At 41.3% G+C, this 72,089-nt stretch overlaps 4 protein-coding genes and 1 long non-coding RNA gene across 5 annotated transcripts in view; all 5 read right to left on the reverse strand.

The window, feature by feature from the left end:
* The window catches only part of LOC135100338 (glutamate receptor ionotropic, delta-1-like), a 3,324-nt gene extending 1,195 nt beyond the window's left edge, over window positions 1-2,129 (reverse strand). Inside the window, exons 1-4 of the mRNA XM_064003169.1 lie at window positions 1,008-2,129; window positions 444-621; window positions 218-317; window positions 1-66 (exon numbers count right to left, since the gene is read on the reverse strand). The exon at window positions 1-66 is cut by the window's left edge and continues 67 nt beyond it. Coding sequence (XP_063859239.1) covers window positions 1-66; window positions 218-317; window positions 444-621; window positions 1,008-1,187 — 524 coding nt within the window. The 5' untranslated portion in view covers window positions 1,188-2,129. The remainder of the gene's footprint in view (window positions 67-217; window positions 318-443; window positions 622-1,007) is intronic.
* A 2,751-nt stretch (window positions 2,130-4,880) lies between these two features.
* LOC135100969 (probable glutamate receptor) lies at window positions 4,881-6,854 on the reverse strand. Its single transcript, XM_064004585.1, has 5 exons — window positions 6,735-6,854; window positions 6,005-6,148; window positions 5,826-5,916; window positions 5,117-5,514; window positions 4,881-4,905 (listed from the first exon to the last, which is right to left on the reverse strand). Exons 1-5 carry the CDS (start codon window positions 6,809-6,811, stop codon window positions 4,881-4,883), a joined length of 735 nt encoding a protein of 244 aa, XP_063860655.1. The 5' UTR covers window positions 6,812-6,854.
* Window positions 6,855-20,194: 13,340 nt separating this feature from the next.
* On the reverse strand, window positions 20,195-24,827 carry LOC135100970 (glutamate receptor ionotropic, delta-1-like). Its single transcript, XM_064004586.1, has 7 exons — window positions 24,804-24,827; window positions 24,198-24,495; window positions 22,080-22,297; window positions 21,518-21,695; window positions 21,292-21,391; window positions 21,033-21,165; window positions 20,195-20,430 (listed from the first exon to the last, which is right to left on the reverse strand). The coding sequence occupies exons 1-7, from the start codon at window positions 24,825-24,827 to the stop codon at window positions 20,335-20,337; spliced, it is 1,047 nt and encodes a 348-aa protein (XP_063860656.1). The 3' UTR covers window positions 20,195-20,334.
* An 18,582-nt stretch (window positions 24,828-43,409) lies between these two features.
* Window positions 43,410-57,119, reverse strand: LOC135100339 (glutamate receptor ionotropic, delta-1-like). Its single transcript, XM_064003170.1, has 10 exons — window positions 56,887-57,119; window positions 56,051-56,148; window positions 50,323-50,466; window positions 50,144-50,234; window positions 48,734-49,031; window positions 47,984-48,201; window positions 45,457-45,634; window positions 45,231-45,330; window positions 44,972-45,104; window positions 43,410-44,075 (listed from the first exon to the last, which is right to left on the reverse strand). Exons 2-10 carry the CDS (start codon window positions 56,125-56,127, stop codon window positions 43,980-43,982), a joined length of 1,335 nt encoding a protein of 444 aa, XP_063859240.1. The 5' UTR covers window positions 56,128-56,148; window positions 56,887-57,119; the 3' UTR covers window positions 43,410-43,979.
* Window positions 57,120-64,344: 7,225 nt separating this feature from the next.
* On the reverse strand, window positions 64,345-66,111 carry LOC135100340 (uncharacterized). Its single transcript, XR_010268620.1, has 2 exons — window positions 65,475-66,111; window positions 64,345-64,578 (listed from the first exon to the last, which is right to left on the reverse strand). It is a non-coding gene; the product is annotated as an uncharacterized LOC135100340 (long non-coding RNA).
* Between the last annotated feature and the right edge of the window lie 5,978 nt (window positions 66,112-72,089).

The following is a 72,089-nucleotide window of genomic DNA, read 5'->3' on the forward strand; positions in this document are numbered from 1 at the left end:
CGGTATGCATGGAGTTCGTTGTTCATCCAGTGCTCGAACAACCCGGATGCCACAGTCGCTCTTATCCTGCCAGCACCATCAACAAAATATCAGCGTCAGTTTTCCTCCTTTATTATTAATAAAGAATCAAACCAGTCATACAGAAATTAATATCTAGAATTAATTTAGATTAATATCTAGATTAATATCTAGAAAAGACTTTGTCATAAGTACGAACCTGTGGTCGACGGCTGGCAACAAGGGATTGCCCTTTTCCATGATCACGTAGGCGCCAGAAGAGAATATCCTCTGTTTTGACTTGTAGAAGTCACACGTTTCTGAAGTCATAACGAGCAGCGCATTGAACATGACTTCTTAACCATGTTCTTTCACTATTGAGCATACATTTAGAGCACAGACATTGAAACACACTGGGATTCCTCGTCTCGCCTTCCTGTTCTCACCTGTTTTGAGGAAGCTGTCAGCCATCAGGAGATCAAGAGAAAAGGCAGCATCTATGAGGGAGTAGCCGCCATGACGCACGTAATTTTCAACCATTGAATGTAAATCTGAAGCCTCGTAAATCACACGACCCACTTTATCCAGGTCGTGTAGCTCTCGCAACTCTCCTGATTCCATTTTCTGTAGAAATAATACAAAGCGTGAAGCATTATATTGGGTTCTTACCCTTTATTAAGGGGAATCTCAGCCTGTTACATTTGTACGATCTAGAATATATAAGTAGACAATACACAGAACAACATCTCAACGGAATGGAATGGAATCTACGAAACACACACACACACACACACACACACACACACACACACACACACACACACACGTGCCACAAAACCTATAATTCAGGAAACTTAGTAGAGCGAAATATTATACCAAAGGCACTTGTCTGCCAGCACTTAGGATTGTGTAAGTAGCAAGGAGGCGATTCATTAAGAACTAGTTAGAAGAGGCATAGACACCTTCATTAACTAATAATCTTGAGAATTATTCGCTACCTCACAACTTACCGATATACTTTCCGCAAAATAAGTCATAGGAATCCTGATGACAGTCACGGAAGGATCGTCAAGTAGATTCCTCACAGTCTGGATGGGTTGTGGAATGTATCTCACCGCCAGTAAGGAGGTGAGGTTGCCCGTGTAGCTCCAGAACACCACGGCCGCCACCACCACCCACGACCCCAACATTACCACCCCGCCTTGTCCAAGCACAACGCCCGCCAGACCTTAGAAATTGATAGCCATCAACATGCTAAACAAGAGAAGCAACTATTTGCAGGGCTACCCCAAACAAGATGCCCTAAGCAGGGTTATTTATTTTGATTTTTTTTTATGCAGAAGGGTCACCGGTCAAGGGCAATAAAAATTGCAGCAAAAAAAAATACGCCCACTGAAGTGCTGTACCCCATACAGAACCGAAAGCGTTAGTTAAAAATACAGGATAAGTGTCTTAAAACCTCCCTCTTGAAAGAGTTCAAGTCATAGGAAGGTGAAAGTTAGAGGAGAGGAGTTGATGAGACGAGAAGATTTTTATTCCACCCTGTCTAAAAGAACGGTATGAGTGGAACACCCCCCCATACATGTGAAGCATACTCCGAATGAGGCCCTTGCACAGAGTTAGCAGCTGCAAAGGGGTGGGGGGGATGAGAAAAACTGGCAAAGACGACTCAGAACGCCTAACTTCATAGAAACTATTTTAGACAGAGATGAGATATGAAGTTTAGATTATAAGTAAAGGAGAGACCGAGGATATTCAGTGTAGGAGAGCGGGAGAGTTGAGTGTCATTGAAGAAAAGGGAATAGGCTGTGTCGGCTTGATAGATGGAGGAATTGAGTTTTGAGGCATTGAACAATACTAAGTTTGCACTGCCCCAATCAGAAACTTTAGAGAGATCAAAAGACTGGCGTTCTATGGCTTCCCTGCGTGAACTGTTTACTTCCTGAAAGGTTGGACGTCGACGAAAAGACGGGGGAAAGTGCAGGGTGGTTTCATCAGCTTAGGAGTGGATAGGATAAGTTTGGTTTAGAAGATCATTGATGAATAATTCACTATGTAACACGATTTTTGTCTTTGACAAGCAAGTGTTAATTTCCAACTCTTTTCATTGCAAAACAATAGAAAATGTCCATTATTCCTGTCAAACTTTGTTTTTTGTGGCTTGTAGAATGATTTTTTGCTTCAAAATAGCTAAATTTCACCATTTTTCTAGAGGGTGTCAGAGAGAACTTCTTTGCTCTTGTATTGATGAACAGACCACATGACAAAACAGAACTGATTGGTGGTCTGCAAGCTCCTCCTTTTATATTATCAGGCAGTACTCTAGAATATTCTTAGTCTTTCTAGAATATGTTCCAGAATGTTCTCAATCTTTCTAGAATATTCTTAAACTTACTTTAGAATGTTCTGAACCATTCAAAAAAATTCCTCTAGATTTTAGAAGATTCTTTATACTTCTACATATTTTTACTGTATTTTAGAAAGTCCTAGAATATTCTAGAAATGTTTACATTGAATAGAATGTTATGAAATATTCTAGAAACTTCTAAAAGTGTCTGGTAGAGCATTCTGGAAGATTTGAGAAGATTTATGAAATGCAAGCAAATTCAAGAATGATCTTATTAAAATTAAAAATCTTTAGAACACGTTATATTCTTTCTTTCATTATTTTCACTTATTCGCAGCATTTCAAAAGCAATTAAATAAGCAATTGAGATTTTGCAAAGGTCTTTACCTGACATGAAAACCAACAGTTACCTGTACTATAATGAAATAAGGCAAAAATGTAAATTCATTGTTCTAACCAGAGGCAAAGTTTTATAATCAATATAACTTATATATATATATATATATATATATATATATATATATATATATATATATATATATATATATATATATATATATATATATATATATATATATATATATATATATATATATATTCTTTAGATGGAAATAACTGGTTTGGGGTCAAGGACAAGAGAAAGTGAAATTTTGTTACATAGTGATAGGAAGAGAGTGGGTGACAAGACAGATTTAGGAGAACAGTGACCATCTACTACAGCAGGAATAGAACGGGCAGAAAGAAAACTTGAGAGGAAGTAACAGATAGAAGGATAGAAGCCATAGGAGGGTAATTTGGAAATCAAAGCCTTGAGGCAAACTCTTTCAAAAGCTTTTGCAACACCAAAAGTTTCACCAAAATTTCTAAAAGATCATGACCAAAACTCAGTAAGGAAACCAGAAAATCACCAGTAAAGTTGCCTTGATGGAACCCATACTGGTGATCAGATAGAAGGTTGTGAAGTGATGGATGTTTAAGATTCTTGCTGTTCAGGACTGATTAAAAACTTCAGATAGGCAGGAAATTAAAGCAATAGGACGGTAGATTGAGGGATTAGAACGGTCACCCCTTTTAGGAGCAGGCTGAATAAAGGCAAACTTCCAGCAAGAAGGAAAGGTAGATGTTGACAGACAGAGTTGAAAGAGTTTGACAAGGCAAGGTGCAAGCACGGAGGCACAAGTACCTCTAGCGTGTACAGCACGAGAAGAGACTGTGTTAAACCAAGATTTGAAAGGTTTAAGTCGAGAGAAAGAGTGAGGAATGTACGCCTCCGTGCCAGACACTATCACCTCTGTTATGTACTTAGGACAAAGAGATGGGTCTCTGACACGGATGTTCCTTTTTAGGAACAGGTTGAATGAAGGCAAACTTCCAGCATGAAGGAAAGGTAGATATTGATAGACAGAGATGAAAGAGTTTGACTAGGCAAGGTACAAGCACGGAGGCACAGTTCTGGAGAACAATAGGAGGGAACCCATCAGGTCCGTAAGCCTTCCGAGGGTTTAGCTCGGCGAGGGCATGGAAATCATTGAGAAGGATTTTAATAGGTAGCATGAAGTAGTCAGAGGGTGGAGGAGAGGGAGGAACACGCCCTGAATGATCCAAGGTAGAGTTTATAGCATACTGTAGCTTTGAGCGTTCAGCTTTAAAAGTTCAGAGTTTAGCTTTAGAAATAGATAAGATGGCAGTGGTGCCATGGAAGACTCAAGTGATAGAAGACTCAAGTACCTTTTCTGGGTCACCTCTCTATCATGTACACCACGAGAAGAGACTGTGTTAAACCAAGATTTGGAACGTATAAGTCGAGAGAAAGAGTGAGGAATGTACTCCTCCATGCCAGACAGTATCACCTATGTTATGCACTCAGCACAAAGAGATGGGCCTTTGACACGGATTTTCCAAGGAAAAATCAGCATAATACCTTCTCAGGTCTCAACTAGCAGAGGTAAAACGCCAGAGGCACCTCCGCTTTGGGGAATCCTGAGGAGGGATTGGAACGATAGAACAAGATACAGACATCAGATTGTGATCGGAGGAGCCCAACGGAGAAGATAGGATAACACCATAAACAGGATAAGAGGTTAGGAAAAGATCAAGAATGTTGGGCGTATCTCCAAGACGGTCAGAAATACGAGTAGGGTGTGGCATCAATTGCTCTAAGTCGTGGAGGATAGCAAAGTTAAAGGCCAGTTAACCATGATGATCAGTGAAGGGAGAAGAAAGCCAAACCTGGTGGTGAACATTGAAGTCTCCAAGAATGGAGATCTCCGAAAAGGGAAGAGTCAGAATGTGCTCCACTTTGGAAGTTAAGTAGTTAAAGAATTTCTTATTACGAGAGGAGTTAGGTGAGAGATATACAGCACAGATAAATTAAGTTTGAGAGTGATTCTGTTGTCGTACCCAGATGGTGGAAAACACGGAAGATTCAAGAGCGTGGGCACGAGAGCTGGTTAAGTCGTTGTACACATAGATGCAACATCCAGCTTTGCATTGAAAATTATAGAGAAAGTAGGAGGGAACAGAAAAGATACATCGTTTAACCACTGTGTCCTGCACTTGTCCTGCAACGGATTTATAGGCTGGTGTTCCTGCAACTATTGTTGATGCTGCCAATAGTGATGATGATAATATATATATATATATATATATATATATATATATATATATATATATATATATATATATATATATATATATATATATATATATATATATATATATATATATATATATATATATATATATATACATATATATGGACACATATAATACAAAAGACCATCCATAGAGTAGTACTCAACAGTCAGTAGGTCTCTTACCATCATATTTATTCTAGATCTCGCTGCCTTCCTCGCCCACAACGTAAACCAACCTTGGTTAAAGAAGACCCGCACGTTCTGCAGAAACACTTCTCCTGTCCAGTTCAGGGAAACAGAGGCTCCAGGTCGGCGCCCCACCAGCAGTGTGACCAGCCACACCACCGCCAGGGCCGCCGCCACCGTACCCCACACTGTCCCCGTCAGTGGGAACAGGAACCCCCACGGGTTGATTTCAGGGGTGCCCTTCCTGGATAGAATCGATCGACCATCGAAAGAAAGAAATGTAGAAAAATCTACGGCTTTTGTCCTGCTGTAGATCATTCCAAACGGACCGGGAGCGAGGTCAGCTTCCTGTTCATAAGAAATTGAGAGTAAAAATGAAAAAAAAAGAAAATGTACTAAAATTTCCAATTAAAACTTTTTTTTTTATCAAAAAAAGCACATAGCTAATTCATATGGGTGATCTCAGAAATTTAGAAAAATTAAGTGACGAGGATGAATTATCCAAAATCTAGGTGATTTGCTTAAACGTCGAAAACATGAGTATTCAGCGTGACGCTATATTAGGCATCACCATCTTAATGGATACCAGTATGTAACGAGAACATCACCAGCAAAGAAAACTTCCGTGATTTTATGCGGACAGGCACACAGCCTCTCACCTGGCGGACCACCTGGCCTATCATGCCCGTCCAGGAACCATTAGGCAGCTGGGAACCCCAAACAGCATCTGGCGGCGACACCACCCTGCACCTGCACACACAGTAGGAACATCATCAATTCCTCGCAATTTACTCTTAAATATTACTGAACAATCATTGTACTTGTAAATATTTCTTACGTGAAGTTGAGTGTGTGAGCAAGAACAGCGAGTAAGGCTCCCATGGGTCCTGACACCCTCTGGCAACCTTCCCCTCCCGAAGCCACGATAGTATATGGCCGCCAGTGCTCAGCCGTCACAGTGACTACCGCCCCTCTGGGAAACCTGTCGTATGGCAACTGAGTCATTGACCTCAGTAGTAAATGTGTTCGCCTACACTCGCACACAATGACGGTACACATGAGCACTCTCATTTTCCTTCTACATGTGATACCTGGCTTCTCCTGTACTATATTATGACTCGGCTCAACTTCCGGCAAAGACACATGCGAATGCATGTGTCTTTGCGCGTAATAAACTACTCCACAGACTACCACGTCCGTGTTAGCTGTAAAATTAAATTCTGAAATAAGAACATAATAGCAGCATTGTGCTTTTCAACTATTTTCATTCAAATTTATAATGATTTTAAGAGTGATATATGAGAATTGTATGTTTTTCCTATGGGATTGATGCTTTTAATCATTTACATCTATACTATACACTATACTGTATACTACATCTTAACTTTCTTTGGACCGTACAGCCATAAAGATTTTCATTTGTATGTATTACTGTATAACTGTATTACTGTGACAAATAAATTATCTTATCTTATCTTAATTCACATGCTGCTTACGGAGGGTGACGGTACGGTAATGTGCAAGTCACGTTCCCTTTACTTACTGATATAGTTTGAATCAGCTCTTACCTGAAGCCGGCCGCGTTCTGGGCCAGGCCACGCAACACCTCGGGTTCAGCCAGAACCTCTCGCAGCGGGTGAGCCATTCCGCGTTGACTGCAGCAACGCTGCAAGATACGGCCTCACCTTCAGTGGCTGTCTTCATGTTATGATTTGTCATATGGACACAAAACCCTGACATGCAGTGTGTGTTAGAAAGCAGAGCATGCAGTGTGTGGAGTATCGTATAACAATACGTGTTACTGAAACACTGCAAGACTAGAAATAAAATCTTGTCTTTTCTTTCTTTCTTTCTTTGCTTTAAAACTAATATTAATATATCAACAATGAAATCGTTTTCTCTTTTATCTGAATAGGCATCTGTCCGCCATGACTTATCTGAACCCTTAATTTACAGGGCTGGACAACAGCGCGCCAAGCGACTTCCTTACCAAATCGCTGCCCACAAACAACTGCTGGACCACAACACACCTGCCGCCCCATAGCTGCTCTACACACAAGTGGCTACTTAATTCAGGTGACGCCACGTCTGCTTTCCCTACACATGTCATTTTCATATCACGCTTTCTCCGCTGATGGAGTGTAAAGTAACTTTTGTCTGCAGAACTAAATATTCATCCCTTACTTACGTCCTTTACGTGTAATGCACAAAGTAAATGTGAATTACAGTTATCACAACTCATGAATGATACAAAAAAGAAGGCAAATACAAATTTATGCTGTTACGCACAGGAATACATAATATACTTTTGTTTGTTACTAACTACATGTATCCGTGATGTGTGGTCATACTGTAATGAACATGAGTGCAATAGTGTGTAATAGTGCATAATTGTTACTTACCAGTATCACAGTTTTTTTTTCTTCTTTTTTTTTTTTTTTATATGTTGATACAAGTCTGTCCCTGCACTAGTACGTCGATGCCTTCTCCGTGCTGTCACTCACCTCCTGCTGCAGGGATTCAAGACCCCGCCTTCATCCTGTCTCCTATATACTACCTATCATCCGAGAGCGTCGCCGCACTCGAACACTTCCTTCATTGGCTGCCGCTCATGGCGACAGCTCATGGTGGTCATCAATTATTAGCGTCATCAGCTTGACAAAAGTCACGTATGTCACATGTGATCATACGCGTCCTGCGAGTCATTTCAGGGGATATATATATATATATATATATATATATATATATATATATATATATATATATATATATATATATATATATATATATATATATATATATATATATATATATATATATATATATATATATGTGTGTGTGTGTGTGTGTGTGTGTGTGTGTGTGTGTTTTTAAGCTATTTTCTTTGAAAACGTATTGCTTGCAGGGTTTTCTCTTTTTTTTTTCCATCCTGAAACATTGATTGAAAGTCTATGACCCTGAAAAAAGTGTCTCGATGAACGTAAAACATTTAAACAAGTACCTCTAAGAGTTTTTCTTTTCTCCTTTTTGCATTTAATAACGTCCCTAAGAAGAGAAAGAACTTATAACCCGTGCCAGGAAGATGTTTTGTCTTTAAAATGTGCTCTTGTGCTCTTATGTGTGTAACCTTGAAATTCTTATACGGAAGGCTTGGTAAATGTGCTCAGGGGAGTATAACTAAAGAAAAAAAATGATTAAAGAGCGTTATTGTATTCAAAACATCAAGTAGGTAAAAAAAAAAAAAATCTTCTGGAAGGATTTCTTGTCTCTACAAAGTTTAACTTACTTAGGATGTATGCCTTGAAACACGTGTCACAATTTGATTTTTGCATTGAAATACACGTACGTGTGATATTGATCTAGGAAAACGTGCCACACATCTGTGGGCTTTGAAGCATGCCTTGATTATCATTATTGTTATTATTATTATTATTATTATTATTATTATTATTATTATTATTATTATTATTATTATTATTATTATTATTATTATTGTTGTTGTTATCATTTTTACTATCATTATTATTATTATTATTATTATTATTATTATTATTATTATTATTATTATTATCATTATTATTATTATTATTATTATTATTTTATTATCATTGTTGTTGTTGTTGTTGTTGTTGTTGTTGTTGTTGTTGTGTACCAATATAATCTTTATTATCATTGTTGCTGTTATTGTTGTAGTTATTGTTGTTGTTGTTGTTGTTGTTGTTGTTGTTGTTGTTGTTGTTGTTGTTGTTGTTGTTGTTACTGTTGTGTACCAATATAATTTATATTATTACTATTAGTACTGCTGCTGCTGCTTCTGCTGCTGCTCCTGCTGCTGCTACTACTACTACTGCAACTACTACTACTACTACTACTACTACTACTACTAATACTACTGCTACTACTACTACTATAACAACGGAGTATCTTCCTCGTACAATTCTTGTTGTTGTTCTTGTATTTTACTACTACTACTACTACTACTACTGTAACAACGGTGTACCTTCCTGGTACAATTCTTGTTGTTGTTCTTGTATTTGGTCATTACTATTATTATTACTATTATTAACATTATCATTAATATAAAAATGATAATAATAATAATAATAATAATAATAATAATAATAATAATAATAATAATAATAATAATAATAATAATAATAATAATAATAATAATGGTAATAATAGTAATAATAATAATAATAATAATAATGATAATAATAATAATTACAATAGATAATAATAACAATAATAATAATAATAATAATAATAAGAAGAAGAAGAAGAAGAAGAAGAAAAAGAAGAAGAAGAATAGTAATAATAATGATAATAATAATAATAATAATAATAATAATAATAATTATTATTATTATTATTATTATTATTATTATTATTATTATTATTATTATTATTATTATTATTATTATTATTATTATTATCATTATTATTATTATCATTATTATTCAATTATAATTATAATTATGATTATAATAATAATGATAATAATAATAATGATAATAAAAATAATAATAATAATAATAATAATAATAATAATAATAATAATAATAATAATAATAGTAATAATTATTATTATTATTATTATTATTATCATTATTATTTTCATTATACTAGTTATTATACTAGTATTATATTATGTATTATATTATACTAGTCATTATACTAGTATTACACTCATCAACGTCACATTCATCATCACTACTTCTTACTCTTGGTCTTTTGTAACTAATTTCAAACAGTATTTCTTGGCCTACCAAATGCACGGGAAGCCTTGTTTATTGTGTCGAGGACGTCGTCATCAGTCTTGGTGGTAAGAGTGACGACGCCTCTTGGGTGTCTGAAAAATGGCACCGAACGTAGCATTAATGGTGAAAATAGGCAGGTTCAAATTAGGGTTAGTTTGCTGAACCATGACTTCAGTCTTTCTTGTGCCCAGTATACAGAGGACAGCGTGTCCAAGATGTGCTGCATTGACTGTGGTGAGAGTAAAGCTGAAGAGTTTTGAAAAATTTACTTTTAAAATATCTTCCATAGGAGATCACGGGGTACAGTTTTAAAAGTATTGGTGAGATCGACGAAGAATACATAGAGGTTCATGACTTGCTCTATAGATTTCTCCTCTTATTTTTATATGTAGGAGGGACACTGCGCAAGGGCAAAAAATAAATAAATAAATAAATAAATAAATAAATAAATAAATAAAAAAGGTTACTAAGATGCCAGTCCCATAAAAAGGCCCAAAGCGGTAGTCAAGGTAGTTCAGTGCCGTCAAAAAATTGAAGGATATGTGTATAGAAACCTCCCTCTTGAAGGAATTCAAGTCACAGGAAGATGGAAATACAGAAGCTGGCAGAGAGTTTCAGAGTTTAACAGAGAAAGGGATGAATGATTGAGAATACTGGTTAACTCTTGCATTAGAGAAGTGGACAGAATAGGGGTGAAAGAAGAAAGTCTTGTGCAGCGAGGCCACGGGAGAAGGGGAAACATGCAGTTAGCAAGATCAGAAGAGCAGTTAGCATGAAAATAGCGGTAGAAGACAGCTAGAGATGCAACATTGCGGCGATGAAAGAGAGAGGCTGAAGACAGTCAGTTTGAGGAGAGAAGTTGATGAGACGAAAAGCTTTTCATTCCACCCTGTCTAGAAGAGCGGTATGACTGGAACCGCCCCAGATATATAAAGCATACTCCATATATGGACGGATAAGGCCCTTGTACAGAGTTAGCACCTGGGGATTTGAGAAAAACTGGCGGATACATCTCAAAACGCGTAACTTCAGAGAAGCTGTTTTAGCTACAGATAAGATGTGAAGTTTCCAGTTCAGATTATAGGTAAAGGACAGAACGAGGATGTTCAGTTTAGAAGAGGGCAACATTTGAGTGTCATTGAAGAAGAGGGGAAATTTGCCTGGAAGGTTGTGTCGAGTTGATAGATGGAGGAATGGAGTTTTTCAGGCATTGAACAGTACTAAGTTTGCTCTGCCCTAATCAGAAATTTTTAAAAGATCAGAAGTCAGGCGTTCTGTGGCTTCCCTGTGTGAAATGTTTACTTCCTGAAGTGTTGGACGTCTATGAAAAGACGTGGAAAAGTGCATGGAGGTATCATCAGCGTAGGAGTGGATAGGACAAGAAGTTTGGTTTAGAAGGTCATTGATGAATAATAAGAAGAGAGTGCATAACAGGACAGAACCCTGAGGAACACCACAGTTATTAGACTTAGAAGAGCAGTGACCGTCTACCACAGCAGCAATGGAACCGACAGAAAGGAAACTTGATATAAAGTTACAGAGAGAAGGATAGAAGCCGTAGGAGCCATAGAATTTGTGTCAGTGAGAAAATCATGCCAGTGGTGCCTTTTTCCCTTCTAAATCCACGTAGCGTTTCTAGTAGCACAGGTTCTGAGGTAAGCTCAATTATGAGTGAAAGCATTAATCTAGCCAGAATTTTACCAGCAGCAGAGAAAAGAAAATACCGCGGCTGCCTTTGCAATCACTCTTCTGTCTTATTATATATATATATATATATATATATATATATATATATATATATATATATATATATATATATATATATATATATATATATATATATATATATATATATATATATATATATATATATATATATATATATATAAATTTGGATTATTTTTGCGGCAGTCTATGATTTGGGGATTCGTTCGTTTCTCCAGAGGGCACGTAATAGTTCATGCAATTGCTTCTTGAGAAGAAAGCCCCCTTGCTTAAAGGTTTCTCTAGGAATGTCAATTCAGGGCCGCAACCTTTGCTTTTTTTCCATAATTTGTTATATATTTTACCACTATAGACACACACACACACACACACACACACACACACACACACACACACACACACACACACACACACACTCACACACACACACACACACATATACACGCACACACACACCACCTGCATTTGCTAAGCACTGTATGGTGCACAGCCAATATACACACAAGATGATTCTCTGGCGATGTAATTAACGTGTAATTATATATTTACATGGGGAAAACCTCTTCCGATCCGAGATCATCAAATATCCTGGTAAAGTGAACTGACAATACGTTAATTAGTTTAATTAGCTGTTGACCTTTTAAAACACGCATGCAAGCAAATGTCCTAACAATCTATTAATCTACCTATGTCAATCTATTTTTTTATCTATCTAATTATATATTTACTTATCAATCTATCTGCTCATACATTTCTCTCTCTCTCTCTCTCTCTCTCTCTCTCTCTCTCTCTCTCTCTCTCTCTCTCTCTCTCTCTCTCTCTCTCTCTCTCTCTCTCTCTCTCTCTTCTTTGTCTTTCGTCTCACCTCCTTTCCACTCGTCATCCTCCTTCCTCCCACTATTGTTTTCTTCAGTAGTTTCCGCAGCTCATAACACGCCCTTAACCCACACAAAAGTTTGTAAATTACACGCAAACTTATACCTTTTTATAGCACAGACAACATATTCAGGCTGTACACATGACTACTCACTCCTTAGTGTCAGAGCAACGCACATCATACTCAAACAAGGGCGCATACGAATTACAAAACATAGAGCGCCACAACAATAACACAGTCATCATAACATAGGCATAACATAACAGTCATAACATAGTCATCATAACAATAACACAGTCATCATAACAACTGGGCTCCAGCTTGGCCCTTCATACTCACACTGCCGTTTCCTCCTCCTCCTACACCTCCCTCAAGATCTGTCTCTGGTTCTTCCCCAGGACCTATGACCTCCTCGGCTACACTGAGGCGAGGGTTTACTCCTGCAAGGAGTCGTGTCACGGTCACTTCTTATCCACCAGCTACGGCTGCTGCAGCTTCTCCTATGACTCCCTGTCTTTTCTCCTTCTCCATCTTTTTTTCTCACCTCTGCCTTCACTACTTCTCCACTTATTCCCACCTCTCCTGCTCTTTCTACTGCACAGCCTACTCCTTCATCTGTACTTTCTTCTCCACACTGTACAAATACAAGAGTCACCAAGCCGCGACAACCCTGCGCCCTTACCGCACTCAACGCGCCTACCAGGGGTCATAGCCTCCCGGTGCATCATCACAGCACCACCAGGCAATACTCTTCCTGGCCAAACAAATCTCCCCATTGGGCTGCCAAGCAAGTCTCGCAACTCGCTGGCCTTCAACTCTCCTCACTGGAGAACACACTGCATCCTCAACCGGGCCTTCAATGCCCACACGGTCACTCCAATTAGCCTGCTCCTGACTCCCCAGAGCCGTCAGGTAACACCCATAAAACTGATAAAATAAAAGTGCCAATTTTTCGACAAAAACAAGAGAAGCCTTCCGGTTGCTATTAATCAAACAATATGGTACTTCTGAGATGTGACCCGGCCAAGCCTGCCTCTCAGTGTCAGGCACAACAACACTATCACTCTGCATTCCTCCCGCCGACTAACCGATGACACAGAAATCACCGCAACGAGCTGACGGCTGCTCCTTCCCAGGCGCAACACACACATACCCGCACACGGAGAGAAACTCCCGCGCGTGGCCATCACAACACAACAAACCCCAGCTTCAACATGAGACTGGCCAACGTGCTTCTGCTCCACTGGTCCCAGGAATTGCTCCTGCTTGCAATCACTTCTCCAAAACGACCAAACATTTTCCTCACTCTCAACACCTCCTTTGTGTGATACGATCAGAACCACCGGCTTCTGGGAGGGCTGTCATTAATTTAGGACAGTTAAATTTAAAGTGGCCAGTATTCTTAGTTATGACACATAGGATGGGAACTTTACAGTATCCGGGAGTGCGATGCTGCATGCTCCCAGTCTGTCTCCATCGAGGGCTGGTTGGAGACGCGTTGCCAACAGGGCTTACTCGCCCAGACTTATTACTTCTTACTTATTACTTATTACTAAAGCCACTACTATAACGTGGACTTCCTGAAAAACTGGCGCCTGCCGCGCCACCAGACAAACCGTCACTGTGCCCGCCAAACGTCACACTAATCCAACGAGGCACAGGCCGATGCGCCAACACTCATCTATCAACTCGACACAACCTTCCAGACAACTATCCCCTCTTCTTCAATGACACTCAACTATCCCCCTTTTCTACACTGAACATCCACGGTCTGTCCTTTACTTATAATCTGAACTGGAAACTTCACATCTAATCTCTAGCTAAAACAGCTTCTATGAAATTAGGTGTTCTGAGACGTCTCCGCCTGTTTTTCTCACCCCTCAGCTGCTAACTCTGTATAAGGGCTTTATCCGTCCATGTATGGAGTATGGTGCACATGTCTGGGGGGTTCCACTCATACTGCTCTTCTAGACAGGGTGGAATCAAAAGCTTTTCGTCTCATCAACTCCTCTCCTCTAACTGACTATCTTCAGCCTCTCTCTCATCGCTGCTATGTTGCATCTCTAGCTGTCTTCTACCGCTATTTTCATGCTAACTGCTCTTCTGATCTTGCTAACTGCATGCCTCCCCTCCTCCCGCGGTCTCGCTGCACAAGACTTTCTTCTTTCTCTCACTCCTATTTTGTCCACCTCTCTAATGCAAGAGTTAACCAGTATTCTCAATCATTCATCCCTTTCTCTGGTAAACTCTGGAACTCCCTGCCTGCTTCTGTATTTTCACCTTCCTATGACTTGAATTCCTTCAAGAGGGAGGTTTCAAGAAACTTATTCTTCAATTTTTGACCACTGCTTTGACCCTTTTATGGGACTGGAATTTCAGTGGGCATTTTTTTTTTATTGGATTTTTGTTGCCCTTGGCCAGTGTCCCTCCTACATAAAAAAAAAAAACACACGTGGTCATCTGCCCACGTGGCTACCTCCTTTAAGGTTTTAATTTTTTTTCTCACGGAGCAGCGGTACAATCTCTTTCTCGCCCACATTAACAACCCACCCAAACCACCCACGCTCACAAAATATTACCTCCTCTTATTGAGCACTACCATATACAGCCTCCCAGAAGACAGCCCAATACCACCTAGAAACGGCAAGGCTCGGGTAGGGAGTAAAGTTTACTCCACAGCAGAGAAACTATAATTCTCTGCGTCCAAAGTTCTTAAAAGAACTTGTGGCAGAACGCCTCATCTGCCTCACATTACATTCTCCGCTCCTTTTCCTTAGGACATGACCTAGCCTGTCCACAGGCCAATCATGTGAGCTCAAGTGAGGTCAAGCCTCACTCCTTTGTTAGTAGTTGTGCCTCGGCTGGATGGGCTTTCAGGACCTCACGAACTCTTTATCTTTCTGGCCGTGTGACCTCCTTTCACGTCACGAGTTCCAGCTGACCTGAACCGACAGGATAAGCAACCACCCCAGCATAGGGAGTCCTTGTCCAGCCAGCCTCGGAGCTGGACGAGCGGCTCCTGGTGACTCACGTTATTTATATTGTACAGTTATATTATATTAATATACGGCAGCAATTTTCTACAGTTGTGTTTCCTTAGCGACCACCTCTGTACAGTATTAGAAGAAGAAGCAGATTTATTTAGTACGTAAAAATGGTGGCCGCGTTGGAAGGAGTCCTCCATGCTCACGCGTCCTGCTCGTCGCCAGCTACTCCTGCTACCTTCATCGCCTCCGGGTTATCTGCTAAGCCGTCACCGACGCATTTTTGCTAACCCCTTCCTAACGCAGACCGCTACTGCTGTGTCTACGATCCTTTCTTCAGCTGCTTTCCAGGCCTCTTTCAAGCTTTTGCCAATCTTGCCCTACCAGCCTGTGCCCTACGACTTCAAGCGTCACCGACGCCGTTTCCATTTGAAGTCTGGACTTTTCAAACCGTCACCAACGCAACTTGACTGCTTTGGTGCTGATCCTGTCCTTCCAAGACACTTTGGATTTCGTGCCATCAGTCTTCTGTTGCAAACTGTGGTGTCTTCTTGTGGCTGTCTCTGCACCCAACGCGGACCACGCACCCAACACACTCGACGAAGATTATAATTGCCATCATGTGTTATTTGTGCAGCCTTATGATTTTTGCAGTGTATTGTTGCTATTTTGCAATTTATCTGGCATGGAAACGCCTTGTTCTCTTGTTTTATGGCCTCTAGTGTTGTCCTAGTGTTTTTCTTGGCCTGTAATTCGCTGTGCTGACGTCACAGCTAGTGTGAGTTTTGTGATTCGCCACTGTGTTCTCTCTTCTAACATCACTGCTATGTAAGTTTTGTGATTCGCCAGTGCGTACTCACTGTTCTGACGTCATTGTTCTGTGAACCTTGCGACTGGCTGCAGTGCATACATCATGTCTCTTACGCAGATAAGCGCCTATTTTTTATGTAAATCATGTGCTTCAATGTGCCTGCACCATCCCATATGCTTTGTTCGCTGCGAGGACACCACGAAAAGGGCGGTCGAGCAGTGTGGGGAGACGGCTCGCCAGCCTCATATTCCGTTCTCCGCGCCCTTCCCTTCGAACCTGACCCAGCCTCTGTCCGCCAGCCAACCACGTGGACTCGAGTGAAGTCAAGCCTCACTCCTTTGTTAGCAGCTGTATCTTGGCCGGGTGGGCACCCAGGACCTCACTAGCCGCTTACCTTTCTGGCCGCGTGACCGCCCTTCACCTCACGAGTCCCAGCTGACCAAGAGAAAGGGATAAATGACTGAGAATACTGTTTAACTCTTTCATTAGAAGTGGACAGAATAGGCGTGAGAAAAAGAAGAAAGTCTTGTGCTGCGAGGCCGCGGGAGGAAAGGAAGCATGCAGTTAGCAAGATTAGAAGAGCAGTTGGCTTGAAAATAGCGCTAGAAGATAGCTAGAGATACAACATTGCGGCGATGAGAACGAGACTGAAGACAGTCAGTTAGACAAGAAAAGGTGATAAGACGAAAAGATTTTGATTCCACCCTGTCTAAAAGAACAGTATGAGTGGAACTAACCCCCCCCCCAAGACATGTGAAGCATACTCCATACATGGACGGACCCTTCCACATAGTGAGCAGCTGGGGGGTTGAGAAAAACTGGCGGAGACGTCTTAGAACGCCTAACTTCATGAAGCTTTTTTTAGCCAGAGATAAGATGTGAAGTTTCCAGTTCAGATTATATGTAAAAGACAGGCCGAGGATGTTCAGTGTAGAAGATGGGGACAGTTGAGTGTCACTGAAGAAGAGGAGATAGTTGTCTGTAAGGTTGTGTCGAATTGATAGATGGAGGAATGGAGCTTTTGAGGCACTAAACAATACCAAGTTTGCACTGCCCCAATCAGAAATTTTAGAAAGATCAGAAGTCAGACGTTCTGTTGCTTTACTGCGTGAAATATTTACTTCCCGAAGTGATGGACGTCTATGAAAAGATGTGGAAAAGTGCAGGGTGGTATCATTAGCATAGGAGTGGATAGGACAAGAAGTTTGGTTTAGAAGATCATTGATGAATAATAAGAAGAGAGTGGGTGACAGGACAAAACCCTGAAGAACACCACTGTTAATAGTTTTAGGAGAACTGTGACCGTCTACCCCAGCAGCAATAGAACGGTCAGAAAGGAAACTTGAGATGAGGTTACAGAGAGAAGGATAGAAGCCGTAGGATAGTAGTTTGGAAATCAAAGCCACTAGACACTATCAAATGCTTTTGATATGTCCAAGGCAACAACAAAAGTTTCACCAAAATCTCTAAAAGAGGATGACCAAGACTCAGTAAGGAAAGCCAGAAGATTACTAGTAGAGCTGCCTTGACGAAACCTATATGGGGGATAAGATAGAAGGTTGTGAACTGATAGATGTTTAAGAGTCTTCCTGTTGAGGATAGATTCAAAAACTTTAGATAGGCAGGAAATTAAAACAATAGGACGGTAGTTTGAGGGATTAGAACAGTCACCCTTTTAAGGAACAGGCTGAATATAGGCAAACTTCCAGCAAGAAGGAAAGGTAGATGTTGAGAGACAAAGTTGAAAAAGTTTGACTAGGAAAGGTGCAAGCACGGAGGCACAGTTTCGGAGAACAGTAGGAGGGACCCCATCAGGTCCATAAGCCTTCCGAGGGTTTAGTCCAGCGAGGGAATGGAAAACATCATTGCGAAGAATTTTAATAGGTAGCATGAAGTAGTCAGAGGATGGAGGAGAGGGAGGAACAAGCCCTGAATCGTCCAAGGTAGAGTTTTTAGCAAAGGTTTGATGGTAGAGGTGACATCTAGTTGAAATAAAGGATGGAAAGAAGAAGCAAAGTTATTGGAGATATTTTCGGTTAGATGCTAAAAGTCACTAAGAGAGTTAAATCTTGAAAGATTTTGACACTTTGTATTAATGAAGAAGTTTCTGGCTAGTTGGAGAACAGACTTGACATGGTTCCGGGAAGAAATACAAAGTGCATGGGATTCTGGTGATAGAAGGCTTAAGTACCTTTTGTGAGCCACCTCTCTATTATGTATAGCACGAGGACAAGCTGTGTTAAACCAAAGTCGAGAAAAAGAGTGAGGAATGTACGCCTCCATGGCAGACACTATTACCTCTGTTATCCCCTCGGCACACAAAGACGGGTCTCTGACCTGGAAGCAGTAATCATTTCAAGGAAAATCAACAAAATACCTCCTCAGGATCCCCAACTAGCAGAGGCAAAACGCCAGAGGTGATAGCATAAACAGAAGGATTAGAGGTCAGGAAAAGGTCAAGAATGTTGAGCGTATCTCCAAGACGGTCAGGAATACAAGTAGGGTGTGGCACCAATTGCTCTAGGTCGAAGAGGATAGCAAAGTTGAAGTCTAGTTCACCAGGATGGTCAGTGAAGGGAGAGGAAAGCCAAAGCTGGTGGTGAACATTGAAGTCTTTAAGAATGGAGATCTCTGCAAAAGGGAAGAGGCTCAGAATGTGCTCCACTTTGGAAGTTAAGTAGTCAAAGAATTTCTTATAGTCAGAAGAATTAGGTGAGAGGTTTACAGCACAGATAAAATTAGTTTCAGAGAGACTCTGTAGTTGTAGCCAGATGGTGGAAAACTTGGAAGATTTAAGAGCGTGGGCACGAGAGCAGGCTAAGTCGTTGCGCACATAAACGCAACATTCAACTTTGAATTGAAAATGAGGATAAAGTAGGAGGGAACAGAAAAGGGACTACTGTCAGTTGACCCAGATACCTGTGTCTCAGTGAGGAAAAGAAGATGAGGTTTAGAAGAGAAGAAGGGGTTGAAATAAAGGGATTGAAAATTGGATCTAAGACCGCGAATATTACAGATGTTAATGAAGAAAAAGTTGAGGGGGTGTCAAGATACTTTGGGTAGTTATCAGAAGAGCAGTCCGACCTGGAGATATTTGTGATCCCCTCCGCAGATGAGGACTCCGAGGTTGGTGTAGGAGTCGCCATGATCATTTTTAATTTTTGAGTGAAGGATGTGTGTGTGTTATTAGGTGATTGTAGTTTTGTATGGAGGAAGAGAGTTGTCTTTAGAGGACAGGCTGTGACTGCACCCTTGTGTTGTGAGACACAAAGGGAAACGTTCATTGAGGTCACAGCTGGGTTTAATGATAAGTTCACAACACCCTCTGATCCAGTGCTTTAGACATCACTGGCAGTAATTATCGTTTCGGCAGGTGCCTACGGCCTCCTCCATATACGAATAGACATTGATACTGAAGGTAATTTAATTATCTCATCGTTGAATATTTATTTTGTGATCAAACTTATCATATAATTTTGAAATACATAGAATTACATCTGCAAATGTACTGAGAATTATATCCTTCCGCGTTTGTGCTTACTCTTCAATATGATGCTAAGGTTTACACTTGTGAATACAGGTACGTGGTACCCAGTGGCACTGGCACGTCTTTCTTCCTCTGTACTGAAAGCAGTCTCCGTCTCACTGCAACACTCCTTGGTATTCAACTCTTTTGCATCATATCAACATTTAAATAGATTATTGTATCTCTAAGAATATTTTATTTAACGTAATTCAACGTATTCAACGTACACAATGGTCATGACAACTAACATCGGCAGTTGACCGCTGGACGGAACTCATATCCAATCACCAAGGCAAGACAACGATTATCTGACATTTGCTTCCAGCTTTAAAGAGAATACGTCACTATTGAGAAGAGAAGATTAATGTAAGCACGAAGTAACGTGATGAAATGACAGGAGTGCGCGCCAAACACTGCCAAGTGTGGAGGCTGCAGGCTGGTGCATCACCTCGGACGAGGAGGACAAGTTGAACTACACGGCTTCTTCATGGTTTGCTTGTTGGCTTCGGGGGAACGCTCAGCTCCAGATAGAAGACATTCGCTGCCAACAGCATTCCTGTCCCGAGCACTAAGAACAACCCCTGCAGGAATAAGGAAGTGACCTTTGTAATCAGGCAGCCGTAAATTTTGGCACTGATAGAGATGCCTTGTAGGTTTGCACCTGGGGACTTACATCACAGAAGATGCACAATACAATGAAGAGATTAAACGAAGAACACGAGAATCGAAGAAAGGATTTCGGGAAACTAAAAATATACTTAACAACAGGCACATATCGGTAAGAATAAGAAGAGCACTTAAAACTTATGCATGGTCGGTATTGCTGTATGGAGCAGAAGCAAGGACCGTAGGACCGTAAATAGACACATGAAGAAGTTAGAAGCATTTGAAATGTGGTGCTAGCAAAGGCTTTAGATAATATCTTGAACAGAGACGAAAACAAACGTAGATATAAGCACAATGGACGTTGGATGAGAATCACTAATAAATGTCTTAAACACTTGATCAATAAGACTTTATTAGAGGGTTTGTTGTAAAGCGAGTGACGGCACGATTTACAAGCAAGTGTCGTAAGTGCCTTGATTAATCTGACTCCTGTTAAGCTAGTTTACCTGTCAAACTCACGTATCACACTTTACATCAACCAACAAAACTGCGACCGTGGCCGAGACGAGCGAATTACCCAGAGGTTGGCGAGGGACAGCGGCTCCCTCACCAAGATGATGGAGGGCGAGAATTGGCAGTTGCTGCGGTATGCATGGAGTTCGTTGTTCATCCAGTGCTCAAACAACCCGGATTCCACAATCGCTCTTATCCTGTCAGCACCATCAACAAAATATCAGCGTTAGTTTTCCTCCTTTATTGTTAATAAAGAATCAAACCAGTCATGCAGAAATTAATAGAATCGCATATCTAGAAAAACCTTTGTCATAAGTACGAACCTGTGGTCGACGGCTGGCAACAAGGGATTGCCTTTTTCCATGATCACGTAGGCCCCAGTAAAGAACATCGTCTGTCTTGACTTGTAAAAGTCACACGTTTCTGAAGTCATAAAGAGCAGCGCATTATACATGACTTCTTAACCATGTTCTTTCACTATTGAGCATACATTTAGAGCACAGACATTGAAACACACTGGGATTCCTCGTCTCGCCTCCCTGTTCTCACTTGTTTTGAGGAAGCTGTCAGCCATCAGGAGATCAAGAGAAAAGGCAGCATCTATGAGGGAGTAGCCGCCATGACGCACGTAATTTTCAACCATTGAATATAAATCTGAAGTCTCGTAAATCACACGACCCACTTTATCCAGGTCGTGTAGCTCTCGCAACTCTCCTGATTCAATTTTCTGTAGAAACAATACAAAGCGTGAAGTCTTATCTTGGCTTTTGGTCCTTGATTAAAATGAATCTCAGCATGTTACATTTGTACGACTTAGAATATATAGGTAGACAAGACACGGAGCAACACCTCAACAGAATGGAATGCGAACCATGAAAGAGACACACACACACACACACACACACACACACACACACACACACACACGTGCCACAAAACCTATAATTCACGAAACTTAATAGAGAAAAATATTATACCAAAGGCACTTGTCTGCCAGCACTTAGGATTGTGTAAGTAGCAAGGAGGCGATTCATTAAGAACTGGTTAGAAGAGGCATAGACACCTTCATTAACTAATAATCTTGAGAATTATCCGTTACCTCACAACTTACCGATATACTTTCCGCAAAATAAGTCATAGGAATCCTGATGACAGTCACGGAAGGATCGTCAAGTAGAATCCTCACAGTCTGGATGGGTTGTGGAATGTATCTCACCGCCAGTAAGGAGGTGAGGTTGCCCGTGTAGCTCCAGAACACCACGGCCGCCACCACCACCCACGACCCCAACATTACCACCCCGCCTTGTCCAAGCACAACGCCCGCCAGACCTTAGAAATTGATAGCCATCAACATGCTAAACAAGAGAAGCAACTATTTGCAGGGCTACCCCAAACAAGATGCCCTAAGCAGGGTTATTTATTTTGATTTTTTTTTATGCAGAAGGGTCACCGGTCAAGGGCAATAAAAATTGCAGCAAAAAAAAAAAATACGCCCACTGAAGTGCTGTACCCCATACAGAACCGAAAGCGTTAGTTAAAAATACAGGATAAGTGTCTTAAAATCTCCCTCTTGAAAGAGTTCAAGTCATAGGAAGGTGAAAGTTAGAGGAGAGGAGTTGATGAGACGAGAAGATTTTTATTCCACCCTGTCTAAAAGAACGGTATGAGTGGAACACCCCCCATACATGTGAAGCATACTCCGAATGAGGCCCTTGCACAGAGTTAGCAGCTGCAAAGGGGTGGGGGGATGAGAAAAACTGGCAAAGACGACTCAGAACGCCTAACTTCATAGAAACTATTTTAGACAGAGATGAGATATGAAGTTTAGATTATAAGTAAAGGAGAGACCGAGGATATTCAGTGTAGGAGAGCGGGAGAGTTGAGTGTCATTGAAGAAAAGGGAATAGGCTGTGTCGGCTTGATAGATGGAGGAATTGAGTTTTGAGGCATTGAACAATACTAAGTTTGCACTGCCCCAATCAGAAACTTTAGAGAGATCAAAAGACTGGCGTTCTATGGCTTCCCTGCGTGAACTGTTTACTTCCTGAAAGGTTGGACGTCGACGAAAAGACGGGGGAAAGTGCAGGGTGGTTTCATCAGCTTAGGAGTGGATAGGATAAGTTTGGTTTAGAAGATCATTGATGAATAATTCACTATGTAACACGATTTTTGTCTTTGACAAGCAAGTGTTAATTTCCAACTCTTTTCATTGCAAAACAATAGAAAATGTCCATTATTCCTGTCAAACTTTGTTTTTTGTGGCTTGTAGAATGATTTTTTGCTTCAAAATAGCTAAATTTCACCATTTTTCTAGAGGGTGTCAGAGAGAACTTCTTTGTTCTTGTATTGATGAACAGACCACATGACAAAACAGAACTGATTGGTGGTCTGCAAGCTCCTCCTTTTATATTATCAGGCAGTACTCTAGAATATTCTTAGTCTTTCTAGAATATGTTCCAGAATGTTCTCAATCTTTCTAGAATATTCTTAAACTTACTTTAGAATGTTCTGAACCATTCAAAAAAATTCTTCTAGATTTTAGAAGATTCTTTATACTTCTACATATTTTTACTGTATTCTAGAAAGTCCTAGAATATTCTGGAAATGTTTACATTGAATAGAATGTTATGAAGTATTCTAGAATCTTCTAAAAGTGTCTGGTAGAACATTCTAGAAGATTTGAGAAGATTTCTGAAATGTAGGGAAATTGAAGAATGTTCTCATTAAAATTTAAAATCTTTAGAACACGTTATATTCTTTCTTTCATTATTTTCACTTATTCGCAGCATTTCAAAAGCAATTAAATAAGGAATTGAGATTTTGCAAAGGTCTTTACCTGACATGAAAACCAACATTTACCCGTACTATAATGAAATAAGGCAAAAATATAAATTCATTGTTCTAACCAGAGGTAAAGTTTTAGGATCGAAATAGGATCGAAATATATATATATATATATATATATATATATATATATATATATATATATATATATATATATATATATATATATATATATATATATATATATATATATATATATATATATATATATGGGCACATGGCAAACCACATAAAGAAAACAAAGAGAGAAGAGTAGCAGAGCTTCGCCACTGTCTGCTTTAATACAAAAGACCATCCATAGAGTAGTACTCAACATTCAATAGGTCTCTTACCATCATATTTATTCTAGATCTCGCTGCCTTCCTCGCCCACAACGTAAACCAACCTTGGTTAAGGAAGACCCGCACGTTCTGCAGAAACACTTCTCCTGTCCAGGTCAGGGAAACAGAGGCTCCAGGTCGGCGCCCCACCAGCAGTGTGGCCAGCCACACCACCGCCAGTGCCGCCGCCACCGTACCCCACACTGTCCCCGTCAGTGGGAACAGGAACCCCCACGGGTTGATTTCAGGGGTGCCCTTCCTGGATAGAATCGATTGAGCATCGAAAGAAAGAAACGTAGAAAAATCTACGGCTTTTGTCCTGCTGTAGATCATTCCAAACGGACCGAGACCGAGGTCGACTTCCTGTTTAAGAGAAATTGAGAGTAAAAATGAAAAAAGGAAAAGTACTAAAATTTCCAATTAAAACTTTTTTTTATATCAAGAAAAGCACATGGCTAATTCATATGGGTGATCTCAGAAATTTAGAAAAATCAAGTGACGAGGATGAATTATCCAAAATCTAGGTGATTTGCTTAAACGTCGAAAACATGAGTATTCAGCGTGACGCTGTATTAGCCATCACCATCTTAATGGATACCAGTACGTAACAAGAACATCACCAGCAAAGAAAACTTCCGTGATTTTATGCTGACAGGTACACAGCCTCTCACCTGGCGGACCACCTGGCCTATCATGCCCGTCCAGGAACCATTAGGCAGCTGGGAACCCCAAACAGCATCTGGCGGCGACACCACCCTGCACCTGCACACACAGTAGCGACTTCATCAATTCCTCGCAATTTACTCTTAAATATTACTGAACAATCATTGTACTTGTAAATATTTCTTACGTGAAGTTGAGTGTGTGAGCAAGAACATCGAGTATGGCTCCCATGGGTCCTGACACACTCTGGCAACCTTCCCCTCCCGGAGTCACAATAGTATGTGGCCGCCAGTGCTCAGCCGTCACAGTGACTACCGCCCCTCTGGGAAACCTGTCGTATGGCAACTGAGTCATTGACCTCAGTAGTAAATATGTTCGCCTACACTCGCACACAACGACGGTACACATGAGCACACTCACTTTCCTTCTACATGTGATACCTGGCTTCTCCTGTACTATATTCTGACTCGGCTCAACTTCCGGCAAAGACACAAGCGAATGCATGTGTCTTTGCCGGCTTAGCTGTTATGCCACTAGGGAAGCCACCCTCGTGATATTAGTATTCTCCTTATGATGTTAAATGTGAAGACTGTGCTATCAAGTACTGAAAATGTTTGTTTTAGGCCTCTATCCCGCAGAATTACCAACTGGTGGAGCTTTAAGGCATTGTGCGGATGATGTACTGTAGATTTTCTCTCGTTACTGTGAGCTACGGGAATCAGTTTGCTGTTCCTCAAGTGTTTGTGATCTTCCTTTACATTTTAATATATTCTTTTGGCATCATCCTCTACCTCTAATTATAAATAATTGTCACGACAACCAATGTCTCCAAAATCTTCCCCATGTATAAGATTACTGCTAAACACAAGTGCAGGTGTTTGTGTGGACATAATAGCTGTATGTTGTGCCTCACTGAGCCCTAACTCAGACGCATCCTCCTCGAGGATAAATGTTCGGGTCTCCATCAACAAACTCATCATCATTATTTAATAAACTTACCTTAAATAAATAGCTAGTTTTTGTTTTGGTGTTATTGCTTCCATAAAGGTTGTTCCTTTTAGTGACAGTTCCCTCAAGCAAAATTAGTAATTCATTAAACTGATACTTTGACATTCTGAAGCACTGATGAAATTTTAGTTCATCATTAAGCACTTCTTTATAAAGTGTGAAATTCTGTGATGCTGTGAGACTCCTCTTCCTCCTCCAAAAGGAGCGCCATCACTGCCAAGTCTGTAACACTAAAATTCTCAAACGTATCTGTCTCTAAGCAAGATCCTTCTGGGAACACGGCCAGGACTGTACTGTCATCGTATTGCAGGAGACCGGACGGATGCTGAAAGACCAAACCCACCCTCTAAACAACTGTTTTGTGTTTTTAAGGCCAGGGAGAAGGCTGGCACTACCCCTGATAAGAACAGATCGTTATAAGAAATATTTTATTCCCAGCAGCATTGTGTTTTTCAACTATTTTCATTCATAGGTATAATGATTTTATGAGTGATATATGAGAATTGTATGTTTTTTTTATGGGATTGATGCTTTTAATCATTTACATCTATACTATACACTATACTGTATACTACATCTTAACTTTCTTTGGACCGTACCGCCATAAAGATTTTCATTTGTATGTATTACTGTATAACTGTATTACTGTGACAAATAAATTATCTTATCTTATCTTAATTTACATGCTGCTTACGGAGGGTGACGGTACGGTAATGTGCAAGTCACGTTCCCTTTACTTACTGATATAGTTTGAATCAGCTCTTACCTGAAGCCGGCCGCGTTTTGGGCCAGGCCACGCAACACCTCGGGCTCAGCCAGAACCTCTCGCAGCGGGTGAGCCATTCCGCGTTGACTGCAGCAACGCTGCAAGATACGGCCTCACCTTCAGTGGCTGTCTTCATGTTATGATTTGTCATATGGACACAAAACCCTGACATGCAGTGTGTGTTAGAAAGCAGAGCATGCAGTGTGTGGAGTATCGTATAACAATACGTGTTACTGAAACACTGCAAGACTAGAAATAAAATCCTGTCTTTTCTTTCTTTCTTTCTTTGCTTTAAAACTAATATTAATATATCAACAATGAAATCCTTTTCTCTTTTATCTGAATAGGCATCTGTCCGCCATGACTTATCTGAACCCTTAATTTACAGGGCTGGACAACAGCGCGCCTAGCGACTTCCTTACCAAATCGCTGCCCACAAACAACTGCTGGACCACAACACACCTGCCGCCCATACCTGCTCTACACACAAGTGGCTACTTAATTCAGGTGACGCCACGTCTGCTTTCCCTACACATGTCATTTTCATACCACGCTTTCTCCGCTGATGGAGTGTAAAGTAACTTTTGTCTGCAGAACTAAATATTCATTCCTTACTTACGTCCTTTACGTGTAATGCACAGAGTAAATGTGAATTACAGTTATCACAACTCATGAATGATACAAAAAAGAAGGCAAATACAAATTTATGCTGTTACGCACAGGAATACATAATATACTTTTATTGTTTGTTACTAACTACATGTATCCGTGATGTGTGGTCATACTATAATGAACATGAGTGCAATAGTGTGTAATAGTGCATAATTGATACTTACCAGTATCACAGTTTTTTTTTTTTTCTTCTTTTTTTTTTTTATATGTTGATACAAGTCTGTCCCTGCACTAGTACGTCGATGCCTTCTCCGTGCTGTCACTCACCTCCTGCTGCAGGGATTCAAGACCCCGCCTTCATCCTGTCTCCTATATACTACCTATCATCCGAGAGCGTCGCCGCACTCGAACACTTCCTTCATTGGCTGCCGCTCATGGCGACAGCTCATGGTGGTCATCAATTATTAGCGTCATCAGCTTTACAAAAGTCACGTATGTCACATGTGATCATACGCGTCCTGCGAGTCATTTCAGGGGATATATATATATATATATATATATATATATATATATATATATATATATATATATATATATATATATATATATATATATATATATATATATATATATATATATATATTTTTTTTTTTTTTTTTTTTTTTTTATGTGGGAAGGACACTGGCCAAGGGCAATAAAAATCTAATAAAAAAAATGTCCACTGAAATGCCAGTCCCATATAAGGGTCAAAGCAGTGGTCAACAATTGATGAATAAGTGTCTTGAAACCTCCCTCTTGAAGGAATTCAAGTCATAGGAAGGTGGAAATACAGAAGCAGGCAGGGAGTTCCAGAGTTTACCAGAGAAAGGGATGAATGATTGAGAATACTGATTAATTCTTGCGTTAGAGAGGTGGACAGAATAGGGGTGAGAGAAAGAAGAAAGTCTTGTGCAGTGAGGCCGCGGAAGGACGGGAGGCATGCAGTTAGCAAGATCAGAAGAGCAGTTAGCATGAAAATAGCGGTAGAAGACAGCTAGATATGCAACATTGCGGCGGTGAGAGAGAGGCTGAAGACAGTCAGTTAGAGGAGAGGAGTTGATGAGACGAAAAGCTTTTGATTCCACCCTGTCTAGAAGAGCAGTATGAGTGGAACCCCCTCCAGACATGTGAAGCATACTCCATACATGGACGGATAAGGCCCTTGTACAGAGTTAGAAGCTGGGGGGGTGAGAAAAACTGGCGGAGACGTCTCAGAACACATAACTTCATAGAAGCTGTTTTAGCTAGAGATGAGATGTGAAGTTTCCAGTTCAGATTATAAGTAAAGGACAGACCGAGGATGTTCAGTGTAGAAGATGGGGACAGTTGAGTGCCATTGAAGAGGAGGGGATAGTTGTCTGGAAGGTTGTGTCGAGTTGATAGATGCAGGAATTGAGTTTTTGAGGCATTGAACAATACCAAGTTTGCTCTTCCCCAATCAGAAATTTTAGAAAGATCAGAAGTCAAGCGTTCTGTGGCTTCCCTTCGTGATATGTTTACCTCCTGAAGGGTTGGACGTCTATGAAAAGACGTGAAAAAGTGCAGGGTGGTATCATCAGCGTAGAAGTGGATAGGGCAAGAAGTTTGGTTTAGAAGATCATTAATGAATAATAAGAAGAGGGTGGGTGACAGGACAGAACCCTAAGGAACACCACTGTTAATAGATTTAGGAGAAGAACAGTGACCGTTTACCACAGCAGCAATAGAACGGTCAGAAAGGAAACTTGAGATGAAGTTACAGAGAGGATAGAAACCGTAGGAGGGTAGTTTGGAAATCAAAGCTTTGTGCCAGACTCTATCAAAAGTTTTTGATATGTCCAAGGCAACAGCAAAAGTTTCACCAAAATTTCTAAAAGAGGATGACCAAGACTCAGTAAGAAAAGCCAGAAGATCACCAGTAGAGCGGCCTTGACGGAACCCATACTGGCGATCAGATAGAAGGTTGTGAAGTGATAGATGTTTAAGAATCTTCCTGTTGAGGATAGATTCAAAAACTTTAGATAGGCAGGAAATTAAAGCAATAGGACGGTAGTTTGAGGGATTAGAACGGTCACCCTTTTTAGGAACAAGTTGAATGTAGGCAAAATTCCAGCAAGAAGGAAAGGTAGATGTTGACAGACAGAGCTGAAAGAGTTTGACTAGGCAAGGTGCAAGCATGGAGGCACAGTTTCGGAGAACAATAGGAGGGACCCCATCAGGTCCATAAGCCTTCCGAGGGTTTAGGCCAGCGAGGGCATGGAAAACATCATTGCGAAGAATTTTAATAGGTAGCATGAAGTAGTCAGAGGATGGAGGAGAGGGAGGAACAAGCCCAGAATCGTCCAAGGTAGAGTTTTTAGCAAAGGTTTGAACGAAGAGTTCAGCTTTAGAAATAGATGTGACAGCAGTGGTGCCATCTGGCATGGTTCCTGGCAGAAATATAAAGTGCATGAGATTCTGGTGATGGAAGGCTTAAGTACCTTTTGTGGGCCATGTCTCTATCATGTATAGCACGAGAACAAGCTGTGTTAAACCAAGGTTTAGAAGGTTTAGGACGAGAAAAAGAGTGAGGAATGTTCGCCTCGATGCCAGATACTATCACCTCTGTTATGCGCTCAGCACACAAAGACGGGTCTCTGACACGGAAGCAGTAGTCATTCCAAGGAAAATCAGCAAAATACCTCCTCAGGTCCCCCCAACTAACAGAGGCAAAACGCCAGAGGCACCTTCGCTTAGGGGGATCCTGAGGAGGGATTGGAGCGATAGGACAAGATATAGATATGAGATTGTGATCCGAGGAGCCCAACGGAGAAGAAAGGGTGACAGCATAAGCAGAAGGATTAGAGGTCAGGAAAAGGCCAAGAATGTTGGGCGTATCTCCAAGACGGTCAGGAATACAAGTAGGGTGTTGCACCAATTGCTCTAGGTCATGGAGGATAGCAAAGTTGTAGGCTAGTTCACCAGTATGGTCAGTGAAGGGAGAGGAAAGCCAAAGCTGATGGTGAACATTGAAGTCTCCAAGAATGGAGATCTCTGCAAAAGGGAAGAGGGTCAGAATGTGCTCCACTTTGGAAGTTAAGTATTCAAAGAATTTCTTATAATCAGAGGAGTTAGGTGAGAGGTATACAGCACAGATAAATTTAGTATGAGAGTGAGTGAGTAGTCGTAGCCAGATGGTGGAAAACTCGGAAGATTCAAGAGCATGGGCACGAGAGCAGGTTAAGTCATTGCGCACATAAACGCAGCATCCAGCTTTGGATCGAAAATGAGGATAGAGAAAGTAGGAGGGAACAGAAAAGGGGCTACTGTCAGTTGCCTCAGACACCTGAGTTTCAGTGAGGAAAAGAAGATGAGGTTTAGAAGAGGAGAGGTGGTGTTCTACAGATTGAAAATTAGATCGTAGACCGCGAATGTTGCAGAAGTTAATGAAGAAAAAGTTGAGGGGGGTGTCAAGACACTTAGGGTCGTCGACAGAAAGGCAGTCCGACCTGGGGACATTTATGGTCCCCTCCCCAGATGGGGACTCCTAGGCTGGTGTAGGAGTCGCCATGACGATTTTAAAATTTTTGAGTGAAGGGTGTATGTGTTATTAGGTGCTTGTAGTTTTGTGTGGAGGAAGAGAGTTGTCTTTAGAGGGCAGGCTGTGACTGCCCCCCTGTGCTGTGAGACACAAAGGGAAACGTTCAGTGAGGTCACAGCTGGGTTTAATGATAAGTTCACAGCACCCCCTGAACAGTGCTTTAGACCTCACTGGGAGTAATTATCGTTTCGGCAGGTGTCTACTGCCTCCTCCTCTTATATACAAACTTATATATACAAACAAACACAAACTAACACAAAAGCGGTAATTCTCCCAATATGTATACCATCTTGCTTGTCTTCATCTTTCATTTCTTATCTATAATAGGATACTGGAACAACAATTACAGCAGTTCATGCAGTGGAGTTCATTCATAATCATTCATAAAAGCAAAAATAAATATATTTCTTTTTTTATATTAAGTTTGATCTCTTATCGCTTTTAATTATCACCTTATAAACTTTACCCACTTAGCTTCCATTCCCAATACATCATGTCATTATTATTACAATTAATAATTATAATAATAATAAAAATAAGAATAAGAATAAGAATAAGAATAATAACAATAATAATAATAATAATAATAATAATGATAATAATAATAGCAATAGTAATAATAATAATAATAATAATAATAATAATAATAATAATAATAATAATAATAATAATAATAATAATAATAACATTAATAATAATAATTATTATTATTATTATTATTATTATTATTATTATCATTATTATTATTAATATTATTATTATTATTACTATTATTATTATTATTATTATTATTATTATTATTATTATCATTATTATTATCACTATCATTATTATTATTTTTTTTATCATTGTTGTTGTTATCATTATTATTATTATTATTATTATTATTATTATTATTATTATTATTATTATTATTATCATTATTATTATTATTATTATTATTATTATTATTATTTTCATTATTAATACTATTATTACTCGCATCAACGTCACATTCATCATCGCTGCTTCTTACTCTTGGTCTTTTGTAATTAATTTCAAACAGTATTTCTTGGCCTACCAAATGCACGGGAAGCCTTGTTTATTGTGTCGAGGACGTCGTCATCAGTCTTGGTGGTAAGAGTGACGACGCCTCTTGGGTGTCTGAAAAATAGCACCGAACGTAGCATTAATGGTGAAAATAGGCAGGTTCAAATTAGGGTTAGTTTGCTGAACCATGACTTCAGTCTTTCTTGTGCCCGGTACACAGAGGACAGCGTGTCCAAGATGTGCTGCACTGACTGCGGTGTGGGCCACGAGGTCAGCATCATCGGCGTATTGCAGGTCCACCACTTGTCGGGGTGCAGATTTGGTGTGGGTTTGAAGTCGTCTTAGACTGAATAAATAATCTTCCAGTCTGTATTCTATATGGACGCCATCTTGCTCTCTGAGTCTGTCCTGCATTAATGTTATGACAGTTGATAACAACACATTGAATACTAAGAGGGAAAGGTGTGGATTCAACACAACCAATGCAGACTTTTCTTTCATGTTACAGTAAAGCTGAAGAGTTTTGAAAAATTTACTTTTAAAGAATCTTCCATAGGAGATCACGGGGTACAGTGTCAAAAGCTTTGGTGAGATCGACGAAGAATGATGATTTGCTCTATAAATTTCTCCTCTTTTTTTTTTCTTTATGTGGGAGGGACACTGGCGAAGGGCAACAAAAATCCTTCAGAAAAAAAAGAAAAAGCTCACTGAGAAACCAGTCCCATAAAAGGGTCCAGAGGGGTAGTCAAAAATTGAAGGATAAGTGTCTAGAAACCTCCCTCTTGAAGAAATTCAAGTCACAGGAAGGTGGAAATACAGAAGCTGGCAGAGAGTTTCAGAGTTTACCAGAGAAAGGGATGAATGATTGAGAATACATTAGAGAGGTGGACAGAATAGGGGGAGAGAAAGATGAAAGTCTTGTGCAGCGAGGCCACGGGAGGAGGGGAGGCATGCAAGATCAGAAGAGCGGTTAGCATTCCATCCTGCCTAGATGAGCGGTATAAGTGGAACCGCTCCAGACATGTGAAGTATACTCTATACATGGATGGATAAGGCCCTTGTACAGAGTTACCAGCTGGGGAGTTGAGAAAAATTGGCAGAGACGTCTCAGAACACTTAACTTCATAGAAGCTGGTTTAGCTAGAGATGAGTTGTGAAGTTTCCAGTTCAGATTATAGGTAAAGGACAGAGCGAGGATGTTCAGTGTAGAAGAGTGGGACAGTTGAGTGTCATTGAAGAAGAGGGGATAGTTGTATGTACTCGTAAGGTTGTGTCGAGTTGATATATGGGTTCTGCTGGTTCACTACGTGAAATGTTTACTTCCTGAAGTGTTGGACATCTATGAAAAGACGTGGAAAAGTGCAGGGTGGTATCATCAGCGTAGGATAGGACAAGAAGTTTGGTTTAGAAGGTCATTGATGAATAATAAGAAGAGAGTGGATGACAGTACAGAACCCTGAGGAACACCACATTTAATAGATTTAGGAGAAGAACAGTGACCGTCTACCACAGCAGCAATGGAACCGACAGAAAGGAAACTTGAGATGAAGTTACAGAGAGAAAGAGAGAAGCCGTAGGAGTCATAGAATTTGTCTCAGTGAGAAAATCATGCCAGTGGTGCCTTTTTCCTTCCTAAATCCACGTAGCGTTTCTGGTAGCACAGGTTCTGAGGTAAGCTCAATTATGAGTGAAAGCATTAATCTAGCCAGAATTTTGCCAGCAGCAGGGAAAAGAAAATACCGCGGCTGCCTTTGCAGTCACTATATATATATATATATATATATATATATATATATATATATATATATATATATATATATATATATATATATATATATATATATATATATATATATATATATATATATATATATATATATATATATATATATATATATATATATATATATATATATATATATATATATATATATACATATAAATTTGGATTATTTTTGCGGCAGTCTATGACTTGGATATTCGTTCGTTTCTCCAGAGGGCACGTAATAATTCATGCAATCGCTTCTTGAGAATAAAGCCCCCTTGCTTAAAGGTTCCTCTAGCGATATCAATTCAGCGGCCGCAACCTTTACTTTTTTTCCATAATTTGTTATATATTTCACCACTATACACACACACACACACACACACACACACACACACACACACACACACACACACACACACACACACACACACACACACACACACACACAGACACACACACACGCCACCTGCATTTGCTAAGCACTGTATGGTGCACAGCCAATATACACACAAGATGATTCTCTGGCGATGTAATTAACGTGTAATTATATATTTACATGGGGAAAACCTCTTCCGATCCGAGATCATCAAATATCCTGGTAAAGTGAACTGACAATACGTTAATTAGTTTAATTAGCTGTTGACCTTTTAAAACACGCATGCAGGCAAATGTCCTAACAATCTATTAATCTACCTATGTCAATCTATTTTTTATCTATCTAATTATATATTTACTTATCAATCTATCTGCTCATACATTTCTCTCTCTCTCTCTCTCTCTCTCTCTCTCTCTCTCTCTCTCTCTCTCTCTCTCTCTCTCTCTCTCTCTCTCTCTCTCTCTCTCTCTCTCTCTCTCTTCTTTGTCTTTCGTCTCACCTCCTTTCCACTCGTCATCCTCCTTCCTCCCACTATTGTTTTCTTCAGTAGTTTCCGCAGCTCATAACACGCCCTTAACCCACACAAAAGTTTGTAAATTACACGCAAACTTATACCTTTTTATAGCACAGACAACATATTCAGGCTGTACACATGACTACTCACTCCTTAGTGTCAGAGCAACGCACATCATACTCAAACAAGGGCGCATACGAATTACAAAACATAGAGCGCCACAACAATAACACAGTCATCATAACATAGGCATAACATAACAGTCATAACATAGTCATCATAACAATAACACAGTCATCATAACAACTGGGCTCCAGCTTGGCCCTTCATACTCACACTGCCGTTTCCTCCTCCTCCTACACCTCCCTCAAGATCTGTCTCTGGTTCTTCCCCAGGACCTATGATCTCCTCGGCTACACTGAGGTGAGGGTTTACTCCTGCAAGGAGTCGTGTCACGGTCACTTCTTATCCACCAGCTACGGCTGCTGCAGCTTCTCCTATGACTCCCTGTCTTTTCTCCTTCTCCATCTTTTTTTCTCACCTCTGCCTTCACTACTTCTCCACTTATTCCCACCTCTCCTGCTCTCTCTACTGCACAGCCTACTCCTTCATCTGTACTTTCTTCTCCACACTGTACAAATACAAGAGTCACCAAGCCGCGACAACCCTGCGCCCTTACCGCACTCAACGCGCCTACCAGGGGTCATAGCCTCCCGGTGCATCATCACAGCACCACCAGGCAATACTCTTCCTGGCCAAACAAATCTCCCCATTGGGCTGCCAAGCAAGTCTCGCAACTCGCTGGCCTTCAACTCTCCTCACTGGAGAACACACTGCATCCTCAACCGTGTCTTCACTGCCCACACGGTCACTCCAACTAGCCTGCTCCTGGTTCCCCAGAGCCGCCAGGTAACATCCATAAAACTGTTAAAATAAAAGTGCCATTTTCTTGACAAAAACAAGAGAAGCCTTCCGGTTGCTATTAATCAAACAATATGGTACTTCTGAGATGTGACCCGGCCAAGCCTGCCTCTCAGTGTCAGGCACAACAACACTATCACTCTGCATTCCTCCCGCCGACTAACCGATGACACAGAAATCACCGCAACGAGCTGACGGCTGCTCCTTCCCAGGCGCAACACACACATACCCGCACACGGAGAGAAACTCCCGCGCGTGGCCATCACAACACAACAAACCCCAGCTTCAACATGAGACTGGCCAACGTGCTTCTGCTCCACTGGTCCCAGGAACTGCTCCTGCTTGCAATCACTTCTCCAAAACGACCAAACATTTTCCTCACTCTCAACACCTCGGTTGTGTGATACGATCAGAACCACCGGCTTCTGGGAGGGCTGTCATTAATTTAGGACAGTTAAATTTAAAGTGGCCAGTATTCTTAGTTATGACACATAGGATGGGAACTTTACAGTATCCGGGAGTGCGATGCTGCATGCTCCCAGTCTGTCTCCATCGAGGGCTGGTTGGAGACGCGTTGCCAACATGGCTTACTCGCCCAGACTTATTACTTCTTACTTATTACTTATTACTAAAGCCACTACTATAACGTGGACTTCCTGAAAAACCGGCGCCTGCCGCGCTTTTCGTCTCATCAACTCCTCTCCTCTAACTGACTGTCTTCAGCCTCTCTCTCATCGCTGCTATGTTGCATCTCTAGCTGTCTTCTACCGCTATTTTCATGCTAACTGCTCTTCTGATCTTGCTAACTGCATGCCTCCCCTCCTCCCGCGGCCTCGCTGCACAAGACTTTCTTCTTTCTCTCACCACTATTCTGTCCATCTCTCTAATGCAAGAGTTAACCAGTATTCTCAATCATTCATCCCTTTTTCTTGTAAACTCTGAACTCCCTGTGTGCTTCTGTATTTCCACTTCCTATGATTTGAATTCCTTCAAGAGGGAGGTTTCAAGACACTTATTCATCAATTTTTGACCACTGCTTTGGACCCTTTTATGGGACTGGAATTTCAGTGGGCATTTTTTTTTATTGGATTTTTGTTGCCCTTGGCCAGTGTCCCTCCTACATAAAAGAAAAAAAAAACACGTGGTCATCTGCTCTCGTGGCTACCTCCTTTAAGGTTTTAATCTTTTTTTCTCACGGAGCAGCGGTACAATCTCTTTCTCGCCCACATTAACAAACTGCTCCATCACCACGAGCTCCTCTAACTCACGGAAGGAGGTGACACGCTCACTACCTATCCACCTTTCAAGCACCTCCTCGAGGTAGCGAGCTCAATCAAGATATGAATCACTAGGCTTTTTCTTCCCTCCACGGAACTGCAACATATAAGCCTCAGGCAGTGGTTCGTAGGCTCTAAGAATGTCAGCTCACCAGCTAATTCCTCATAATCCTCCAGGTGTTCCACTATCATTAACTTCAAGAGCCTTGCCCTTCAACATATTAGCAACAAGGCCATCCCGTCTCTACTGAGGCCAATCAAATTCGGTTGCCTACTTCTCAAACCTCCTGAACCATTCTGTCACCTTTTTCTCATCAAACTCAGGTATCTTAACTTCAAACTCCTCACCATCTGGCTCTTTACTGTGTCTTCCCTCACTCCTCCTCTCCTGAAGCCATGAGGTGATTTACCTTCTATCCGAGTCTTCTCCAACTCAAATATCCTATTCTTTTCAGCCTCCTCCCTCTCATATATTTTCACCTCCGCCTCAAGTAACATTATTTCCTTCTCCCTCTCGGCCTCAAGCCTTTTAGCCTACCTCTCGGCCTCAAACCTGGTTTTTCTAGCCTCCTCAACCATCAATCTCCTTTCATCTGCTTCCAGTTTCATTCTCCTTATCTCCAGCTTAAATCTCAACTCCTCAGACATTCCTTCTGTCTGGGAAAATCCACCAGTACTGTGTGTAGGACTGGCTCGGCCACGGACGCTACTTGCGGGACTCTGTGGCCTAACACCAAACTGTGTCAAATCTACACTGCCACTCCCAACAGAAGCAGGGGACTCGGGCCGCGAGCGACTCAATGGTGTAAACTGGGTGCGGGCACACAAGGCACAACGAAGAGAATAACAAGCAATTGTCTCCCCCACGTGGCTATGAGGCTTCCAGCTATCCTGGCGAGATGGCCAATTTCTGTTACGACTCAGATTCCGCCCCACTCACTGCTGCCTTTACCTCTGCTAGCTTACCTAAATTACCACTTAAGTAATCTAATGCTGGGCCCAAATATGGGTTGACAGGTCCTTTTCATCTCCAGCAACCCTTAAACAGATGGTCATAACACCAGATTCAGCCCCCCTACACGGCTGCCACTAACTTGGGTCATCCTCCCTATACCGCCTCCTGCACAGCGTAGTGCAGGGCCCACATTCACCTACACAGGGTCCTTCTGGGCTCCTGTGGTGAATTAAATAATGAGGTCGCCACTCCGTCTTTGCCCACGCACGGAGGAAGGACAAGCAATCGCTTTAACAGACACTGCACACGTCCCACTTGCTGGGAAAGAATCATTTAACCACGTTCTAGCAGGCACAGCTACGACAAGGGACAAATGGCTATGAGGATAGTAATATTCTATAAGCTACCGCCCTCTAGAAACAACAACAAAACCAGCCACGCTCACAAAATATTACCTCCTCTTATTGAGCACTACCATATACAGCCTCCCAGAAGACAGCCCAATACCACCTAGAAACGGCAAGGCCAGGGTAGGGAGTAAAGTTTACTCCACAGCAGAGAAACTATAATTCTCTGCGTCCAAAGCTCTTAAAAGAACTTGTGGCAGAACGCCTCATCTGCCTCACATTACATTCTCCGCTCCTTTTCCTTAGGACGTGACCTAGCCTGTCCACAGGCCAATCATGTGAGCTCAAGTGAGGTCAAGCCTCACTCCTTTGTTAGTAGTTGTGCCTCGGCTGGGTGGGCTCCCAGGTCCCAACTGACCTGAGCCGACAAGCCAAGGTTGTCGGCTCAGGTCCTTGTCCAGCCAGACAGTTATATTATATCAATATTCGGCAGCAATTCTGTACAGTCGTGTTTCCTTGGCGACCGCCTCTGCACATTATTAGAAGAAGAAGCAGGAGATTTATCTAGTACATAAATATGGTGGCCGTGGTGGAAGGAGTCGACGTTACCAGTCCTCCATGCTCATGCGTCCTGCTCGTCGCCAGCTACTCCAGCTACCTTCATCGCCTCTGGGTTACCTGCTAAGCCGTCACCAACGCATTTTTACTAAAACATCACTGACGCAGACTGTTACTGCTATGTACGCTACTGTCTACGATTCTTTCTTCAGCTGCTTTCCAGGCCTCTTTCAAGCTTTTGCCAATCTTGCCCTACCAGCCTGTGCCCTACGACTTCAAGCGTCACCGACGCCGTCTCCATTTGAAGTCTGGACTTTTCAAACCGTCACCAACGCAACTTGACTGCTTTGGTGCTGATCCTGTCCTTCCAAGACACTTTGGATTTCGTGCCATCAGTCTTCTGTTGCAAACTGTGGTGTCTTCTTGTGGCTGTCTCTGCACCCAACGCGGACCACGCACCCAACACACTTGACGAAGATTATAATTGCCATCATGTGTTATTTGTGCAGCCTTATGATTTTTGCAGTGTATTGTTGCTATTTTGCAATTTATCTGGCATGGAAACGCCTTTTATGGCCTCTAGTGTTGTCCTAGTGTTTTTCTTGGCCTGTAATTCGCTGTGCTGACGTCAGAGCTAGTGTGAGTTTTGTGATTCGCCAGTGCGTACTCACTGTTCTGACGTCATTGTTCTGTGAACCTTGCGACTGGCTACAGTGCATACATCACGTCTCTTACGCAGATAAGCGCGTATTTTTTTATGTAAATCATGTGCTTCATTGTGCCTGCACCACCCCATATGCTTTGTTCGCTGCGAGGACACCACGAGAAGGGCGGTCGAGCAGTGTGGGGAGACGCCTCGTCAGCCTCACATTCCGTTCTCCGCGCCCTTCCCTTGGGACCTGACCCAGCCTCTGTCCGCCAGCCAACCACGTGGACTCAAGTGAAGTCAAGCCTCAGTCCTTTGTTAGCAGCTGTGTCTCGGCCGGGTGGGCACCCAGGACCTCACGAGCCGCCTATCTTTCTGGCCGCGTGACCTCCCTTCACCTCACGAGTCCCAGATGACCTGAGCCAGCAGGCCCAGCAAACACCCCAGCATCAGGAGTCCTCATCCAGCCAGCCTCAGAGCTGGACGAGCGGCTCTTGGCGACTCTACTTTATCTATATTGTACACTTTTATTATATTAATATACGGCAGCAGTTCTTCACAATCGTGTTTCCTTGGCCACCATCTCTACACAATACTAGAAGAAGCAGATTTATCTAGTACAAACTATAAAGCCCAGTAGCATTTAACAGTGCAGCAAGAAGATACACTAAACACAGGACAACGGACAGGGACGGAAGAGGGGACTCGCTGTCACCATGAGTCTTGCTGGCCCTCTCTTTGTCTCAGTGCTGTGTGCGATACTTACCATCTTGTCACTAACCAATCACGAAGTCCATGCAAAATTTTCTCAACAAGTAAATTTCTCAAAGGATGCTCCCCAAAATATGTGGGCTTACTGAGGGTTAGATTTATATATATATATATATATATATATATATATATATATATATATATATATATATATATATATATATATATATATATATATATATATATATATATATATAGGAGGGACATTGGCCAAGGGCAACAAAAATCCAATAAAAAAAAACCCACTGAGATGCCAATTCCAGAAAAGGGTCCAAGCGATAGTCAAAAATTGAAGAATAAGTGTCTTGAAATCTCCCTCTTGAAGGAATTCAAGTCATAGGAAGGTGGAAATACAGAAGCAGGCAGGGAGTTCCAGAGTTTACAAGAGAAAGGGATTAATGATTGAGAATACTGGTTAACTCTTGCATTAGAGAGGTGGGCAGAATAGGGGTGAAAAAAAGAAGAATCTTCAGCTACGAGGCCGCGGGAGGAAAGAAGGCATGCAGTTAGTAATGTCAGAGGAGCAGTTGGCTTGAATAAAGCGATAGAACATAGCTAGAGATGCAACATTGCGGCGATGAGAACGAGACTGAAGACAGTCAGTTGGAGAAGAAAAGGTGATAAGAAGAAAAGATTTTGATTCCATCCTGTCTAAAAGAACAGTATGAGTGGAACTTCCCCCCCCCCAAGAAATGTGAAGCATACTCCATACATGGACGGACCCTTCTACATAGTGAGCAGCTGGGGGGTTGAGAAAAACTGGCGGAGATGTCTTGGAACGCCTAACTTCATAGAAGCTTTTTTTAGCCAGAGATAAGATATGAAGTTTCCAGTTCAGATTATATGTGAAAGACAGGCCGAGGATGTTCAGTGTAGAAGATGGGGACAGTTGAGTGTCATTGAAGAAGAGGGGATAGTTGTCTGGAAGGTTGTGTCGAGTTGATAGATGTAGGAATTGAGTTTTTGAGGCATTGAACAATACCAAGTTTACTCTGCCCAATCAGAAATTTTAGAAAGATCAGAAGTCAGACTTTCTGTGGCTTCCCTGCGTGAAATGTTTACTTCCTGAAGTGTTGGACGTCTATGGAAAGACATGGAAAAGTGCAGGGTGGTATCATTAGCATAGGAGTGGATAAGACAGGAAGTTTGGTTTAGAAGATCATTGTGAATAATAAGAAGAGAGTGGATGACAGGAAAGAACCCTGAGAAATGCCACTGTTAATAGATTTAGGAGAAGAACATTGACCGTCTACCACAGTAGCAATAGAACAGTCAGAAATGAAACTTGAGATGAAGTTACAGGCAGAAGGATAAAAGCCGTACGAGGGTAGTTTGGAAATCAAAGCTTTGTACCAAACTCTATCAGAAGGCAATATGAAAAGTTCACCAAAATCTCTAAAAGAGGATGACCAAGACTCAGGAAGGAAAGCCAGAAGATCACTAGTAGAGCAGCCTTGACGAAACCCATACTGGCGATCAGATAGAAGGTTGTGAAGTGATAGATGTTTAAGAATCTTCCTGTTGATGATAGATCCAAAAACTTTAGATAGGCAGGAAATTCAAGCAACAGGACGGTAGTTTGAGGGATTAGAACGATAACCTTTTTTAGGAACAGGCTAAATGTAGGCAATCTTCCAGCAAGAAGGAAAGGTAGATGTTGACAGACAGAGTTCAAAGAGTTTGACTAGGCAAGGTGCAAGCACGGAGGCACAGTTTCGGAGAACGGTAGGAGGGACCCCATTAGGTCCATAACCCTTCCAAGGGTTTAGGCCAGCGAGGGAATGGAAAACATCATTGCGAAGAATTTTAATAGGTAGCATGAAGTAGTCAGAGGGTGGAGGAGAGGGAGGAACAAGCCTTTAATCGAGTTTTTAGCAAAGGTTTCAGCTTTAGAGATAGATGTGATGGGAGAGGTGCCATCTGGTTGAAATAAAGGAGGGAAAGAAGAAGAAGCAAAGTTATTGGAAATATGTTTGCCTAGATGCCAGAAGTCACGAGGGGAGTTAGATCTTGAAAGATTTTGACACTTTCTATTAATGAAGGAGTTTTTGGTTAGTTGGAGAACAGACTTGGCATGGTTCCGCGCAGAAATATAAAGTGCATGAGATTCTGGTGATGGAAGACTTAAGTACCTTTTGTGGGCCACTATCTATCATGTATAACATGAGAACAAGCTATGTTAAACCAAGGTTTGGAAGGTTTAGGTCGAGAAAAAGAGTGAAGAATATATGCCTCCATGCCAGACACTATCACCTCTGTTATGCCCTCGGCACACAAAGACCGGTCTCTGACATGGAAGCAGTAGTCATTCCAAGGAAAAACAACAAAATATCTCCTTAGGTCCCCCCTGACTAACAGAGACAAAACGCCAGAGGCACCTCCGCTTAGGGGGATCCTGAGGAGGGACTGGAGCGATAGGACAAGATACAGATATGAGATTGTGATTGGAGGAGCCCAACGGAGAAGAAAGGGTGACAGCATAAACAGAAGGATTAGAGATCAGAAAAAGGTCAAGAATGTTGAGCGTATCTCCAAGACAGTCAGGAATGCGAGTAGGGTGTGGCACCAATTGCTCTAGGTCGAGGAGGATAGCAAAGATAAATGCTAGTTCACCAGGATAGTCAGTGAAGGGAGAGGGAAGCCAAAGCTGGTGGTGAACATTGAAGTCTTCGAGAATGGAGATCTCTGCAAAAGGGAAGAGAGTCTGAATGTGCTCCACTTTGGAAGTTAAGTAGTCAAAGAATTTCTTATAGTCAGACGAATTAGGTGCGAGGTATACAGGACAGATAAAATTAGTTTGAGAGTGACTCTGTAGTGTAGCCAGATGGTGGAAAAATCGGAAGATTGAAGAGCGTGGGCACGAGAGCAGGCTAAGTCGTTGCGCACATAAACGCAACATCCAGCTTTGGATTGAAAATGAGGATAGAGAAAGTAGGGGGAAACAGAAAAGGGGCTGCTGTCATTTGCTTCAGACACCTGTGTTTCAGTGGGGAAAAGAAGATGAGGCTTAGAAGAGAGAGGGGGTGTTCTACAGACTGAAAATTGGATCTAAGACCACGAATGTTGTAGAAGTCAATGAAGAAAAAGTCGTTATCAGAAGAGCAGTCCGACTTGGAGACATTTGTGATCCCCTCCGCAGATGAGGACTCCGAGGTTGGTGTAGGAGTCGCCATGATCATTTTTAATTTTTGAGTGAAGGATGTGTGTGTGTTATTAGGTGATTGTAGTTTTGTATGGAGGAAGAGAGTTGTCTTTAGAGGACAGGCTGTGACTGCACCCTTGTGTTGTGAGACAAAAAGGGAAACGTTCATTGAGGTCACAGCTGGGTTTAATGATAAGTTCACAACACCCTCTGATCCAGTGCTTTAGACCTCACAGGCAGTAATTATCGTTTCGGCAGGTGCCTACGGCCTCCTCCATATACGAATAGACATTGATACTGAAGGTAATTTAATTATCTCATCGTTGAATATTTATTTTGTGATCAAACTTATCATATAATTTTGAAATACATAGAATTACATCTGCAAATGTACGGAGAATTATATCCTTCCGCGTTTGTGCTTACTCTTCAATATGATGCTAAGGTTTACACTTGTGAATACAGGTACGTGGTACCCAGTGGCACTGGCACGTCTTTCTTCCTCTGTACTGAAAACAGTCTCCGTCTCACTGCAACACTCCTTGGTATTCAACTCTTTTGCATCATATCAACATTTAAATAGATTATTGTATCTCGAAGAATATTTTATTTAACGTAATTCAACGTATTCAACGTACACAATGGTCATGACAACTAACATCGGCAGTTGACCGCTGGGCGGAACTCATATCCAGTCACCAAGGCAAGACAACGATTATCTGACATTTGCTTGCAACTTTAAAAAGAATGCGTCATTGTTGAGAAGAGAAGATTAATGTAAGCACGAAGTAACGTGATGAAATGACAGGAGTGCGCGCCAAACACTGCCAAGTGTGGAGACTGCAGACTGGTGCATCAGCTCGGACGAGGAGGACAAGTTGAACTACACGGCTTCTTCATGGTTTGCTTGTTGGCTTCGGGGGAACGCTCAGCTCCAGATAGAAGACATTCGCTGCCAACAGCATTCCTGCCCCGAGCACTAAGAACAACCCCTGCAGGAATAAGGAAGTCACCTTTGTAATCAGGCAGCCGTAAATTTTGGCACTGATAGAGATGCCTTGTAGGTTTGCACCTGGGGACTTACATCACAGAAGATGCACAATACAATGAATAGATTAAAAGAAGAACTCGACAATCAAAGAAGGGACTTCGGAAAATTAAAAATATACTTAACAACAGGCACATATCGGTAAGAATAAGAAGAGCACTTAAAACTTATGCATGGTCGGTATTGCTGTATGGAGCAGAAGCAAGGACCGTAGGACAGTAAATAGACACATGGAGAAGTTAGAAACATTTGAAATGTGGTGCTGGCAAAGGATTTTGAAAATATCTTGAACAGAGACGAAAACAAACGAAGATATAAGGAGAATGCACGTTGGAAGAGAACCACTAATAAATGTGAAAATAAAGCAAATGAGATTTATAAGACATGTAATGAGAAGAGGAAAGATAGAGGACCTAAGTTTAAGACGAAGAATCTCAGGTAGAAGAGCAAGAGGCGGACAAAGCGAAAAGTGCATGTATGGAATGACAAGAACAGTGGGAAATGGAAGCAAGGCTGCAAATCTGCTACAGATGATCAGAGAGAGAGAGAGGGAGAGAGAGAGAGAGAGAGAGAGAGAGAGAGAGAGAGGTGGCATTCCATGATTGCTATCGTCTATAGGGGCAGGACATCTCGGTAAGGTAAGGGATGTATTAAACACTTGATCAATAAGACTTTACTAGAGGGTTTGTTGTAAAGCGAGTGACGGCACGGTTTACAAACAAGTGTCGTAAGTGCCTTGATTAATCTGACTTCTGTTAAGCTAGTTTACCTGTCAAACTCACGTATCACACTTTACATCAACCAACAAAACTGCGACCGTGGCCGAGACGAGCGAATTACCCAGAGGTTGGCGAGGGACAGCGGCTCCCTCACCAAGATGATGGAGGGCGAGAATTGGCAGTTGCTGCGGTATGCATGGAGTTCGTTGTTCATCCAGTGCTCAAACAACCCGGATTCCACAATCGCTCTTATCCTGCCAGCACCATCAACAAAATATCAGCGTTAGTTTTCCTCCTTTATTGTTAATAAAGAATCAAACCAGTCATGCAAAAATTAACAGAATCGCATATCTAGAAAAACCTTTGTCATAAGGACGAACCTGTGGTCGACGGCCGGCAACAAGGGATTGCCTTTTTCCACGATCACGTGGTTCCAAGTAGAGAACATCATCTGTCTTGACTTGTAGAAGTCACACGTTTCTGAAGTCATAACGAGCAGCGCATTAAACATGACTTCTTAACCATGTTCTCTCACTATTGAGCATACATTTAGAGCACAGACATTGAAACACACTGGGATTCCTCGTCTCGCCTTCCTGTTCTCACTTGTTTTGAGGAAGCTGTCAGCCATCAGGAGATCAAGAGAAAAGGCAGAATCTATGAGGGAGTAGCCGCCATGACGCACGTAATTTTCAACCATTGAATGTAAGTCTGAAGCCTCGTAAATCACACGACCCACTTTATCCAGGTCGTGTAGTTCTCGCAACTCTCCTGATTCCATTTTCTGTAGAAATAATACAAAGCGTTTTATATTGGCTTCTCGTTCTTCATTAAGGGGAAACTCAGCCTGTTACATTTGTACGATTTAGAACATATAGGTAGACAATACACGGAGCAACACCTTAACAGAATGGAATGAGAACCACGAAGCGCACACACACACACACACACCGCGTGTGTTAACACGCCCGGCTCACAACCAACAAAGCTCGGTTTCGAATCCCGGGCACGGCCAGGCAAATGGCCGAGCCTCTTAATGTGTAGCCCTTGTTCACCTAATAGCAAGTAGCTTCGGGATGTAACCCGAGGGGGTTTTGACCTCGCTGTCCCGGTGTGTGGTGTGTCAGTGGTCTCAGTCCTACCCAAAGATCGGTCACTATGAGCTCTGAGCTCTTCCCGTACGGTAACGGGTGGCTGGGTGACCAGCAGACAACCGTAGGTGAATCACACACGAGCGTGCGCGCGAACAACATAGCCTATTATTCAAGAAACTTGTAGAGAAAATATTATACAAAAGGCACTTGTCTTCCAGCACTTAGGACTGTGTAAGTGTCATGGAACAAAATAGCAATTAGGAAAAAAAAAAAAAAGACAATACCATCCAAATAATAATAATCCCATGAAATATTTTTATAGCCTAAAGGAACGGTCATGAATATAAAGATTTACTTTCTAAATATAAAGAAAATTTTGTATATACTTCTGAAATCAGTAAAACTTTAGAACAAGAAAAGTAGATTAAACAGTAAGCTACAAATTGTAAAATTGGCTGTTGATATTTGGAGATGGCGCGTTTACAAGGCAAATGGAAAATAACCATATTCCCGAGATTCTCCTTGGCAAGTCACATGACAAATCCCAATCACAAAATACTGAAGATTAAGAGAAAATATGCCAGAACTCATAATATTATGTATTACGAGGGAAATTCTTTGTTAATATTTAGATACAAAAGTTATTGATAGACTGTTAGAATCCAGGAGTGCGTGGGGCCATTACAAAAAATGTTCAAGAATAATTTGTGACTGTAGAAGGGGTCTAAACTATTAAGAATATTGCAAAAACTATGTCTCATAGTTAGGCGGAGGACTAGTTCCGGGTATGTACGACGGCCATTATACAAGAATGGACGCGAGATTTCGGTGTCAGAGACTGATTGACATCGTTGTCCACAGGTACGTTCGCCAGGGCCCGAAACCTGCCATGTTTGAAGGTTTTGTTCATATGAAAATAACTATTTTTGTGCCTATATGTTTTAATTATTTGTGAAAGACTGATATCGTCGTTCACAGAGAGAAGGATGTAAAATTTCCTTTGCTATTTATATATATATATATATATATATATATATATATATATATATATATATATATATATATATATATATATATATATATATATATATATATATATATATATATATATATATATATATATATATATATATATATATATATTTTTTTTTTTTTTTTTTTTTTTTTTTTTTTTTTTTCTCCAGGGGGTAGGAATCAACATTTAGGATGTAAACAGATTAGGATAAATTGTCATTGATAAGGCAGTAGTCAAACAACAGTGATACACACACAATTGAATGTACTCATAACACCTAAACAATTAGGATATTTTCTATCAAAAATTAAGGTAAACCCTTGTGGTACCAATTAATTGTTATAACACATTCATTTAAATTTTATTATTATGAACTGATTATTTATTATTGTTCCCGGTATAGGAGGTCTCACAAATCCAAGGTAACAGAACTAATTTCTATAAATATCATTATGAATCAGAAGAGAGAAAAATAATATGAAAACTTTATTTGTTATTTAGAACCTAATTCAATAAAACTCAATCTGGTTCCAGCGCCTTACAGACCTCCGGTTAAAACGTTACCATATAAAGCAAGGTAAAAATTATTTGGCAGAAACCATGACTGGTGCCAGCTAATCAAGTACTTATATATATATATATATATATATATATATATATATATATATATATATATATATATATATATATATATATATATATATATATATATATATATATATATATATATATATATATATATATATATATATATATATATATATACAAATCAAAACTGAATTGAACAATAAGCTAAATCAAAGTAAAAGTGATTCAATACCAACTTTAAATAGATATCCTGAAATTTAATTAAACCTTTTTATTAAAGCAGATAGAAGAACAGAAATCTATATTGACAACCTAACCCTCCCCTAACCCGTGACATAAATAGCAAGGAGGCGATTCATTAAGAACTGGTTAGAAGAGGCATAGACACCTTCATTAACTAATAATCTTGAGAATTATCCGTTACCTCACAACTTACCGATATACTTTCTGCAAAATAAGTCATAGGAACCCTGATGACAGTCACGGAAGGATCGTCAAGTAGAATCCTCACAGTCTGGATGGGTTGTGGAATGTATCTCACCGCCAGTAAGGAGGTGAGGTTGCCCGTGTAGCTCCAGAACACCACGGCCGCCACCACCACCCACGACCCCAACATTACCACCCCGCCTTGTCCAAGCACAACGCCCGTCAGACCTTAGAAATTGATAGCCATCAACATGCTAAACAAGAGAAGCAACTATTTGCAGGGCTACCCCATACAAGATGCCCTAAGCAGGATCACGAGATATGGTTTAACCATTGCGGATAGACCTTGTCCTGCAACGGACTTATAGGCTGGTGTTGGTGCCACTATTGTTGTTGCTGCTAATGGTGACGATGATGAATTTCACTAACTATCTATCTATCTATCTATCTATCTATCTATCTATCTATCTATCTATATATATATATATATATATATATATATATATATATATATATATATATATATATATATATATATATATATATATATATATATATATATATATATATATATATATATATATATGGACACATGGCAAAACACATAAACAAAGCAAAGAGAGAAGAGTAGCAGAGCTTCGCCACTGTCTGCTTTAATACAAAAGACCATCCATAGAGAAGTACTCAACATTCAGTAGGTCTCTTTCCATCATATTTATTCTAGATCTCGCCGCCTTCCTCTCCCACAACGTAAACCAACCTTGGTTAAGGAAGACCCGCACGTTCTGCAGAAACACGTCTCCTGTCCAGGTCAGGGAAACAGAGGCTCCAGGTCGGCGCCCCACCAGCAGTGTGGCCAGCCACACCACCGCCAGGGCCGCCGCCACCGTACTCCACACTGTCCCCGTCAGTGGGAACAGGAACCCCCACGGGTTGATTTCAGGGGTGCCCTTCCTGGATAGAATCGATCGAGCTTCGAAAGAAATAAGTGTAGAAAAATCCACGGCTTTTGTCCTGCTGTAGATCATTCCAAATGGACCGAGACCGAGGTCGACTTCCTGTTTACAAGAAATTGAGAATAAAAATGAAAAATGCAAATGTACTCAAATTTCTTTTTTTTTTTTTTTTTTCTTAATCAAGAAAACCACATAGTTAATTCTTTAGACTGATCTCAGGAATTTAGAAAAAGCAAGGGTAATTGTTAAGAGTACGCTCGCAGCACTGTTTCCTACACCCTACAATCTTGGGGACCTGGTGGGAAAGCGGGGCTTTCCGGTGGGGAAAGCTAAAACAAGGTCAAATATCGCCTCTTATCAAAAATAAGTAGAAAACTACTGCCCTGCTGTTGTGATGGCCGCCATGTTGTTGTTCAAAAAAAAAAAAATCTCCAGAAATCTGTAGTCAAAATCTACAGAAACCGGAAGTCCCCATTAGGGGCACTAACCTAACCTAGCATTACCTTACCTAACCTAACCTAACCTAAATTACCTAATTTTAAATAAAATGAAATGCGGCCAAGTAGAATGTATTGAAGCGTTGCCAACGATACCTCGATGTGAAGGTACGTTGAAGTGTGCGTTATATTAAGCCTTTGCAAAATTTCATTCTAGTGTCCCTAATGAGGGTCCATGGCGGACAAAGTCCCACATTAGGTTAGGTTAGGTAAGGTTAGGTTATGTTAGGTTAGGTAATGTTAGGTTAGGTTAAGTAATGCTGGTTAAGATTAGTGTCACTGAGGAGTACTTCAGATTTCTGGAGATTTTGACTACAGATTTCTGGAGATTTTTTCGATCAACAATATGGCGGCCATCACAACAGCAGTGGCAGTAGCTCTCTACTTGTTTTTGGTTTTAAGAGGCGATATTTGGCAATATTTTAACTTTCCGCACCCGAAAAACCCGCTTTCCCACCAGGTCCCCACGATCGTACGGGATGGTAGCCGAAAACGATAGGAAATAAGGCAGCGAGCGTACTCTTAATAATTACCAAAGCAAGTGACGAGGATGAATTATCCAAAATCTAGGTGATTTGCTTAAACGTCGAAAACATGAGTATTCAGCGTGACGCTGTATTAGCCATCACCATCTTAATGGATACCAGTATGTAACGAGAACATCACCAGCAAAGAAAACTTCCGTAATTTTATGCGGACAGGCACACAGCCTCTCACCTGGCGGACCACCTGGCCTATCATGCCCGTCCAGGAACCATTAGGCAGCTGGGAACCCCAAACAGCATCTGGCGGCGACACCACCCTGCACCTGCACACACAGTAGGGACATCATCAATTCCTCGCAATTTACTCTTAAATATTACTGAACAATCATTGTACTTGTAAATATTTCTTACGTGAAGTTGAGTGTGTGAGCAAGAACAGCGAGTATGGCTCCCATGGGTCCTGACACCCTCTGGCAACCTTCCCCTCCCGGAGCCACGATAGTATATGGCCGCCAGTGCTCAGCCGTCACCGTGACTACCGCCCCTCTGGGAAACCTGTCGTATGGCAACTGAGTCAGTACAGCAGACTTTGCAGCAACAAGACGTGTTCTACCGCTCTCCCCTCCATCAAGCTTCTACCTGCCTGACTACCGTAGCTTTAGGGCTGTGCAGTCCGGCCTGCTCAGAAGCACACCTAAGGTTCGAGAGCACTGCTGCCACCACCTGTCTTTTTTGTTTACTGGTGTATCAGGGATCTCCCTGTCCGGTGAGTGCTCGCCCATGTGGTGTTCCAATCCTCTCATTCCCCTCCTTGTCCCCTTCTTTATCCGCTTCCAAACTACCTAGCTAATAACCCAGAACACACCTGAGAGTGACCCTCAGGTGCTACGGTGTCTAGTGTGGCTCTGGTTGCCGGGGAGTTGGGTTGGCCCTTACTTTTCCCTACCACTTAATTCTTCCTTTTCGCGCTGCCGTGGGATTTATCCTATGGCAGGGCAGCCTGCGATACCTAAGGAAGGGCACTGATTGCTCTGCCTCTTTCCACGGTTTGGGTCCAAGTGTGTGTACCCTCTTTTTTTTTCTTTTTTTTTTCTAACCAGTCTTCCATACTAGTTGGTGCTGAGTGCTGCTGGCGACAGCAACTTCATTAGGGAAGCCAGACCCAAAAGGGGCAATCCCTCCTACCACTGCGACTCCCTCTGGGGGGATGGTCCGTAGAAGGGAGTGATTGCAGGTAAGTTGCGTGAATAATCGATTGTGTAACCTACAGCCAACCTCCCTATCATGCACCTTGGCGAAAGTTAAAATAAAAACCGACGACACCAGCAACGGAAAAAAGATCCTACTACTAAAAACCTTATCTGAAAACCTGATCTACGCTACAAGAATAATCACCATACAAGATGGCTTCATAGTACTAACACGAAAGGATGAAGAAGTTGACAAAATCTTCCAAGGGAAAGCGAATGCCGACCTAAACAACAATAGTTTCCAACCCATCCTTCCCCCGGAGCTGAAAGCAAAAAGAACAGGCCTAAGCTTCAACACCGAGGACTTCATCTTCAACAACAATGAAAAAATAATCGAAGAAGACCTTCTACACCAAAATGATTGGATGAAGGGAGGTATAGATGGCATATACAAAATCCCACTCACCAGAATCCTAAAATCGCTTTCAAAGAGACAGCAGCAGCGAAAAAAGCAACAGAGATCGGCATGCTATGCTTCAGTATGACCACAGCACCCCACACAATCAAAATAGAGGAATACATACCCATTCTGACATGTCTGAAATGCTACATGATGGAAGACCATCCAACCTCCAGATGCCCAAAACACCGAGACTAAAACATTTGCTCCGAATGCACATCCATTGAACACACCTCGAGAGAATGCAACGTCATCACAGGGAAAAAATGTATAAATTGTGGGGGAGACCACCGTACCTTCACCAATAAATCCCCACACAGAAAAAAAAAATCACGGAAGAAAAAAGACAACAAAAGAAGGAAATGGCAAGTAAGACATACGCTAATATCACAGCACGAGGAAAAAACTCAAACACACATATCTCCCCCAACACAACCAGTAATAGAAAGAGAAACAACAAGAATCATGCCGTGTATGATGCACGCCACCTAACCAATTCAGTTAACCCCGGAACCTACAATGATGAATTAAACAGAGCACTGGCACTAAATAATCTACCACCCATAATACTACCAAATAACCCTCCCTCACGAAAAATACTCAACCTACGAGGTGACAACACTCAAGAGGCTCAACGAGTCCAACAAACCACAACTCGCCCTGAGCCCAACCAACACAGCACACACACATCACTACAGGAGGGCACACAACCATCAGGCCACAGCCAAGAAAACATGCAAGATGATATGCCACCCCTAGAAAACTCCCAGGACATGCACCTGGACTACAACTCATCACAAAAAAAAAAAAAGCGAACCATTGACAAAAGACACAACACTCAGCCTGAGAACAATCAAAGAAGGAATAGATTCAGGTCATTACAAGTGGAGATACACCAACACAGCCTTCCCTGAAAAGGAAATACTCACCTACCTAACCAACAACGAAATTACTCTCACCAACTCCTTTTGCACATTAGAAGATAGCCAGTTCAACAAGATACGCAATGGTCTCCATCAGGAACTTACACCCCCGCCAAACAAACAACCAAAAAGCAGACACCGACACACATAGAGGTAAAAACATCTCATATACATAAACACCATTGCTAAGCACACACTAAACTTCATTTTCAACACACTGGATACCTTAACAATAGTACATCACACTGAACTCCACACAGACATATGCTAACAAACATATACAGAGAAATAAACTCAGATGTTATCCTACTCAACAGCCACGGCGTCACGCAAAACAACACAATACACATACACAATTACGTTGCGCACACAATCAACACGAACAACGAACTACACGACGGAAGCACAATTTTAGTTAAGTCAACCATAAAACACAGAATCACAGAAAACTTTGACACCGACATATTACAGATAACAATAGACACCAACACGGGACCAATAAACATCGCCACCACATACCTTCCACCACGCAGAGCATTCCTTCCCATCACAGACTTTCACCGACTTGACAGTAACACCCCCACGTACATAATAGGAGACCTAAATGCTAAACACCCATGCTTAGGCACACACTACAGCAACACAATGAGGAAAGGTATAGAGATGCTCATTAAATCCAACAGACTTATCCACCTAGGCCCTGATTTCCCTTTCATCGGCCCTCACTCACGCACACCAGACATTATACTTAAAAACACAAAGACATACCACAACCACCTCTAAGCGTGGACCTACGACTGCCTCAGACCACATAACGATAATTCCAACTCACCACAGACGAAATAGAAGCTCATGTCTGTTCCTGGTATAGTATCATTCTGGAGGCAATAAAACACAACATACCACAGAAATACCACAAAACAATAATAAAACCAATAACCAACTCCACCATAAAACAACTCCATTGGACACTAAAACAATATTTAAGGGGAACAGAGAGACATGGATGGAACTACCAGAGATTCAGATTTTACATCTGAATATATGACACAAGTACCTCCATATATAAAATATGACACAAATACCTCCATATATAAAACACGGCAACGTGAAAATCTATAACAGCAGAGAAAAAGACATTTTTAGGGACATACGGAGAAACATATTCACCATCAGCCCAGAAGAAAACACGCAATTTGACCCAATAAATGATAACGAAGTAAACATATATTCTGACTCGGCTCAACTTCCGGCAAAAACACATACGAATGCATGTGTCTTTGCGCGTAATAAACTACTCTACACCTCACTCACATCCCACTACTAGTTTAAAAAAGCCTTTATTGTACTAAATAAAGAACTACCAGTACAGATATATACAAGGAATTCATGAATTCCCCAATCAGCACACGCACGCGCATATCATGTATGTAGTCATCAATTGACTCAAAAGAGAACGCAATTTCACTACCCAGAATTAGAATAATCACAAAAAACAGCAAGACGGTTAGCCCGTCATCTTTCAACCTCCTACTATATTTCATCTTTACCCCTCTATATTTCAACTCTAACTTTTCTATCTCCCCATCTATTCTATCCTTAAAAAAAAAAAAAATGACCTCAGTAGTAAATGTGTTCGCCTACACTCGCACACAACGACAGTACACATGAGCACTCTCACTTTCCTTCTACATGTGATACCTGGCTTCTCCTGTACTATATTCTGACTCGGCTCAACTTCCGGCAAAAACACATACGAATGCATGTGTCTTTGCACGTAATAAACTACTCCACAGACTACCACGTCCGTGTTAGCTGTAAAACTAAATGCTGAAATAAGAACATAACAGTGAATTGTGCAAAACAAAGTTTGAATATAATAATATAAAGAATACCACTTCGTCAATAATGCACATAATACATATGCTGTAAAACTAAATGCTGAAATAAGAACATAACAGTGAATTGTGCAAAACAAAGTTTGAATATAATAATATAAAGAATACCACTTCGTCAATAATGCACATAATACATATGTGTAGGCGACTACTGCTGCTCCCGCTGGATCTGTGGCTCGTCCTATTGGCTCCTCCAGGAGGGCCCTCTTGGAACCCTCCTGTCATTATAATTATACAAGCGTCAACAGTCTTCCAAGGATGCGCGCGTCATGAAATTCACCGCTACACTAAAATGGCCTGTGCTAAGCACCACCTGTTATCTGTTTTGTCCAACTCCTTCTCCAATCAAGAATTGTTTAATTAAACTACAATATGCCGTTGTTCCTACCGACTCCATCTTACCCGGAAGCTCAGCTGTTATCCCTCTAGGGAAGCCACCCTCGTGATATTAGTATTCCCCTTATGATGTTAAATGTGAAGACTGTGCTATCAAGTACTGAAAATGTTTGTTTTAGGCCTCTGTCCCGCAGAATTACCAACTGGTGGAGCTTTAAGGCATTGTGCGGATGATGTACTGTAGATTTTCTCTCGTTACTGTGAGCTACGGGAATCAGTTTGTTGTTCCTCAAGTGTCTGTGATCTTCCTTTACATTTTCATATATTCTTTTGGCATCATCCTCTACCTCTAATTATAAATAATTGTCACGACAACCAATGTCTCCAAAATCTTCCCCATGTATAAGATTACTGCTAAACACAAGTGCAGGTGTTTGTGTGGACATAAAAGCTGTATGTTGTGCCTCACTGAGCCCTAACTCAGACGCATCCTCCTCGAGGATAAATGTTCGTGTCTCCATCAACAAACTCATCATCATTATTTAATAAACTTACCTTAAATAAGTAGCTAGTTTTTGTTTTGGTGTTATTGCTTCCATAAAGGTAGTGTTCCTTTTAGTGACAGTTCCCTCAAGCAAAATTAGTAATTCATTAAACTGATACTTTGACATTCTGAAGCACTGATGAAATTTTAGTTCATCATTAAGCACTTCTTTATAAAGTGTGAAATTCTGTGATGCTGTGAGACTCCTCTTCCTCCTCCAAAAGAAGCGTCATCACTGCCAAGTCTGTAACACTAAAATTCTCAAACGTATCTGTCTCTAAGCAAGATCCTTCTGGGAACACGGCCAGGACTGTACTGTCATCGTATTGCAGGAGACCGGACGGATACTGCAAGACCAAACCCACCCTTTAAACAACTGTTTTGTGTTTTTAAGGCCAGGGAGAAGGCTGGCACTACCCCTGATAAGAACAGATCGTTATAAGAAATATTTTATTCCCAGCAGCATTGTGCTTTTCAACTATTTTCATTCATAGGTATAATGATTTTATGAGTGATATATGAGAATTGTATGTTTTTTTTATGGGATTGATGCTTTTAATCATTTACATCTATACTATACACTATACTGTATACTACATCTTAACTTTCTTTGGACCGTACAGCCATAAAGATTTTCATTTGTATGTATTACTGTATAACTGTATTACTGTGACAAATAAATTATCTTATCTTATCTTAATTCACATGCTGCTTACGGAGGGTGACGGTACGGTAATGTGCAAGTCACGTTCCCTTTACTTACTGATATAGTTTGAATCAGCTCTTACCTGAAGCCGGCCGCGTTCTGGGCCAGGCCACGCAACACCTCGGGCTCAGCCAGAACCTCTCGCAGCGGGTGAGCCATTCCGCGTTGACTGCAGCAACGCTGCAAGATACGGCCTCACCTTCAGTGGCTGTCTTCATGTTATGATTTGTCATATGGACACAAAACCCTGACATGCAGTGTGTGTTAGAAAGCAGAGCATGCAGTGTGTGGAGTATCGTATAACAATACGTGTTATTGAAACACTGCAAGACTAGAAATAAAATCTTGTCTTTTCTTTCTTTCTTTCTTTGCTTTAAAACTAATATTAATATATCAACAATGAAATCCTTTTCTCTTTTATCTGAATAGGCATCTGTCCGCCATGACTTATCTGAACCCTTAATTTACAGGGCTGGACAACAGCGCGCCTAGCGACTTCCTTACCAAATCGCTGCCCACAAACAACTGCTGGACCACAACACACCTGCCGCCCATACCTGCTCTACACACAAGTGGCTACTTAATTCAGGTGACGCCACGTCTGCTTTCCCTACACATGTCATTTTCATACCACGCTTTCTCCGCTGATGGAGTGTAAAGTAACTTTTGTCTGCAGAACTAAATATTCATCCCTTACTTACGTCCTTTACGTGTAATGCACAAAGTAAATGTGAATTACAGTTATCATAACTCATGAATGATACAAAAAAGAAGGCAAATACAAATTTATGCTGTTACGCACAGGAATACATAATATACTTTTATTGTTTGTTACTAACTACATGTATCCGTGATGTGTGGTCATACTGTAATGAACATGAGTGCAATAGTGTGTAATAGTGTATAATTGTTACTTACCAGTATCACAGTTTTTTTTTTATTTATTTATTTTTTTTTTTTTATATGTTGATACAAGTCTGTCCCTGAACTAATACGTCGATGCCTTCTCCGTGCTGTCACTCACCTCCTGCTGCAGGGATTCAAGACCCCGCCTTCATCCTGTCTACTATATACTACCTATCATCCGAGAGCGTCGTCGCACTCCAACCCTTCCTTCATTGGCTGCCGCTCATGGCGACAGCTCATGGTGGTCATCAATTATTAGCGTCATCAGCTTGACAAAAGTCACGTATGTCACATGTGATCATACGCGTCCTGCGAGTCATTTCAGGCGATATTTTTTTTTCTTTTTCTGAAAAGCTACTTTCTTTGAGAACGTATTGCTTGCAGGGTCTTTTTTTTTTTTTCCTCATCCCGAAACATTGATTGCAGGATTATGACCCTGAAAAAAGTGTCTCGATGAACGTAAAATATTTAAATACGTACCTATAAGAGTTTTTCTTTTCTCCTTTTTGCATTTAATAACGTCCCTAAGATGTGAAAGAAATTATAACCCGTGCCAGGAAGATGTTTTGTCTTAAAAGATGTGCTCTTGTGCTCTTATGTGTGTAACCTTGAAATTCTTATACAGAAGGCTTGGTAAATGTGCTCAGGGGAGTATAACTAAAGAAAAAAAATTATTAAAGAGCGTTATTGTATTCAAAACATCAAGTAGGTAAAAAAAAAAAATATTCTGGAAGGATTTCTTGTCTCTACAAAGTTTAACTTACTTGAGGATGTATGCCTTGAAACACGTGTCACAATTTGATTCTTGCATTGAAATACACGTATGTGTGATATTGATCTAGGAAAACCTGCCACACATCTGTGGGCTTTAAACCATGCCTTGATCTAAATAAAACAAGCTTAAAGGGCCATTATGTGTTTAGAAGCGCAACATGATGGCGTATGAACCTGAGTTACGTACCTGGATTTACAACTCGAAAAAAAAAAAAAAAAAGCTGTCTCGAGGACTATTTTTCACGATGAAAGAAGTGTGTACAGGGCGTATTGGACTTTACTGGAATTAGAAACTATCCAGAGAGTGCATGACAGTCAAACACGTGCAAGGAAGAATTTTTGCTGTGAAGTACGTGCCTCGGATACGTCCCCGAATTTCCCAAGGACGATTTCTCCTTCAAAGTTTTCTCGAAAGACTTTTTTTTTTTTTGTAAGGGAAACAAACATGTACAATTTCCTTCCATGCGTCTCTCTCTCTCTCTCTCTCTCTCTCTCTCTCTCTCTCTCTCTCTCTCTCTCTCTCTCTCTCTCTCTCTCTCTCTCTCTCTCTCTCTAATAAGAGTCATTAATATGACTAGACTTCCATTATAATTTACTGTGATATATTATAATCTAGACTGATATGATAACAGCTCAAAGCACACACACACACACACACACACACACACACACACACACACACACACACACACACACACACACACAAGTGAATGTCCCTGCAGGGTTAAGGTGGGTTAAGAGTCACCATTAGGCGGAGCATTCTCACATCACAACACTGGCTGTATGAGAGAGAGAGAGAGAGAGAGAGAGAGAGAGAGAGAGAGAGAGAGAGAGAGAGAGAGAGAGAGAGAGAGAGAGAGAGAGAGAGAGAGAGAGAGAGAGAGAGAGAGAGAGAGAGAGAGAGAGAGAGAGAGAGAGAGAGAGAGAGAGAGAGAGAGAGAGAGAGAGAGAGAGAGAGAGAGAGAGAGAAGCTGAAATTATGGAATTCAACAATACATACAAACAAACACAAACAAACTAACACAAAAGCGGTAATTGCCCCAATATGTATACCATCTTGCTTGTCTTTACCTTTCATTTCTTATCTATAATAGGATACTGGAACAACAATCACTGTAGTTCATGCAGTGGAGTTCATTCATAATCATTCATAAAAGCAAAAATAAATATATTTCTTCTTTTATTTTTTACTAAGTTTGATCTCTTATCGCTTTTAATTATCACCTTATAAACTTTACCCACTTAGCTTCCATTCCCAATACATCATATCATTATTATTACAATTAATAATTATAATAATAATAATAATAATAATAATAACAATAATAATAATGATGATAATAATAATAATAATAATTATTATTATTATTATTATTATTATTATTATTATCATTATTATTATTATTATTATTATTATTGTTATTATTATTATTATTATTATTATTATTAATATTATTATAACAGTAATAATAATAACGATAGTAATAAAAATGAAATAATAATAATATTATTTTTTATCTGTTGTTATCATTATTATTATTATTATTATTATTATTATTATTGTTATTATTATTATTATTATTATTATTATTATTATTATTATTATTATTATTATTATTATTACTATTATCATTATGATGATGATGATGATGATTATTATTATTAGTAGTAGTAGTAGTCGTAGTAGTAGTAGTAGTAGTAGTAGTAGTAGTAGTAGTAGTAGTAATAATAATAATAATAATAATAATAGTAATAATTATAATAATAATAATAATAATAATAATAATAATGATAATAATAATAATAATAATAATAATAATAATAATAATAATAATAATAATAATAATAATAAAAATAATAATAATAAAAATTTTCTATTTATTATTATTATTCTTATTTATTATTATTATTATTTTTGCGGCAGTCTATGATTTGGGTATTCGTTCGTTTCTCCAGAGGCCCGTAATAATTCATGCAATCGCCTCTTGAGAAGAAAGCCCCCTTGCTTAAAGGTTTCTCTAGGAATATCAATTCAGGGCCGCAAACTTTGTTTTTTTTTATATAATTTGTTATATATTTTACCACTATAGACACACACACACACACACACACACACACACACACACACACACACACACACACACACACACACACACACACACACACACACACACACACACACACACACACACACACACACACACACACACACACACACACACACACACACACACACACACACACACACACAGACACACACACACACGCCACCTGCATTTGCTAAGCACTGTATGGTGCACAGCCAATATACACACAAGATAATTCTCTGGCGATGTAATTAACGTGTAATTATATATTTACATGGGGAAAACCTCGTCCGATCCGAGATGATCAAATATCCTGGTAAAGTGAACTGACAATACGTTAATTAGTTTAATTAGCTGTTGACCTTTTAAAACACGCATGCAGGCAAATGTCCTAACAATCTATTCATCTATCTATGTCTATCTATTTTTTATCTATCTAATTATATATTTACTTATCAATCTATCTGCTCATACATTTCTCTCTCTCTCTCTCTCTCTCTCTCTCTCTCTCTCTCTCTCTCTCTCTCTCTCTCTCTCTCTCTCTCTCTCTCTCTCTCTCTCTCTTCTTTGTCTTTCGTCTCACCTCCTTTCCACTCGTCATCCTCCTTCCTCCCACTATTGTTTTCTTCAGTAGTTTTCGCAGCTCATAACACGCCCTTAACCCACACAGAAGTTTCGTAAATTACACGCAAACTTATACCTTTTTTTAGCACAGACAACATATTCAGGCTGTACACATGACTACTCACTCCTTAGTGTCAGAGCAACGCACATCATACTCAAACAAGGGCGCATACGAATTACAAAACATACAGCGCCACAACAATAACACAGTCATCATAACATAGGCATAACATAACAGTCATAACACAGTCATCATAACAATAACACAGTCATCATAACAACTGGGCTCCAGCTTGGCCCTTCATACTCACACTGCCGTTTCCTCCTCCTACACCTCCCTCAAGATCTGTCTCTGGTTCTTCCCCAGGACCTATGACCTCCTCGGCTACACTGAGGCGAGGGTTTACTCCTGCAAGGAGTCGTGTCACGGTCACTTCTTATCCACCAGCTACGGCTGCTGCAGCTTCTCCTATGACTCCCTGTCTTTTCTCCTTCTCCATCTTTTTTTCTCACCTCTGCCTTCACTACTTCTCCACTTATTCCCACCTCTCCTGCTCTCTCTACTGCACAGCCTACTCCTTCATCTGTACTTTCTTCTCCACACTGTACAAATACAAGAGTCACCAAGCCGCGACAACCCTGCGCCCTTACCGCACTCAACGCGCCTACCAGGGGTCATAGCCTCCCGGTGCATCATCACAGCACCACCAGGCAATACTCTTCCTGGCCAAACAAATCTCCCCATTGGGCTGCCAAGCAAGTCTCGCAACTCGCTGGCCTTCAACTCTCCTCACTGGAGAACACACTGCATCCTCAACCGGGCCTAAATAAAAGTACCACTTTCTCGGCAAAAACAAGAGGAGCCTTCCGGTTGCTATTAATCAAACAAAATGGTACTTCTGGGATGTGACCCGGCCAAGCCTGCCTCTCAGTGTCAGGCACAACAACACTATCAATCTGCATTCCTCCCGCCGACTAACCGATGACACAGAAATCACCGCAACGAGCTGACGGCTGCTCCTTCCCAGGGCGCAACACACACATACCCGCACACGGAGAGAAACTCCCGCGCGTGGCCATCACAGCACAACAAACCCCAGCTTCAACATGAGACCGGCCAATGTGCTTCTGGGCCAGCTCCACTGGTCCCAGCAACTCCTCGAGGACGACGACGAGGACTGGACGAGGGGGCGGTACTTCTTGCCGTTCCACCCTCACAACCAAACACTGACCGATTTTTCCTCACTCTCAACACCTCGGTTGTGTGATACGATCAGAACCACCGGCTTCTGGGAGGGATTAGAAACCGTGGCTGTCACTAATTTAGGACAGTTAAATTTAAAGTGCCCAGTATTCTTACTTGGATAGGATGGGAAGTTTACAGTAGCCGGGAGTGCTATGCTGCATGCTCCCAGTCTGTCTCCATCGAGGGCTGGTTGGAGACGTGTTGCCAACAGGGCTTACTCGCCCAGACTTATTACTTATTACTTATTACTAAAGCTACTACTATAACGTGGACTTCCTGAAAACCCGGCGCCTGCCGCGCCTCCAGACAAACCGTCACTGTGCCTGCCATACGTCCCACTAATCCAACGAGGCACAGGCCGATGCGCCAACACGTGGTCATCTGCCCACGTGGCTACCTCCTTTAAGGTTTTAATCTTTTTTCTCACGGAGCAGCGGTACAGTCTCTTTCTCGCCCACATTAACAAACTGCTCCATCACCACGAGCTCCTCACGGAAGGAGGTGACACGCTCACTACCTATCCACCTTTCAAGCACCTCCTCGAGGTAGCGAGCTCAATCAAGATATGAATCACTAGGGTTTTTCTTCCCTCCACTGAACTGCAACATATAAGCCTCAGGCAGTGGTTCGTAGGCTCTAAGAATGTCAGCTCACCAGCTAATTCCTCATAATCCTCCAGGTGTTCCACTATCATTAACTTCAAGAGCCTTGCCCTTCAACATATTAGCAACAAGACCATCCCATCTCTACTGAGGCCAATCAAATTAGGTTGCCTACTTCTCAAACCTCCTGAACCATTCTGTCACCTTTTTCTCATCAAACTCAGGTATCTTAACTTCAAACTCCTCACCATCTGGCTCTTTACTGTGTCTTCCCTCACTCCTCCTCTCCTGAAGCCATGAGGTGATTTACCTTCTATCCGAGTCTTCTCCAACTCAAATATCCTATTCTTTTCAGCCTCCTCCCTCTCATATATTTTCACCTCCACCTCAAGTAACATTATTTCCTTCTCCCTCTCGGCCTCAAGCCTTTTAGCCTACCTCTCGGCCTCAAACCTCCTGGTTTTTCTAGCCTCCTCAACCATCAATCTCCTTTCATCTGCTTCCAGTTTCATTCTCCTTATCTCCAGCTTAAATCTCAACTCCTCAGGCTCGGCCACGGACGCTACTTGCGAGACTCTGTGGCCTAACACCAAACTGTGTCAAATCTACACTGCCACTGCCAACAGAAGCAGGGGACTCGGATCGCGAGCCACTCCTGCTACCAGACTTTCCCTCCATGGTGTAAACTGGGTGCGGGCACACAAGGCACAACGAAGAGAATAACAAGCAATTGTCTCCCCCACGTGGCTATGAGGCTTCCAGCTATCCTGGCGAGATGGCCAATTTCTGTTACGACTCAGATTCCGCCCCACTCACTGCTGCCTTTACCTCTGCTAGCTTACCTAAATTACCACTTAAGTAATCTAATGCGGGGCCCAAATATGGGTTTACAGGGTCCTTTTGGTCTCCAGCAACCCTTAAACAGATGGTCATAACACCAGATTCAGCCTCCCTTCAGGGCTGCCACTAACTTGGGTCATCCTCCCTATACCGCCTCCTGCACAGCGTAGTGCAGGGCCCACATTCACCTACACAGGGTCCTTCTGGGCTCCTGTGGTGAATTAAATAATGAAGTCCCCACTCCGTCTTTGCCCACGCACGGAGAAAGGACAAGCAATCGCCTTAACAGACACTGCACACGTCCCACTTGCTGGGAAAGAATAATTTAACCACGTTCTAGCAGGCACAGCTACGACAAGGGACAAATGGCTATGAGGATAGTAATGTTCTATGAGCTACCGCCCTCTAGAAACAACAACAAAACCACCCACGCTCACAAAATATTACCTCCTCTTATTGAGCACTACCATATACAGCCTCCCAGAAGACAGCCCAATACCACCTAGAAACGGCAAGGCCCGGGTAGGGAGTAAAGGTTACTGTACACTCTGCGTCCAAAGCTCTTCAAAGAATTATGAAGCCCAGTAGCATTTAACAGTACAACAAGACGATACTCCTAACACAGGACAACGGACTTGGACGGAAGAGGGGGACTCGCTGTCCACACGAGTCTTACTGGCCCTCTCTTGGTCACATTGCTGTGTGAGGCATTTACCATCTTGTTACTGACCAGTCACGGAGTCCATGCAAAGTTTTCTCATCAAGTAAATTTCTCAAAGGATGCTCCCCAAAATCTGTGGGCTGACTGAGGGTTAGATTACGAAGAGACATTCATACTGAAGGTAATTTAATTATCTCATTGTTGAATATTTATTTTGTGATCAAACTTATCATATAATTTTGAAATACATAAAATTACATCTGCAAATGTACTGAGAATTATATCCTTCCGCGTTTGTGCTTACTCTTCAATATGATGCTAAGGTTTACACTTGTGAATACAGGTACGTGGTACCCAGTGGCACTGGCACGTCTTTCTTCCTCTGTACTGAAACCAGTCTCCGTTTCACTGCAACACTCCTTGGTATTCAACTCTTTTGCATCATATCAACATTTAAATAGATTATTGTATCTCGAAGAATATTTTATCTAACGTAATTCAACGTATTCAACGTACACAATGGTCATGACAACTAACATCTGTAGTTGATCGCTAAGCGGAACTCATATCCAGTCACCAAGGCAAGACAACGATTATCTGACATTTACTTGCAGCTTTAAGGAGAATGCGTCACTGTTGAGAAGAGAAGATTAATGTAAGCACGAAGTAACGTGATGAAATGACAGGAGTGCGCGCCAAACACTGCCAAGTGTGGAGGCTGCAGGCTGGTGCATCACCTCGGACGAGGAGGACAAGTTGAACTACACGGCTTCTTCATGGTTTGCTTGTTGGCTTCGGGGGAACGCTCAGCTCCAGACAGAAGACATTCGCTGCCAACAGCATTCCTGTCCCGAGCACTAAGAACAACCCCTGCAGGAATAAGGAAGTCACCTTTGTAATCAGGCAGCCGTAAATTTTGGCACTGATAGAGATGCCTTGTAGGTTTGCACCTGGGGACTTACATCACAGAAGATGCACAATACGAGTACAATGAAGAGATTAAATGAAGAACACGAGAATCAAAGAAGGGACTTCGGAAAATTAAAAATATACTTAACAACAGGCACATATCGGTAAGAATAAGAAGAGCACTTAAAACTTATGCATGGTCGGTATTGCTGTATGGAGCAGAAGCAAGGACCGTAGGACCGTAAATAGACACATGGAGAAGTTAGAAACATTTGAAATGTGGTGCTGGCAAAGGATTTTGAAAATATCTTGAACAGAGACGAAAACAAACGAAGATATAAGGAGAATGCACGTTGGAAGAGAACCACTAATAAATGTGAGAATAAAGCAAATGAGATTTATAGGACATGTAATGAGAAGAGGAAAGATAGAGGACCTAAGTTTAAGACGAAGAATCTCAGGTAGAAGAGCAAGAGGCGGACAAAGCGAAAAGTGCATGTATGGAATGACAAGAACAGTGGGAAATGGAAGCAAGGCTGCAAATCTACTACAGATGATCAGAGAGAGAGAGAGAGAGAGAGAGAGAGAGAGAGAGAGAGAGAGAGGCGGCATTCCATGATTGCTATCGTCTATAGGGGCAGGTCATCTCGGTAAGGTAAGGGATGTATTAAACACTTGATCAATAAGACTTTACTAGAGGGTTTGTTGTAAAGCGAGTGACGGCACGATTTACAAACAAGTGTCGTAAGTGCCTTGATTAATCTGACTCCTGTTAAGCTAGTTTACCTGTCAAACTCACGTATCACACTTTACATCAACCAACAAAACTGCGACCGTGGCCGAGACGAGCGAATTACCCAGAGGTTGGCGAGGGACAGCGGCTCCCTCACCAAGATGATGGAGGGCGAGAATTGGCAGTTGCTGCGGTATGCATGGAGTTCGTTGTTCATCCAGTGCTCAAACAACCCGGATTCCACAATCGCTCTTATCCTGCCAGCACCATCAACAAAATATCAGCGTTAGTTTTCCTCCTTTATTGTTAATAAAGAATCAAACCAGTCATGCAGAAATTAATATCTAGAATTTATTTAGATTAATATCTACATTAATATCTAGAAAAGCCTTTGTCATAAGTACGAACCTGTGGTCGACGGCTGGCAACAAGGGATTGCCCTTTTCCATGATCACGTGGGTCCCAGTAGAGAACATCGTCTGTTTTGACTTGTAAAAGTCGCACGTTTCTGAAGTCATAAAGAGCAGCGCATTATACATGACTTCTTAACACGTTCTTTCACTGTTGAGCACACATTTAGAGCATAGGCACAAGGATTCCTCGTCTCGCCTCCCTGTTCTCACTTGTTTTGAGGAAGCTGTCAGCCATCAGGAGATCAAGAGAAAAGACAGCATCTATGAGGGAGTAGCCTCCATGACGCACGTAATTTTCAACCATTGAATATAAATCTGAAGTCTCATAAATCACACGACCCACTTTATCCAGCTCGTGTAGTTCTCGGAACTCTCCTGATTCAATTTTCTGTAGAAACAATACAAAGCGTGAATTCTTATCTTGGCTTTTGGTCCTTAATTAAAATGAATCTCAGCATGTTACATTTGTACGATTTAGAATATATAGGTAGACAAGACACGGAGCAACACCTCAACAGAATGGAATGCGAACCATGAAAGACACACACACACACACACACACACACACACACACAGATACATACACGTGCCACAAAACCTATAATTCAGGATACTTAGTAGAGAGGAATATCATACCAAAGGCACTTGTCTGCCAGCACTTAGAATTGTGTAAGTAGCAAGGAGGCGATTCATTAAGAACTGGTTAGAAGAGGCATAGACACCTTCATTAACTAATAATCTTGAGAATTATCCGTTACCTCACAACTTACCGATATACTTTCCGCAAAATAAGTCATAGGAACCCTGATGACAGTCACGGAAGGATCGTCAAGTAGAATCCTCACAGTCTGGATGGGTTGTGGAATGTATCTCACCGCCAGTAAGGAGGTGAGGTTGCCCGTGTAGCTCCAGAACACCACGGCCGCCACCACCACCCACGACCCCAACATTACCACCCCGCCTTGTCCAAGCACAACGCCCGTCAGACCTTAGAAATTGATAGCCATCAACATGCTAAACAAGAGAAGCAACTATTTGCAGGGCTACCCCAAACAAGATGCCCTAAGCAGGATCACGAGATATGGTTTAACTATTGCGGATAGACCTTGTCCTGCAACGGACTTATAGGCTGGTGTTGGTGCCACTATTGTTGTTGCTGCTAATGGTGACGATGATGAATTTCACTATCTATCTATCTATCTATCTATCTATCTATCTATCTATACATATATATATATATATATATATATATATATATATATATATATATATATATATATATATATATATGGGCACATGGCAAAACACATAAACAAAACAAAGAGAAAAGAGTAGCAGGGCTTCGCCACTGTCTGCTTTAATACAAAAGACCATCCATAGAGAAGTACTGAACATTCAATAGGTCTCTTTCCATCATATTTATTCTAGATCTCGCCGCCTTCCTCGCCCACAACGTAAACCAACCTTGGTTAAGGAAGACCCGCACGTTCTGCAGAAACACTTCTCCTGTCCAGGTCAGGGAAACAGAGGCTCCAGGTCGGCGCCCCACCAGCAGTGTGGCCAGCCAGACCACCGCCAGGGCCGCCGCCACCGTAACCCACACTGTCCCCGTCAGTGGGAACAGGAACCCCCACGGGTTGATTTCAGGGGTGCCCTTCCTGGATAGAATCGATCGACCATCGAAACAAATAAGTGTAGAAAAATCCACGGCTTTTGTCCTGCTGTAGATCATTCCAAATGGGCCGAGACCGAGGTCGACTTCCTGTTTACAAGAAATTGAGAGTAAAAATGAAAAATGCAAATATACTAAAATTTCTTTTTTCTTTTTTCTTTTTTTTTTAATCAAGAAAACCACATAGTTAATTCTTTAGAGTGATCTCAGGAATTTAGAAAAAGCAAGGGTAATTGTTAAGAGTACGCTCGCAGCCCTGTTTCCTACACACTACAACCTTGGGGACCTGGTGGGAAAGCGGGATTTTCGGGTGGGGAAAGCTAAAACAAGGCCAAATAACGCCTCTTATCGAAAATAAAAAGAAAGCTACAGCAAAAAAAACTTCTATGATTTTATGCGGACAGGCACACAGCCTCTCACCTGGCGGACCACCTGGCCTATCATGCCCGTCCAGGAACCATTAGGCAGCTGGGAACCCCAAACAGCATCTGGCGGCGACACCACCCTGCACCTGCACACACAGTAGCGACTTCATCAATTCCTCGCAATTTACTCTTAAATATTACTGAACAATCATTATACTTGTAAATATTTCTTACGTGAAGTTGAGTGTGTGAGCAAGAACAGCGAGTATGGCTCCCATGGGTCCTGAAACCCTCTGGCAACCTTCCTTTCCCGGAGCCACGATAGTAAATGGCCGCCAATGATCAGCCGTCACCGTGACTACCGCCCCTCTGGGAAACCTGTCGTATGGCAACTGAGTCAGTACAGCAGACTTTGCAGCAACAAGACGTGTTCCACCGCTCTCCCCTCCATCAAGCTTCTACCTGCCCGACTACCGTAGCTTTAGGGCTGTGCAGTCCGGCCTGCTCAGAAGCACACCTAAGGTTCGAGAGCACTGCTGCCACCACCTGTCTTTTTTGTTTACTGGTGTATCAGGGATCTCCCTGTCCGGTGAGTGCTCGCCCATGTGGTGTTCCAATCCTCTCATTCCCCTCCTTGTCCCCTTCTTTATCCGCTTCCAAACTACCTAGCTAATAACCCAGAACACACCTGAGAGTGACCCTCAGGTGCTACGGTGTCTAGTGTGGCTCTGGTTGCCGGGGAGTTGGGTTGGCCCTTACTTTTCCCTACCACTTAATTCTTCCTTTTCGCGCTGCCGTGGGATTTATCCTATGGCAGGGCAGCCTGCGATACCTAAGGAAGGGCACTGATTGCTCTGCCTCTTTCCACGGTTTGGGTCCAAGTGTGTGTACCCTCTTTTTTTTTCTTTTTTTTTTCTAACCAGTCTTCCATACTAGTTGGTGCTGAGTGCTGCTGGCGACAGCAACTTCATTAGGGAAGCCAGACCCAAAAGGGGCAATCCCTCCTACCACTGCGACTCCCTCTGGGGGGATGGTCCGTAGAAGGGAGTGATTGCAGGTAAGTTGCGTGAATAATCGATTGTGTAACCTACAGCCAACCTCCCTATCATGCACCTTGGCGAAAGTTAAAATAAAAACCGACGACACCAGCAACAGAAAAAAGATCCTACTACTAAAAACCTTATCTGAAAACCTGATCTACGCTACAAGAATAATCACCATACAAGATGGCTTCATAGTACTAACACGAACGGATGAAGAAGTTGACAAAATCTTCCAAGGGAAAGCGAATGCCGACCTAAACAACAATAGTTTCCAACCCATCCTTCCCCCGGAGCTGAAAGCAAAAAGAACAGGCCTAAGCTTCAACACCGAGGACTTCATCTTCAACAACAATGAAAAAATAATCGAAGAAGACCTTCTACACCAAAATGATTGGATGAAGGGAGGTATAGATGGCATATACAAAATCCCACTCACCAGAATCCTAAAATCGCTTTCAAAGAGACAGCAGCAGCGAAAAAAGCAACAGAGATCGGCATGCTATGCTTCAGTATGACCACAGCACCCCACACAATCAAAATAGAGGAATACATACCCATTCTGACATGTCTGAAATGCTACATGATGGAAGACCATCCAACCTCCAGATGCCCAAAACACCGAGACTAAAACATTTGCTCCGAATGCACATCCATTGAACACACCTCGAGAGAATGCAACGTCATCACAGGGAAAAAATGTATAAATTGTGGGGGAGACCACCGTACCTTCACCAATAAATGCCCACACAGAAAAAAAAAATCACGGAAGAAAAAAGACAACAAAAGAAGGAAATGGCAAGTAAGACATACGCTAATATCACAGCACGAGGAAAAAACTCAAACACACATATCTCCCCCAACACAACCAGTAATAGAAAGAGAAACAACAAGAATCATGCCGTGTATGATGCACGCCACCTAACCAATTCAGTTAACCCCGGAACCTACAATGATGAATTAAACAGAGCACTGGCACTAAATAATCTACCACCCATAATACTACCAAATAACCCTCCCTCACGAAAAATACTCAACCTACGAGGTGACAACACTCAAGAGGCTCAACGAGTCCAACAAACCACAACTCGCCCTGAGCCCAACCAACACAGCACACACACATCACTACAGGAGGGCACACAACCATCAGGCCACAGCCAAGAAAACATGCAAGATGATATGCCACCCCTAGAAAACTCCCAGGACATGCACCTGGACTACAATTCATCACAAAAAAAAAAAAAGCGAACCATTGACAAAAGACACAACACTCAGCCTGAGAACAATCAAAGAAGGAATAGATTCAGGTCATTACAAGTGGAGATACACCAACACAGCCTTCCCTGAAAAGGAAATACTCACCTACCTAACCAACAACGAAATTACTCTCACCAACTCCTTTTGCACATTAGAAGATAGCCAGTTCAACAAGATACGCAATGGTCTCCATCAGGAACTTACACCCCCGCCAAACAAACAACCAAAAAGCAGACACCGACACACATAGAGGTAAAAACATCTCATATACATAAACACCATTGCTAAGCACACACTAAACTTCATTTTCAACACACTGGATACCTTAACAATAGTACATCACACTGAACTCCACACAGACATATGCTAACAAACATATACAGAGAAATAAACTCAGATGTTATCCTACTCAACAGCCACGGCGTCACGCAAAACAACACAATACACATACACAATTACGTTGCGCACACAATCAACACGAACAACGAACTACACGACGGAAGCACAATTTTAGTTAAGTCAACCATAAAACACAGAATCACAGAAAACTTTGACACCGACATATTACAGATAACAATAGACACCAACACGGGACCAATAAACATCGTCACCACATACCTTCCACCACGCAGAGCATTCCTTCCCATCACAGACTTTCACCGACTTGACAGTAACAACACCCCCACGTACATAATAGGAGACAATACAACAATATCAACAAAATAATCCACAAAAAAATACCAGTCATCCACAGTAACGATAACTCAGATTTTCAACAACGCTTTAACGGCAGGATATTTCCCGCAACAATTTAAAGAAGCCACAATAAAACTAATACCCAAAACCAACAAACCCTCAACATAACCACTTAATTATAGACCAATCTCACTTCTACAGGTTCCGAGCAAAATACTCGAAAAAAATAATAAATAAAAACTAACAACATACCTAGAATATAATGAAATATTACCCGCAACACAACATGAATTCCAAACAAACAGAGGAACAGACACAGCTTTAGCCATCACTACAGAAAAAATAGTCCTCGCACAAGGTAACAAAGAACAATGTTGCCTAGTATTGAGAGACGTGTCCAAAGTTTTTGACGAAGTTTGGCACAATGGCCTGAAATATAAAATCAATAACACTGGTATACCCCACATCTTATCAAAAACACCATACAGCTTCCTACACAAAAGAACAGCACGCATCTCCCTCCCCCAGCTTCACAGGACCACCATTCGAAATCCACAGCGGAGTGCCACAAGGAAGCTCCATATCCCCTACACTCTACGCACTCTACACCCACGATCTCCCCGCTCCTTCACCTGGCCGTACATACGTAACATACGCCGATGATATAACTCAACCCGGCAAATCAAGAAGGATGCTATCGAGGAAAATATAAAGAGAAATTACCTGAATTAACCAATATGAAAGAAAATGGAAGATCAAATTCACTGTTATCCCCCTTGCAATAAAAAAATAAATAAATAAATAAGGAATAAAAACATACCCAATAACTATTAACGGCACAAATATACAATATTCAAATAAAGGCAAAATCCTGGGATTGAACATAAACACTAGAGGACTACACCCTCACATAGCACACACAAAACGATCAGCAACAGCAGCACTAACATTAATAAACAGATTCCACAAACTAAACACTAAAATAAAAACACACCTAGTCAAAGCCTATGTCTTACCCATCATTACTTACCCCGCTTACCTCCTTTGCGCCATGACAAACATAACCATACTATCCCTGCAGAAAATTCAAAACAAGGCCTTCAGGTTTGCCTACAACGAATGCTACCCATACACAAAAACAACTGAAGAAATGCAACAACTCTAGCTTGTTCTCTCCGTTCTTGTATCTGGGATGAGTTTATCTTCATTAAAATCATTCCTTCAATTTATCGCGTGAGGGAACTGCGTACCTGGATGCTTACCCAACACTTCAGATTATGATGCTCTCAGTAATTA

The sequence above is a fragment of the Scylla paramamosain genome, chromosome 5, assembly GCF_035594125.1.
Source record: "Scylla paramamosain isolate STU-SP2022 chromosome 5, ASM3559412v1, whole genome shotgun sequence".
Taxonomy (NCBI): domain Eukaryota; kingdom Metazoa; phylum Arthropoda; class Malacostraca; order Decapoda; family Portunidae; genus Scylla; species Scylla paramamosain.

What these genes read in the sequence shown, in the direction of transcription:
- LOC135100969 (XM_064004585.1), bottom strand. Translation starts at nt 6,811, where the DNA reads ATGGCTCACCCGCTGCGAGAGGTTCTGGCTGAACCCGAGGTGTTGCGT. An exon ending in GCTCACACACTCAACTTCAC is followed by an intron (nt 5,917 to 6,004) that starts GTAAGAAATATT and finishes CTGTGTGTGCAG; the next exon opens with GTGCAGGGTGGTGTCGCCGC. An exon ending in TACTCTATGGATGGTCTTTT is followed by an intron (nt 4,906 to 5,116) that starts GTATTATATGTG and finishes AATCCGTTGCAG; the next exon opens with GACAAGTGCAGGACACAGTG.
- LOC135100339 (XM_064003170.1), bottom strand. Translation starts at nt 56,127, where the DNA reads ATGGCTCACCCGCTGCGAGAGGTTCTGGCTGAGCCCGAGGTGTTGCGT. An exon ending in GCGGGTCTTCCTTAACCAAG is followed by an intron (nt 48,202 to 48,733) that starts GTTGGTTTACGT and finishes TCAATTTCTAAG; the next exon opens with GTCTGACGGGCGTTGTGCTT. An exon ending in TGACAGCTTCCTCAAAACAA is followed by an intron (nt 45,331 to 45,456) that starts GTGAGAACAGGA and finishes TTATGACTTCAG; the next exon opens with AAACGTGTGACTTCTACAAG.
- LOC135100970 (XM_064004586.1), bottom strand. Translation starts at nt 24,827, where the DNA reads ATGATAGGCCAGGTGGTCCGCCAG. An exon ending in TAGGCCAGGTGGTCCGCCAG is followed by an intron (nt 24,496 to 24,803) that starts GTGAGAGGCTGT and finishes TCTCTTAAACAG; the next exon opens with GAAGTCGACCTCGGTCTCGG. An exon ending in GCGGGTCTTCCTTAACCAAG is followed by an intron (nt 22,298 to 24,197) that starts GTTGGTTTACGT and finishes TCAATTTCTAAG; the next exon opens with GTCTGGCGGGCGTTGTGCTT.